The 71,314-nt window shown below is 43.3% G+C and overlaps 3 protein-coding genes across 6 annotated transcripts in view; all 3 read right to left on the bottom strand.

Moving 5' to 3' along the window:
* Window positions 1-9,060, bottom strand: part of TAL2 (TAL bHLH transcription factor 2) — an 11,486-nt gene extending 2,426 nt beyond the window's left edge. The window contains exons 1-2 of the mRNA XM_030969485.1: window positions 8,939-9,060; window positions 1-607 (exon numbers count right to left, since the gene is read on the bottom strand). The exon at window positions 1-607 is cut by the window's left edge and continues 2,426 nt beyond it. Of these exons, the coding sequence (XP_030825345.1) occupies window positions 244-597 (354 nt within the window). The 5' untranslated portion in view covers window positions 598-607; window positions 8,939-9,060 and the 3' untranslated portion in view covers window positions 1-243. The remainder of the gene's footprint in view (window positions 608-8,938) is intronic.
* Window positions 9,061-27,181: 18,121 nt separating this feature from the next.
* On the bottom strand, window positions 27,182-41,630 carry FKTN (fukutin). The gene is made up of 9 exons (XM_030968409.1): window positions 41,378-41,630; window positions 39,979-40,038; window positions 37,899-38,102; window positions 36,136-36,413; window positions 35,266-35,398; window positions 33,481-33,610; window positions 32,271-32,404; window positions 31,916-32,043; window positions 27,182-28,875 (listed from the first exon to the last, which is right to left on the bottom strand). The coding sequence occupies exons 1-9, from the start codon at window positions 41,480-41,482 to the stop codon at window positions 28,662-28,664; spliced, it is 1,386 nt and encodes a 461-aa protein (XP_030824269.1). The 5' UTR covers window positions 41,483-41,630; the 3' UTR covers window positions 27,182-28,661.
* Window positions 41,631-44,185: 2,555 nt separating this feature from the next.
* On the bottom strand, window positions 44,186-68,084 carry FSD1L (fibronectin type III and SPRY domain containing 1 like). 4 transcript variants are annotated; one of them, XM_030968408.1, is made up of 14 exons: window positions 67,966-68,084; window positions 63,391-63,486; window positions 62,350-62,481; window positions 61,716-61,817; window positions 59,235-59,257; window positions 56,155-56,276; window positions 54,389-54,598; window positions 53,962-54,060; window positions 52,523-52,649; window positions 50,858-50,890; window positions 47,565-47,662; window positions 46,883-47,134; window positions 46,458-46,546; window positions 44,186-45,048 (listed from the first exon to the last, which is right to left on the bottom strand). In XM_030968408.1, exons 1-14 carry the CDS (start codon window positions 67,978-67,980, stop codon window positions 44,929-44,931), a joined length of 1,518 nt encoding a protein of 505 aa, XP_030824268.1. In that variant the 5' UTR covers window positions 67,981-68,084; the 3' UTR covers window positions 44,186-44,928. The 4 variants fall into 4 exon arrangements, with proteins under 4 accessions (XP_030824268.1, XP_030824267.1, XP_030824263.1 ...); XM_030968403.1 differs by lacking the exon at window positions 50,858-50,890 and having other exon boundaries at window positions 44,703-45,048; XM_030968406.1 differs by lacking the exon at window positions 50,858-50,890 and having other exon boundaries at window positions 44,907-45,048; window positions 47,565-47,659.
* Window positions 68,085-71,314: the final 3,230 nt, after the last annotated feature.

Here is a 71,314-nt window from a genome sequence, read left to right as displayed (position 1 = left end):
CCTGGCCTGGACTCTGCCATGACAGCAGCGAGTCCTTCCAAGCTCCCAAAGATCACAAGTTCTCCATCTGGACTTCCAGGTTTTTGCACGACCAAGGATTTCCTATACTATTAAATAAAAATGCAAATTAAATAGCAATAAATACAAATAAATAATCACAATACACAGAAGAGCAACCCACAGATTCTGCCAGGAGAGAGAGACTATCACACTAACACCGAGACTTGCACATCTCATTGTCTGCTAGGGGGATGATGCCTCTGACCAACACTCTACTATATTGCTGCTCATGCCAGGACAGGAGACACCACAGTTTTCAATCAGTGTCAGCTCTTCCATGCTCTGCAAGTGCGGGGCTTGCTGGAAGAGCCCCAGGATGCTGCCCCGGGCTGCCACTGCTGTCTGCTGCAGGCCTGGCTCTCCCAGAACCTTGACGAGGAAGTTGATGTATCTCATGGCCAAGCGGAGCGTCTCGTTCTTGCTCAGCTTTTTGTCTGGTGGGTGGGTGGGAATGAGCTTCCTCAGCTTGGCAAAGGCACTGTTGACATTTTGCTGCCTCCACCTCTCCCTGGTGTTGGTGAAGATCTTCCTTGTCATTCTCAAGGTGCTGCAAAGCAAAGGAGATGGTGAGTGAATGCTGGATACCCCTGGTTTTCACACAAGCTGCTTTTTTAGAGCCACTGTAACCTCTTGGCCAGTGGCAAGCACAGAGTGGTGGTGCTAGGCTTCTAAATTACCCCCTCTGGCTGGTGCTCTTGTCCTTCATGTCCTTCAAAGATTCACCCTAAAGTCATAATCAGAAGTATTAGAGATGCAACCAGATGTCAGAGTTCAGTAAGAACTTCACAAAGGAGGTAAAGGAGTTTAATTTCCTTATACAAACATTTGGGGAAAGCCCAGCTTCTCCAGGCGCCTCAGAGTTCTCCTGGAAGAGAATTCCCGACAGACAATGCATTTGTCATCCCACCAGGCTGTGTGAGAGCCACACGGGCACTTTGTATGGGGGAAAGCAGGCAGATCCAGTGCAGAACCTCTCCCCGCTTTCCCAGCCTCATTTCACACCTTCCTGGAGTCTGCACCCAGCTGGCCAAGCTTGGTGATTCCTGGCTGGAACTAAGACAGGTGGACTTCACCATGGGCCTCCAGTGAGCAGCCAGCCCACACCACAGACATGTGTGACTGTGGTTATTTCTCCAGGGCTGAGCAGTCTGGTTCGCTGCCTAGCCCACAGTGGCTGCAAGTGAATAAAGAAAAGTGTCTGGTGTCAGACACTTTTCAGTCTGGCTTCTCCTTTAGCCTCTGAGAAATGCCACAAATGTGATAAGTGCATGGGGGAAAGTGTGATCCCTACAAAGCATGCTGGCATCCCAGACAAAACCTCTCCCCATTTGTCCCCTGTCCACCCTCACAGAGCCAAGCAAAGGGAGCCCCCTGCCCAGAACAGACCTGGCAGAGTACTGAGGCAAGGGGTGCACAGTGATTTTAAATGCCATTTACCAGAAAGGCTGCCAGAGTTCTTTGTGCTGCCCTGACCTTTCTCTCACCACCATGGGAAAGTGCCTTCCCTTCTCTCCCACAGCCCTGGATGAGACAGACTCCTCCATTTCTGAAGCAGCTCTTTATGCCAATGGCACACAGACAGTTGGAGCAGGGAAGAGCTTTCCACAGCCAAGAGACTAAAGGACAAATGTTTTCTTACCCTCTTATGCATGTGAAAACCTCAGCTTTTTATACCCATTGGCAAACCCTTCTCTACTGTAGTCCTCTGAAGGGGAGTGGGGAGCAGCGGGAATAGCATTCTTCATGCCCAGGAAGAGGAAACTTTGGGATGACACCCCAGCTGTGATCCTCTTTCCATCTGAAGCAGCCTTACACTATGTAAGACACTCAGGGTTCACCAAAACACACAGTAAAAGTCCAAAGGATTAAAGAAACACAAATGTGTCTCACAGTTTAATTGGAATGCCCTGTCAGGAAGTCAAGGCAGGGAAGTTCCTGCCCAGCTCCTTCAAGTTTCACAGATCACCAGCTGCCAGGGGAACACATCTGCAGCACTGTGAGTCCTGTCACAGCTGTGTTCAGAGACCTCTGCTCAGGGATGCAGCCAGTACAGGCACACCCCTGAACACTGAAAATGCCTTCTTGTGCTGACAACACTTCACATGCTCCTCTTGGCCCTAGCCTTTGCACTGGTAACACATTTCTATTTTGGTAGAGGTCTGAAATTACTGTCATACCTTTAGGGGATGTAGAAAACTGTGTCATCAAAATGGCCTTGTTTCATGAAAGGCTCCTTTAAAAAACAAACCTTTATATTTCAGGTTGCTGAGAGTTTTTCTCATCTTTTGTAGGCTTACATTAAGACTCATTGCTTGATCCAAATGGGGATTATATCTCTCTTTTTATTCTTTTTTTTTAAATTGTTCTCCTACCCCGTGCATAATTTTTGGTTTGTGCTGTGGGAACAAATCTGCTTGGTGCTTTGCACCTACCTCAGATATGTTGCACGAACCTTTCTGGCAAGAGCACTGCCACTTCAGTGGTACAGATTTAAACACTGTCTTTCAGTGCTTCTCTGTACTGCAATGTTTTCAGTGCCCAAAGCAAAACTTTTGCCTTTACAGATTTATTCTTCCAAGCAGCTGCTCAGATCCATGTGAAGTACAGAATGCCACCTGCTTCTTTCTCTGTCCTCTGTTTTGGTGTTTATGTTGTTGTTTGATTTTTTCCTTTTTTTTTTTTTTCCTTCTGAAGACAGACTTATCTGTACAAAGGGAAGTTATTTGGGTTTCCTTGTTTCTTCTGATGGACTGGACTGTATTTTGCCAGGCCTCTGGGGCTCTGCACTGTAATTCTGCCATGTGGGTCATTTTTGCTGGGTACCTGTTTACATCTCTTTACAGCCACAAATACCAAGAGAGAGTCTGCCTCTTGTCTTCCTCCTGCTGCAGGCAGCCCCCAGCACAGCGCACCAGGAAAGCAGGTTAACACCCAGCCCTGGTGCTGTGAACATCCCCTCCGGCCCTGTTAGTGGTGTTATTGGTGGAAAAATAAACCCAGCCTACTCCTTCACGCCGTGCTTTCTTTGTCTCTCCACTCATGCCTTTGGAAAGGACAATGCTACGTTTGTGGTCACAAGCCTTGTCAGCAAACAGATGCCTTTGTGAGAGCAGCTCCTGCTTTGCACTTCAAAAACGTGTGCTTGTATTTCTGACATTTATTCGAGATCGGCAAACAGCTCCTTTCCTTTCCCAGCACCTCCTCTTGCTGGGGTAGCACTTTGGGGAGCTTCGTTTCGGGTGTAAGCCACCTTATATGTCTCTCCACCTTAAATTCCTCTCCTTTCTTTCTTTACTGGTGTGGGTTTCCTGTTGTTGTGCTTGGAGTTTCCATTAGAAACACAGCAGAGAAATTATCCTGGTCCAATCCTGCAGTGATTGTAATGTTTCAGCACAGCTTTTTCCTCTAGTCACCTACACATCCCTGAGTTCTCTGTAAGCACAGCACTTTCTAGCTAAAATGCAGCCAGTTTGCTGGCAAGGGAATCTGATTTCCATTTCTTTTATCTCCTTCCCTTCCTTCTTTTCCTTCCTTCTCTCCAACTCTTCTCACCAAACTTGTCTTTCAACGTATTATTTGCAACTTCAGGTCTTTGCTAATTTTGCACAACCAAGCAATGCATTCTTTAGCTTTCTCTGATGCACTGTATAAAATACAAGTAATCTACTTGGTCTGTTTGAAATCTGTGCAGAAATCACCTGTTTGTACAAATAACATGTAGATTTATTGCATTAACCTGCAGGTTTGGACTCTAGCTTCTGCTCACCTTTCCCAACCGCAGATTAACAGCCCCACATTTACCTGAGAATTAAAAATCTGATAAAACAGCAACTTAAATTCAAGAGGATTAATTCTGCTCTCAACAACGTAAATCTGGAAGTTTACACCATTTTCACTGCAGGAATTACGTTGAAGGACAACATTTTGCACTGAGGAAAGGATTTAACTCAGGTCGGGAAGGCATGTCCAGAAGTAGGATGTAAATGGAGTTTCATGAGCTAAGGTGCGCGTCTGCAAAGCGTAAAGAGAATCATGCAAAGAAACAAAGGAAAAACAAGCCATCACTACCCACCAAAGAGACAACTGAAGCTCTTTGCACCCCCTGCCGAGCCATTTGAAAAATATAAAAATGTGTGGTGGGCTGAATCCTGGCTGTTTCTAACGCAGCCAGACAAAAGACTAAGCGGCGGCGGAGATGAAGATCTCTCCCAGCAGCAGTTCTCACAGGCTCTCCGTGCTAAAGCCTTTCAGGCAATTCAGGCAGCAGCAGAGCAGCAGAGCAGCTTGGGCACAAAGCACATCTCTGCCAGACATTCCCCAGCAAATGGCCCCCGAGCCAGCGGTTAATGTCTGAGCGCCGGCAGGGGACTCGCCGGCAGCCCGGCACTCAGTCATAATTAGCAGGATGCTATTAACTAAAGATCTTGGGCGAGAAAGTTCCTCCCTCAAGTTATACCTCTGACCTCGGTGAAGTTAAATCCATGTTGAAACTGGCCGCTGGAGACCTGCTCCTGCAAATCTTAATCAGACAGCAGATGCCTGCTGCCACCAAGAATTGGAGTGCTTCTAGTAAACCTGCGGTGCCACACCATCACTCCACAGGGGAAACCCGGTGCCTGCTAAAATTGGTTATTTAACACACTACGCTGGATTTTGTTAAGTCCCCCCAGCCCTTAAGTAAATGGCAACAGAAGAGCAGATGGTTTCCTCTCGCAGGCAGGTGCTTGGGAGCCCGATCTGCCACGGGGAGCAGAGATTCTCCAGCTATCACTCCTTGCTGCTATGCTTTGTTCGCTTTGCATCCCTGTGATCTGGGCAGGAGGAGAAAGGGGGAATTCACAGTTCCCCTCTTCCGTTTCACACAAGCCTCAGAGCGTGGCACTGAGATTCACACAGAGGGCAAGATTGAGCATGGGTATTACGAGACAAAACACTACCTATTGCTGATATGGGACTTTATTTTTTTCCCCCATTCCCTAGGAGGAATAAACTCACTCCTTGCAGCTTAACTATGCACAGTTTCCTGCATGGCTGCTTGGATTTCAGGGACTTTCTTTGGGCTGGGAGGGGAAGGAGGGGCAGAGGGGACAATGCACCCCAGCTTGATGGATTGCAAGAGGAGCAGCTCACCACCACGTACAGGCTCCTCCCTCAGCTTTCCTCAGCTCATTCCCCCCATTGCTGCCTCCCTGCACCTCAGTGCTGACCCTTCCCAAAGTGGCTCCCACCCAAAATCCCACAGGTGTACCAGTGGACAAGGACACAGAGAGATCTCAGTGCTGAGAGTGAATGCTGGGCTGGCAACCAGGGAGTTGAGCTTCTGTCTGTGTTTCTGTGGTTCCCTTGCCTCAGGCAAATTCTTTTTTTTTTTTCTGTTTTTCTTTTTTTCTTTCTTTTTTTCCCTGCACCCCCTTGACCCTCCTACTTATTAACCTTTGCAAGGTTTGTGGAAAAAAACATTGTCAAGTGTATGTCAGAATTTGTGTGTTAGAGCAGACACAGGCACGGGGTGGCCCAGCCTTGCAGTGCCGGTAAAATGAATGAGAAGAGCCTTTCCCTGTATCCCCAGGGTGATTCCTTACACTATCAGTGAACTTCATTTTATTTCAAATAAGATGTGGGAAGAGGAACTACTTCAGGAGTAAACAAGGGCTCCTTTCTCTGTCTCATGCCTCTGTTGGGGGCGTTACGTGACAATCGCACCACGGCACACAGGAGAGCAGAGCAGCAAAAGCACTATAAAAATCAGTCCATGCTGACACAGTGATTTACCTTTTTTAGAGCCTTTAAATCTAGGACAAAATGCACACCATAGAATCTCTGCTCCTGGGAGCCCTCCTGTCTAAGGGCAGCATTTACAGAAGCTCTCACAGTCACACTTGCGCTCTCACTGAACCTTTAGAAAAAGGAAATCACTGGAGTCTTCAAAAGCAGCTGTGTGAAGGTCTCAGGACTGTCACCCTTCGTGTTTGGGGTTACTGTACTGCACATGATCCCAGTTCCAAGGGGCAGCTCTTTCACCTGACCCAGTGCTGCCTCTGGGTTGCTGAGCTTTGTAATCCAGTTGCCCTCCTGGAGGGTTCAGGTCTTCAGCATCGAGAAGCTCTCTGCTTTCTGAGAAAATCAGACTCCACAGCATGCACACTGTGCCATCATGGCCTCTAGGCCTGCCTTGGGAAAGGAAAATCTGCAGTGAAATGAATGTGCTGCCACCCAGATGGGGTTTGGGAGAGCACAGAGTATGTGGCCAAGACCTTGATAGTACTGATAAAGATGTAGCTCAAGGAAAGGTTTACATATGGAGTGCAAATGCACTCTGCACATGGGAGTGGGCTTTTTTGGGGGTTTGGGGGTGTTGTTGGTGGTGGTGGTGGATTTTTTTCATGTAGCTCTCTTCTGCTCAATATTTTTATGGCTCTTTGCAGAAAGATGAATTATACCAAAAAAAAAAAAAAAACACTCATGGGCTGCAACAGCTTTTGCTAAATGGAGTTCCAGTGCATTGGCAGGGGCATGACAGCTTGCTAAGCTGAGAAAGGAACATTCTGCCAGGTTTAGCTTTTATTTGCTGAAGTTGCACTTGTGCTGTTTTCTGTTCCAGAGAATCTGAGAGTCTCTCTTGGAAAAGTGCTTCTCTGGCCTGAATGACAGTTCCTGTGGATTTCCTTTAACAACAGTCTCTGCCAAATTAACAGCCCAAGTACTGCAGAGAGACATCCTCACAGTGCTTTAAGGTAAACACAGAGAAGGAAAACAGTTGGGTTCTGTTCCAGGAGTTCTTCAGGTCTCTTTTTTTTTTTTTTTTTTTGCACACAGACCCAGTGTGCAAAACCCTGTTCCACACTGATATTTCTCCCACCTCACTGCATCACCCATTCCTGCCTCCCTCTCTCTGGCCCAAGGAGGCAGGACGGCAGCTGTGAATAGCTGAAAACTTTTTCCCTGCCTGTGTATGTAGGGAAGTCCACATCCTTCTTCAAGTGAGGAGTGGGACCAGATGCTGCACATTTTACAGCTCAGCAGAGAACAGCTTGCAGCACCTCATGCTGTTACAGAAGTTTTTGGGGAGCAAAAAGGGGGAAATCCAGCCAATGCAAAGGATGTTTGCATCAGGGGGAATGTGGATATTTATTATGTTTGGATGTGACCCCCAAACAATATTTGCTTTTGCTTTCTATCCTGCTCTGAGGCTGGTGGCAAATCTGTCTGTGACTCAGCCACAGCAAGGCTGGAGGTCTGACAGCACCCAGTGATTTTTCTTCCTGCCACAGCTCCCCACAGGCTGCTGCCCACCTTGGGTCACACCAGTCCCTTGGGTCACCATGAGCACAGAGGGACGTGGCCACCACGGCAAAACACCAAAATGCCAAAAGTGAGAGGCAAACCGCTGCAAGACAAAGAGCACAGCCCCATCTTCCCCTGAATGCCTTGCCACCAGCGTCTGTGGGGCTGCTCCTGAGAGAAACAGCAGCTGAAAGATCATCCCTGCCTCAGTCACCTGTGTTTAGTCCACAGATTTCCTGCCTGGCATGCTGGCTCCGTGAGCACATCATTCCTTGGATCACCTGCTCATATCACAACTACTTTAAAGGTTTATGTAAACAGGCAGTAAAACCAAGCTGTCTTTATCTTCTGGGGTTTTTTTCTGGTTTTCTGCGTTTTTTTTCTGGTTGGTTAGCTTTGTGGTTCGTTGTTTGTTTGGCCTGTATTTTTTTTTTTTTTTTTTTTTTTTTTTTTTTTTTTTTTTTTTTTGTTTTTTTTTTTTTGTATCTGTGTGAGATAATATAGAAATGCATGGTGGAAAAAGATTCTGAAAACAAAATATTGTCCTGTAGTGTTACAAGGAAATTGGGAAGGATAGGGACAGCTACTTCAAAAAATGTGCATGTTTTGCTGTTTATTAATTTTCTCAAAAAAATTTTTTATGCAGAAGACTATCTCTGGAAATAGAAACGTTTTATATTGGCAGTTTCAAAAGTTTTGCCAGAAATCTGAGAGTTACTAGTATTTAACAGGAAAAGTGAATTTTTTAAAATATGCTAAGCTTTTCCTCCTAAGTGCACTGTTGAACTGCAGAAAATTCAAATGCCTATATGTTTTACATCTGCATCAGCTGTTACACAGATAACCAGTAAAGTATGGAGATATTTTTAAATATGTGAGGATTGGAATTTAAAACTTATTCCTTACACTTTTACTAGTTGACTCTGTCAGTGAATTTCCACACATTAGTGAGTAATTAGTACATGATTATTTGTGCTTTTGCAAGGAATTTGTCTTAAATATCAAACAGCATTGGAGAATTCACTTAAGTTTTATTTCTAAACTCAGGGAATCTATCATGCTCTATCTAATCCTTTTGCACCAGTGCAATAACTCTGATTTACAGCAGCTTGCAGTGCTATAAATGAGTTTGCCTAATGTGCGATTATACAGCTGTAAGAAAATCTAGGAATAGTTAAGAGCAGTGATTATAAAATCACTTTCGTTTCCTCTACATCTCACCACCAACATTTCTCTCAAAAGTAGTAAAACTAATCAATATTTTCTTCTGGTAAGGTGACTCACTGAGTCCCTGTGGGGACTAAGAATTTGGAAAGTTCAGGTACAAACTGTCTCTTTACTTGATGAAGTGCAGCCACCTGTAAGTGGCTGTTTGTCAGATGAGATGCCTTACTCTTAAATTTTTGATGACAAGAACCAGAGGTGCCACAACAAGAAATGAAAATCCAGAGAACTGGTAAAAGGCCACTGCAGAAATCCCTTCCTTTTAGGATATTCCCTGCTCGGAGTGGAAATTTTGGCTTCCCTAAGAAAGTTGCAAGATAAGCCCAAAAGAGGGGAGGATAGTGGTAAAGAGAAGAGGCCATTCACTTACTTTTCTGCTACTTGTGCCTCTGGAAACCTGCTCAGGGGGCCACCAGGCAGCAAAATCAGGAGCTTCCTGTGATTCTTTCCTGACTGCTTTTCCAGTGCCTGCCCACGGAGCTGGTTCTTGCTGGAGTCAGCCTAGCGCTGCTGGTCCCGGCTGCCTCATTTATAGAGTAGCAGTTCCTTTGTCTGGCGCGTGTCACCACTAGTCCTGGCAATCCAGGGAGCTTGTTTTGCATCTCCCAGGAGATGCTCTCTCTGTCTTGCCTTTTCTCTGCTCGCCACATGTCCCCCCTGCCCTTCTCTGTGGCTGGCGTGGGGTGGTAGCTGGAACCATCCTTGCCAGCTTTTAGTCACTTATCTCAGGGACTCTGGCTAGAACTTTGCAGGAAAGGATGGAACCAGCTTTAGCAATAGTCTAATTTTACCCTCTTTTTCCTCTTCTGTTTGAGGACATTATTTTAAAAAATTTACTTATTTATCCAGCTCTGACATTGTCAGTGTTTCCAGAGGCTGAGATGGCTCTTTCAAGTGCCCTTCTTGTCACGGCTCAGAACTGAGGAACAGGCTGAGGGTATTTATTGCACTCCCAAGCAGGAGGAAGCTCCTGCTCTGCTCTGACAGAATGTGAGGTCACATTCTGGGGGGATGAAAATGTGCAGACCAGCGGATCCTGCCCTCCCTTCTTTGGTGGCAGCTCCCTCTCACTTGGAGTCACAGCTGGCACCTTCTGCAGGCAGAGGACAGTGACAGCTGCTGCTGCTGCTGCCCCAAGCCCTGGTGCCCCTCTGCCTCACTCTGTGTGACAGCAGGAGGTGAATTCACACCTCTTCCAGCCTGCTCTTCACTCCAGGGCACTGAAGGGTTAACTCGTGCTTTTACAGCAAAGGTGAGCCAGCTCCACACGCCTGTGGCTAACATGTAGGGTCAGTGAAACACAGACTTGTGTTTCATTGCTGGGGTGTCCCCAGAGCTTCTTCTCTGAGCAAGGACAACAGGCCAGCAAGGTGACATCTGAGTGCAAAACCCAAAACCTGCAGGATAACCCCATCCCAGTCATGTGTCTGTGTCCATGACAGGGACTGGTCCATCCAGCCTCACCCCTGCCCTGGGTAACCACTCATTTATAGATCATTTATAGGTCATTTACCACACATTTATAGGTCAAACACTGGCACAGGCTGCCCAGAGAGGTGGGGGGTGCTCCACCCCTGGAAATACTCAAGGTCCCTTTGGATGGGGCACTGAGCAACCTGGTCTAATTGAAGGTATTGCTCAGTGCAGAGTGGTTGGACTAGGTGGCCTTGAAATGTTCCTTCCAGCCCAAACCAGTCTTTGCTTCTATGAAAGGAGTCATAAATTGCCCCAGGCAAAGGCCAACTACCCTTACTGCAACCATAGACCCTTTGGGATCTATCCAATCCTTTCTGCTCCTCCATCCCCTTCTCCATTAAGTGCTGGGAATTTGCTTTGGATGAACTTAAGAGCAAATAGGGAGAAAAAGAGCAAGATACTTGCTTATGCCCTGGAGCAGCAGGAAATATCCTGGGGATACCAAGGAGAACAAGGGGTGGGGAAAGAGAAGCCCCAGCTCACCACCCCACTTTCATGGGGCAGGAAAATTCCGGCACCCAGGATGAGCAGCTCCAGGCACACTGCACCATTCCTTCCCTCTGCCAACTTCCAGGAAAAGCTCAGCTATTTCCAAAGAGTAAGATGGCTCAGCAGTGCTCACCTATTGGGGTTTTTAACAGCGCTGAGGATGTTCCAGCAGACGGGATTGCCCCATTAACAAGCCAGCAGTGGAACGATGCGGTGGCTCTCTCCGCAGAGAATGAGCCTCGGGTCCCTGCCAGGGCAGGGCTGCTCCCTGCAGAACTCGAGCGGAGGTTCAGCCCTTTCACACGGTAAATTAACAGTGGCACTACAGCCTGAAAGCTGTGTCAACCGCTTCATTTAGCACAAGTGTTATGTTAACTAAAGGCCCTATTCCGGAGGGGCCTTTGGCCTCACAGAAGCCTAATTTCCATGTAATTTACATTGGAGAGTTGGAGAGTGCCCCTCCTCTCTGTTACTTCCTCCAACCTATTATGTTCCCAAAACCTGCTCTGAGATGCTCCGGGCAGCAGTAGAGGAGGAGGCTTGCAGGTCCAGAAAGAGAAGGGAACTGAAGCTCCTGATCCCTAATTGCTTGGATACTTCAGTGCCTAGAGCTTTCAAAACCTGTCCAGAAAAAGCACTACAACCAGGAAAGCAAACAAACCGACAGTGGTTATTTCAAACACTTTGCCAAACATTTTTAAACAAGCAAAATTAATCATGCCCTTTTTTCACCAAAAAGCGCAAGCACTTGTGGGAATGTTTCAAATTTCCAAAAGTCAAGCTAAGGCAATCATCAGTACTTGCCCTGACTGTCAGCTTGTGCAGCCTCCTGTTTCTACAGGAGCAGTCAACCCACAAAGCTTATAAAGCTTGCAGTTATAGCAAATATCACTAAATACCCTTCCTTTAATAAATTAAAAAATATTCATGTTTCAATATGACGGTGTTCACAGGGGTCTTAGGATGAGGGAAGAGATGAGCATCTGACTCCATGTTTCAGAAGGCTTGATATATTATTATATTAAAACTATATTAAAAGAATAGAAGAAAGGATTTTATCAGAAGGCTAGCTAAGAATAGAAAAAGAAGGAATGAATAACAAAGGCTTCTGTCTCGGACAGAGAGTCCAAGCCAGCTGGGCTGTGATTGGCCATTAATTAGAAACAACCACATGAGACCAATCAAAGATACACCTGTTGCATTCCACAGCAGCAGATAATCAATGTTTACATTTTGTTCCTGAGGCGTCTCAGCTTCTCAAAAGAAAAAAATCCTAAGGAAAGGATTTTTCAGAAAATATCACGGCTACATTTCAATAGACACATTCTCTAGTGCAGTTTTTGCTTCTCTTCACACAAGTAAAACAAATAATCATGCCTGTCACCATTTTTTGCAAACTTTCACTTCACTGAGTGTACCCCAAGAAATAAAAACCAGCAATGGTCCCACATATACTTTCCTTGCAGGGAAAGGGTAGGAGAGATGGGTAGGATGGACTGCTTTTCATCCCCACTCATGCATCCATGCAGGAGAGGATGCAGATATGACAGAACTTTGTCCTGCACTGCTGGGGCACACCAGGACCCACCGCCAGGCACTGGGCAGGAGGTCCCAGGTGCAGAGCCAGCACTGGTAAGATGGCACAGGGTTGCTGACATTTAAACTAGCTTTAAGGGTCTTTTTCATGCTGTCAAAATGCTCTGAAGGGGTCATACATCAAAGTCTGCTTCACCGTGTCTTTATTATGCTTCCTATTGAGCTGTGATTTCTTGGCACCCATGAACCACACCAGTCTTTTTCATCTTCCTCCCCATATTTGTCAGTGAGCTGGCAGCAGGGGGAACACATTATAATCCATCCCTGCAGTCCTGGCATTACTTTTCCACAGACCAGGATAGTGCAGCTCAGCCAGGAGCAAGCGCTGTGGAAGCAACACTGCACCCTGGGCTTGTTCCTCCTCACAAAAATCTCTGCTGGGATACATCCTAACAGTTTCCCTGGAGTGTGGGGCAATTCTTTACCTGCAACAGGTTTGGTTTTCAGCAGCCACCCCGTTACCAGTTCATGGAAATTGAAGGGGACACCAAATGGATTTTGTGAGGTGTGATGTTAGCAGGTCACTTCAGCCACCTCCCCTCCGCACCACAGGAACTGTCTGACCTTGGGGGAGCAGCCGACTGAATTCTCTGTCTTATGAACTTATGAATATGTGACTTATGAAGTTCACACATTTCCTCGTGTGACTCTGTGAAGTGGGACACCTGAGAGCTGGCCATTTTGAAGAGGCCAAGAACATGTGGGTGGCTGCAGAGTGTGAGCATCTCAAAACCGGGCCTCTTTTTGAACTCCAGCATGCCAGGATTAAAATTTCTGAAACAAACCAGGGGCAAAACCCTGGTTGTTCCTCTTCCTAAAAGGAAGAAAAGCTGTTTCTGACTGTGTGGTATGCCAGCAGGAGCAAAAGGCTTCATCCTGCTGCACAACTTCCAGAGCCAAGAGAAATCTCTCCAAGAGAGAGTGATGGTCAGATGGGCAAACAAATGTTTATGGTTCCCACTGGGCCAGACCTCAAATTCTGTCTCTCTCCAGCAAAACTCTTACTTGCAAGAGGCCAGGATATAGCAGAGAGCCCTGCCTAAATACAAGCAGAGATTTCAAAGGATAGGCCTGGATTTGAGTAATATTTTCTGCTTTGTGAGGTGACCCAGGTGAGCCTGATGAAAGCAGCAGACACAGAGTGATGGGCAGGAGAAGGACAGAGAGAGGCTGCAAACCCACAGCTGAGTTACCACTGTGACTTCAGAGCCCTGCTCTGCATATGGGAACAATAAGAAACAATTACTCACATCTGGGCTTCTGCCTTTAAAAATCATAATTTAGATTAATAGATTTTGAGTATATTGAGCTAGAGGAGGCTGCTCGAGTTTCAGAATGGCAGCTGCATGCAGACTGCTGAAATATTAAACTTTCATAATCTAGAGATTTTCTATGGCATTTTGAATCTCTTATTAGTGTTAACAAAATGCATCAGGGGGTGCTTTAAATTCTGGCCACACTTTCTGGCTTAATTCCAGAAGCCAAAAATCTCCTTCTTTTTAATGCTGAAACTTGGTGATAGCATTGAAGAAAATGTTTAGCCACAGAATAAAGAGACTGAAAACCTAATGCGCCTCTAAACCTTTTCACTAGGAGCAAGGAAAGAGACAAACAGCTCATTTTCCACTTGACACAGATGCACCTCGACATTAAAAGTTATTGGAAATCACCTAAAATAGAGGAAAACAAGTCAGGCATCTGAAAGGAAAAGCAGCTGCCACTTTCAGGGGCACAAAATGTGGAGCTCAGCCAGGTTGCATGCAGCAGTAAGGCACCCACATCAGCATCACTCAAAACAGGGATTAAAAGAAATGTGAAGCTGAATTTAAAAAAATCTTTCTGGCCAAAAGGCTAAAAGCCCCAAAGGTCTTTGCCATCGGTGCACCTTCTACAACAAACTTACAATTAATGGCAAAAAGTTGTCAAGAGACCAAGAGCTTTCATTTCCAGTATGACTTCAGGCAAAACCCTCAACCCCCATTGGACATAAAATCCAAGCCATTTGGACTTTATGTGCTGGGGATTCCAGGATTTTCCACAGCCTGGCAAGGTATCTTCCTTCATGTACAAGTCTTTGGAACCATGTAGCTTGTTCTCTGAGGTGAACTCTTGTAAAAAAGGAAGGAATTTGCTCTGAATCTCTCCAACATCCCTCACTGCAGGTTGCTGCATGGGAATGGCTGAGGTTGAAATCCTTAAAGGAGGAGTCTCAGGTTTGGTGCCTGGGGCTGCTCCTCTTACAGCTGTGCATGTGTGTGCAGAGGGACACCCCAATGAAACCAGCCTTTCAGGAGTTCATTATGATTTTACAGTTCATTTCATATAGAAAAAACAGATGTATTCACTATACTGACTCTTAAAGGTAGCTTTCTTCCTTCACTTTTAAAGTTACTCCATCCTATTATTTTGCTGAATTATGAATGTAAGCCAGTATTGCTGCCTTGATGGTGGAGAGATGGTATAGATCCAAATTTCATTTTCAATGGTTTTGTTAAGTTGTTTTAAATGCTTTCTGATCATTTTTTATCAATTTTGATCAATACTTTTTAAAGTATTTCTGTACCTCAGATGGTCAGCTGGTGCAAAGGGATGAATTTCCATCAGTTACTACAGAACAGTGCTGATTTGCAGCATACAGGAATCAACCCATTACTCTTTCAATTCACCTGTATTCCATCCCATGACCATGCTAAACACCCCTTGACTTTCCACTGCCTCTGCTGAAACCAAGGGCAGACAGAGAAAGGAAGACAAACTTTAGACAAAATTCCATTTGCACAGATGAGAACTGTGCCAGATGCATATCTGATTGCCTGCATTTTCAAAATAATTTCTCAAGGTCAGGCAGTATCGCTGGCCGGGGGTCTCTGTACAAATCACAAACAGGACAGGACTGCTGTGGAACGTGCCTTGAGCTGTTTTGTTTTCCAGCATTCTCATTACATGGTTATGACAGTGGGAAGATGCCAGCAGCTCACATCCCAGGCAGTAGACCAAGAATTTAATGGTACAACTTACTTGAAAAGTTTTTTGACCAATCACACAAAGCAAAAGCACATTGACAGTAGTTCTATCCAATAACCATAAGCACACGTACCTTTGGTTAAAAAAATGGCTGCTTATTTCAAATACAATACCTGCTTGTAAGCCTTAAAACACAATGCACATAGCTCCAGTATTAAGCTTCAACCTTCCTAATATCTTGCTAGATAAACTTTTCCGTATCTTAGAGAGTTATTCTAGGCAAGCATTAATATACAGACCATTGTTCTATTTGTCCTTGCTTTTCTACTTTTTAAATAATTTTTCTGCTGACCTATCTCATGGCTGCTGCTCAGTTCTAATCACAGTTCTGCTGTCTCTGAGGCCTGCCTTTTTCAGCTTTCCCAAAACCCTCTAATTTTGTGGATTCCCACAAGGCAGTAGCTCCTAATGGTTTGCACCAGGGTGTTCATTTTCCCCACCTGGCCATGGATATTGTTCCAGCAGAGTTCTGTCCCAGCCTCTCACCCCACAGCCCAGGGAAGCAGCTCCACTGGCACCAGAGAAGTCCCTTGTGTACACACCAGTGTGTCCCCAGCCCACCCGTGTCTGTCCCCTGAGCCAATGGAGCCCTGATGTGCCCTGTGACCTGCTGGACCAATCAAACCTGCAGGGTATGAGACCTGTGTGGACAAATTTTAAACAGCCCTCAAGACATCTTTGCTCGCCCTGAGTGAAAAAGGTGTAAATATCAGAAAGTGTGTTCATCAACAGAGAAGGGCTGGGGAGCAAATTCTCTTGGCCACCTGTGAATACCAAAAGCCCAGTGCAAAGCCCTGGTTGTACCTGCCATAACAGAGGCAGCCTTATCCTTGTCACAAATTGCCTTTATCCAGGAGCACCCAACCCACAAATGCAGCTCAGCTTGGTCTTCAGGGTCATTTTCAGTGGGCACACAAAGAATTAACAAGCTTTCAGCTCCTCTGTTTTAGTTACAACTGACCTCCCTTGCCTTCTCCAGCCTTCTAGTCCAGTTGATAAAAAAAATACCCTCAATTCTCAGTGGATGGAAAATGTGACAGCCTCAGAGACCAAGTGAGAGCCATAAACCACGTTCTGAGCAATGGTCAGACTTGAGGAAGGTGCTGGTGTGACTGCTGGGGCTCCTGGCCCATGTTTCAGAAAGACACAAGTCTGTTCTAAACCCAGAGCCAGAAATGGGGATTACCTTGCCTGCACTAAAGCACAGGAGAAAGTCTGGGCCAATACAAGTCCAGGTTTTGCAGGCACAGATCATTTTTGGTAAGCTGCCCCTTCCTTCAGTTTGGTGGCTGCACTCAGGGGCTGAGTCCAGGCTGGGGACAGCATCTCTCAGCCAAACCTTGTTTGAGGTGCTGGGCCTTCCACTGTGAATGAAAAAACTCATATCACAAGTGCACAGTGGCAGGCAGGAATCACAGAATAAACTGAGTTGGAAAGGACCCTCAAGGATCATCCACCCAACCTCTGGGCCTGCCCATCTCTGTCCCCAGGAGTTCCACCATGTGCCTGAGGGCATTGTCCAAACACTCCAGGTCTCTGTGCTCCACGGAGGTTGGAGATGTTCTTCCAGCACTCCAGAGGCCCATCCTGGGGAAAAGTCCAGGAAGGCACCAGCACTGCCCTGCCCAGCCCAGCGCTGCTCGTGCACAGGGAGCACCCGCTCCTGGCCTTTGGTTTCCTGGTGTCTCCCACTGCCTGGCCTGGGCAGAATGTCTGCCTGCCTGCATGGAAACAAAGCCCTGCCCCCCTGCTCCTCATCCCAGCACCCTCTGCCCACCCTTTTCAGCAGGGCTGCCTTTTTGCAGTTTAAATGTTCCTTTTTAGAGTGCCTTTTATTTCCAGCTTGGAGAGCAGCAGGGACGAGAGATGGGATAGGGATGCTGAAGTAGTAATTTACATAATCTGATTAACAGAGGATTATCCAATGGCTGCTGAACAGCCTTAGTGTGCTTGAGCTAAAAACCTTACTATTCATTGCTCTCACCACCCTGCAGGGCGGCTGCACCTGCAGCACCAGCCAATACTCTCCTGGGGACTTCAAGGAAGGAGAAAAGCAGGGACATATTTTTATTATTACCCGGGGGAGAGCTGAGGAGCTGCAGCTCCTTGTGTGCAGCCCCCTAATTGATCTGTCTGCATTAGTCACCAGGAAGATGAAATGAAAGCTGAGCCAGTTGGCATTATCAGGAACAGCCATCATCTTTGAAAAGGGACAGCTTGTGTAGCTCCTCCCAGGTTCCCTGCGGCCAGTTCCGTGGGGCCCATCCTGACCTGCCATGAAAGGAGCTGGGTAGAAGGGTCCTGCACACGCAAGGACCTGAAGCATAGTTTCCCCTGTGCCTTGCTCAGCTGGGAGCAAACCAGGCCCAGCCCTTACTCTGGGACCTCTAGGATCATCAAACCCAGGCATTAATTGCCAAGCCCACCATAAAACATATCCCCAGGTGACTAATCTACATGTGTTTTATATCCCTCCAGGGATGGTGATTCCACCCTTTCCATTGGCAGCCTGTTTCCAGTGCTTGACAAATCTCTCAGAGGAGAAATTTTTCCTGGTATCCAATCTAAATCTCCCCTGGCACAACTTAAGGCTGTTTCCTCTTGTCCTGTCACCTGGGAGAGGAGATCAATCCCACCTTGCTACGACTGCCTTCCAGGTAACTGAAAGAAAAATAAGGCGCTCCCACCCCAAACCTCCTTTTCTCCAAGTTAAATTATTCCAGTTCTCATAGTGGAGAGCTGCAAACTCTCCTGTAACAATTCAGCAGCCAGGATGAAAAAAAACCCAACCTGAAAGGACAGCTAAATGCCACAGCTCCTTTAGCACACTGCAAAACACAGCACCACATCAGGGCATCGACGGGGGCTGAGTCCAGAAGGAATTCCCAGAAGGAATGGAAGGTGGATGAAATTCATGCCCTGGCAAGGCAAGATGCATTCAACATCTGCTGGTTTCAACAGAAGCAGGTCTGCACCCCAAGCATCCACCCGTGATGAAGGGTTGAAACCCCAAACTGAGAAACACATGAACTCTAGAATGGAAAGAACTGGGGACACAGAAATCTTCAGCCCAGGAGAAAAACCAGACAGCGTGAGCTGGGCCCTCCTGCACACACTCACATCAAAACCAGGGAAAGAGGAAGAATTTGGATTTTTTTCCCCCTCCATTATACAGAGGGACATCTGCAAGGCGGGCAACTATAAAGGGTTTTAGAACATTCCAAGGATACTAAAAACTGAACTTCCTAGAAGAAAAGAGACACAAAAACCCCAAATTTAATCCTTCCCCCACCCCCCCCACCAGTAGAAATGCTGCAATATAATCACCCAAGACTAATTGTGAGTCTTTGTTTCCAGGAGCATACTCCATCCTCACAGCAAGGTCTAGAGATGCTTTACATATTCACTGGTGACTCAGACTGCTGCATTTGTCTCTGAAGACCTGCCTGACAGCTGCCACTCACAGGCACCACCTAAACAGATTTACAGCTCAGTGTGTCTTCCCCTCACTCCTGCCCACGGTGCGAATGAACAAAGGAACACGGTGGCCTAGCAAAGCAGGGTGGTTGCAGAGTGTGGTGAAGCCATCCTGCCTGTTTGCTCATCCAAATTTTCCTCCTCTTCTCAATCAAGAAGGGGAAATGCTTCTGACTTGGGGGTAAAAACCACAAGAACAAAGAAGAGAACGCCAGGGGACACATTTTGTGTGCACAGCCATCACCATTGAGTGGGTTGGGTTTTTTTTCAAGGAGCTGTGACACAGAGAAATGTCCTTTCACCGTTCAGCCCTCAGTGCTGCCTGGAAACAATGAGCCCTGCCAACTGCTGGCTGCTCTGCCAGGCTGGACAGGAACTGCACCTGTGGGATGTGCAACAAGGTGCCCAAGGTGTCCAAGGCAGTGGCATCTCCCTGCTCCTCTCCGTGGCAGAGGCGTCGCCAAGATACTCCCATGCTTTGGTGTAATTAATATTCCTGGGTTTAGGAGTTAAGTAGCATCTACAGAAAGGGATAACACTGCATCCTGGGGTACACAAGCTCTCCTGCCTTGAGAAAGATAATCTCTGTTGCTAAACTAATCCTTCATGCTGGCATCTTCCCAGATGTCAAGAGGAAAGAGAAGCCAACAGCAACCCCACTAGAATTTCTCTGTGCCACGTGCTGTGGGAAACCTGTTCCCTACAGAGGCTTATTTTTCTGTACAGCTGTAGCTCTGTGAGGCCTCCTTACACCTCATGATTGTTTAATCTAGACCCTTGTCTCCTGATCAGAAAAGCATTCAAATTGGCAAAATGGACATGAGAGGAACTTGTAGGTGCTGGTGGGTAAAAGTCAGGCCCCTTCTTCACCTGGTCTTGTTACTTCAGTACAAGAATTGAAGGCCCAGGACCCAGTGCAGATAATCTGGCATCTCATGGTGTCCCAGGAAAGGCAAACATTTCCACAGATCACAGACAGCAGAGACAACAGCAGCATCTGTTTACTCTGTCCTGTGTTCCCAGAGAGGGACTTTTATATATATTCCCCAGAGGCTCAGAAACCAGAACAAAAACATTTCCTCACAGCTGCTATTACCTTTTTTCCATGCTTCTGTCCCCAGAAAAAGCAGCAGAGCTATTTAGCTGCCATCCATTCCCCAGGCACACAAACTTGACCCACATGAGGCACAGAAAATACACAGACAGCACAAACAGAATGAAGGGGAAAAATACTCTTCTCCTGAGCAGCGGACACATTTCTCACAATAAATCTTCAACATACAAATAGCAGCAGCAGCAGCTCCTCCCCAGCAGACAGCAGGCCAAGTTATGGAGCAAAAATCACTCCAAGAAAACACGTTCAAAATTCAGGATCTAGGTTTGCTCAGTGGTGAGGGAGAGGAGGTTGTGCTGCTCCAGCTTTAGGTGTCAGCTTAAACATGTCTGTTCTCAGAAAGGTGCAACAAACCAGGGGCTTTTCCCTTTCCCCCTTGCCCAGCCCTGCCCCGGGCCCCTCCCGGCTCCCTGTGCAGCTGAACAACTCTTTGGGAGCCCAGGACAGCTCGGCTCGGGGGCCCTGCGTTATTTATGAGTTTGGAAATCAGAGCCCTTCGGTTCACTGCCAGTAAATGGCAGCGATTGGGAGGAGGTGGGGCGGGGCGAGGCTTGTGTGCAGCTCTTCATTCTCTGCTCCTTATGAAAAAAGAATCACTCCAGCCTAACTGGCCCATGGAGATAAGGATTTCAGACAATCTGCATTAGCCTGATAAGCCAGGTTTGCATTTCATAAAGATTGTTTGTTAAGAACCTCAGTAAAATAAAATACAGTCAGGAGGGCTTATCAGCACAACTCATTTCCACCCACACCACTCCGCCTGTCAGCGCTGACATTTTTTTTGCCCCCTATAAATTAAGGTCCCTGCTTATGTCCCAGGTCTCTGGGATGGAACACGGACCAGGGAGCAGTGGGGGAGGGCTGGGGAGGACAAGGAAGAATAGCCTGAAACCTCTCAGCTTCGACTGGTCACTGTTAGAGCTGTGGTGCTGATCCACAGGGTGTGGGAGGGCAGAAGTGCCCACCTGGTGGTAGATTTGGGTCCACCTGGGTCAAAAATCCACCTGGGCTGGATTTGCCCTCTCCAGTGCGAGCCAGAGCAGCTGGGCTGGCATCAGCAGCCTTCCCTCTTTGCACCAATGAAGGATCAGAACAGGAAAAAGGAGTTTATACACATTTCCCTCTATTTCATGTTTTCCCACTTCCTCATGATGCCTCAGGTTTTAGCTTTTGTATTTTTCAGATTCTGTGCTGCTTTAGTCTGAGCTTCACATTAGGACATAGTGAGCTCTCTTCACAGAGCAGGGAGACAAAACAATTCCTTCTCCAGCTGAGGACCAAGGACAAATGATCCAAATCTCAAGCCCAAGAGGATAAACAATGTGGGCTGAAGAGAGAAAAGCAAGGATGGAACTTCATGGGCTAAAGCTGTAATTGGACAATTAACTCCAATACGCAAATGGAACAGAACTTATAAAAGTGAGAGACCCCATGAGTAGTTGCGCATTTTGTGACCATTTTGGTTCATCTTGGGTGCAGCCCTGGCTGGGCTCTTGTGCTGCCCAAGGTGCTTCCATTGAGGCCTTTTAATAAATCCCTACTTTATTCTTCAGCTCCATCCAGTCTCTGTTCTAGGGCAGCCTTCACAAGGCATCACTCACATAAAAAAACCCACAACCCCTAACATGTGAAATTATGGACTCCCAAGACCCTGTCAGATTTCCCTCTTCACTCTTCACTCCTCCCTCCTCCCTCTTCAAACATGCCATATTTTGTTATAAAACAGCCTTGATGAATCACAGGAAACTATTAGAACACCCTCTGGTGCTCAGCTTTTCCTTCCCTTTTTTTCCCAGCGCCTGCAGTGTCTGCAGGGAACGCACCAAGGCCATTCTGTTAGGACCGTGCTGCCTTTCCAGGAGGGGGATGACCATTTCTGCACAGACCCTGGGCATTATTCAGGTTTTGACACTAATTCAGAGTCAGAAAATCCTTTTCCAGCCCCCTTTGGATGGAGAGTCCCAGCGAAAGGCAGCCACCCAAAAACAATTAACAAACACAGGGCCTTCCATGATTTAACAGCCAGCACAATTACAAAGTCACTTAATCTGTATCATCTGTTGTTTCTAGCTGCCATTGCTGCACACACTTTATTAGGGTTTTTTTTGGCAGAAAGACTTTAGCAAGGCAGAAAGCATCCTGGGAGGGCTTTGCATTTCTATCTCAGTCCTTGCTAATGCTGTGGAGTAATACAACAATTAGTGCCACAGGTAAGGACGACTCTCTCTCACATCTTTTAAGGACTCCAACCCTCAGCACGAGCACTGCTGACCATCACAAAAGTTGCATTAGGCCCCATTTCAATCAGATTCCTCCTTTTCAGGCCCATTTGTGGGTGAAATCTGGGCCTGTGCAGCCACAGTGGCAAAGCCTGGTATCACTTCAGTGGATGTTCTCATGAAACTCCCTTGCCTCAAAAAATGAGATGGAAGATGGGGCAGTCTGGTCACCACTCTGGCCAAAATCCAAAGTACCCATCTCCAGGCTTCCACCAGCCTCATGCCAGCCTGCCAGATGAGATATTCATGGGGACTGGATAACAAACAGAGTTTCAGAACTGATATTGGGAGGGATGGGAAGATTTGGTGGTCAAAGAAAGAACAGGAAGCAATAATTTCTGGGCCTTTCCTTGTCTTGTTCACAGGAGATATTGTGGACCTTTACTCAGAGGTTAGGACACCTCCACTGTGCTGCAGGGGAAGGCAGGTCCCTGGAGGGCTGAGGGGCAGCAGATTAATTGGCTGACTTCATTAGCTGCTTGCAGCAAAGTGGCTGTAAAAGAAGGGGCTAACGATGGTCTCAGCACATTGACCTCAGCAACAGCTTTATCTCAGCAAGAAAGAAGAGGAATTTCTTCTGATTAAACACCAAATGCACTACAGAGGCATCATTAACCCAGAGAAGGGGCTGCAGCAAACAGCCAGGGGCTAAAGGCATCAGCAGCACAGCAAAGTCATCACAGGTGGCTACAGGCAGCACATGGAAGGTGTTTGATGGAGATAGGTCCCACACTCCTTCACTGGTGTTCCTGTGTGTCCAGGTATGTTGGAGAGAGGGGATTGTGTTTACCATGAATGAATTTATAGACAGCACCAGGCTGGGTGGGATGTGGATCTGCTGGAGGGCAGGAGGGCCCCTGCAGAGGGCTCTGGACAGGCTGGATCCATGGGATGAGGGACAGCCACGGGAAGTGCTGGGTCCTGTTCTCAGGTCACAACAACCCATGGAGCTCCAGGCTGGGGGAAAGGGGCTGGAAAAGGCCCTGGGGGTGCTGTGCCAGCAGCTGGACCCAGCCCAGGGGTGCCCAGGGGGCCGAGAGGCCGATGGCCCCTGGGCTGTGCCAGCCGTGGGGTGGCAGCAGGAGCGGGGCAGGGCCCGTCCCTGTGCCGGCCCTGCTGAGGCCGCACCTCGAGGGCTGGGGCACCTGTGGGCCCTCACACAGGGAATGGAGGGGCTGCAGCGTGGCCAGGACAGGGAACAGAGCTGGGGAAGGGAATGGAGCCCCAGGAGAGGCTGAGGGAGTTGGGAAGGGGCCCAGCCTGGAGCAAAGGAGGCTCAGGGGGGACCTTGTGACTCCGCACAGCTCCTGCCAGGAGGGGACAGCCGGGGGGGTCGGGCTGTGCTCCCAGGGAACAGGGACAGGAGCAGAGGGAACGGCCTCAGGCTGGGGCAGGGCAGATTTAGCTGGATGTAAGGAAGAATTTTTTCACAGAAATGGTGATAAGACATTGGAATGGGATGCCCAGGGAGGTGGTGCAGTCACTGTCCCTGGAGGTGTTTAAGGAAAGGCCGAAGGTGGCACTCAGTGCTCTGTTTGGCTGACAGAGTAGTGATCAGTCACAGGATGGACTTGATGATCCCAGAGGTCTTTCCCAACCTACTTGATTCTCTTACATGTATTGATGAGGATCACCGAGCAAAACAGCACCTCCAAGGCAAGCCAAAAGCCCTCCTGACATCCTTTTCCCTGTCTGTCCTGGGACTGAGTCACAGAAGCACACTTTTCTTTCCAAGCACAGAGCAGGACACCTTGTTTTAGAGGAGTGGAGGCTGCATTGCACTGCTGCAGAGGATGTCAGACCCTGGAGAGGGCATGGTCCAAGGAAAAAAACACCTCATTTTCTTCCAAATAATGCAGGAGAACCCACTGCATCACTTCACTGGGCGGGTACAGGGGTATAATCTGCTGACCTCTCACCCCCAGAGAGGGATGGGGAGGAGATCAGGGGGAAAAAACCCTGTAAAATTCATGGGGTGAGAAAAGAACAGTTCAGTGACTGAAAACAAAGTGAAATACTAACAATGCTGATAACAACAATAACAGTAATAATAGTTGCAATAGTAATGAGAGAGAGCAAACACCAGAAGTAAGTGGTGGACAGCACAGTTTGCTCACCACCCATAGACTGATGCCTATCCCACCCCCCCAGCAGTGATAAGCCCACCCAGCCAACTTCCCCCAGTTTATGATAGTCTCTGAAATATCCTCTGAACCCAGATATTCTCTGAAACCTTTGGATTGTTCAGATCACCTGCCCCAATGGCTTTTTATGCACCTGCCCACTGGTACAGCATGAGGAACTGAAACATCCTTGATTTAGGGTATAAATTACATAGCAAGAGCTAAAACACAGGCATGTTATCAACATTCATTCTCACACCGAATCCAAAATCACAGCAACACACCAGTTACTGAGAACATTAGCTCTGTCCCAGCTGAAACCATGATAATAAAGAAATTTTTTCACCAGATGTCTGGTCAGTCACGGAGGGGTCCCTTTCCACATGACACAAATGTATCTTGGCTTCCTAAAATAAAGTAATTAATTAAAATAAATCACAAAAAAAAAAAAGGATAAAAATACAAACACCAAACCCAACAGCCTGGCCTGGCTCCTGTCTTTACTGGCTGTTCCCTATTTAATCTTCTCTCCCTTTCCATGTTTGTTCAGAAATCCCTCTTCCAGTGCAGCTGAGAAATGTTGTTACCAACAGGCGACCAAGCCTGAATGCTGACAATGCGAGATGATTACAGGAGCCCAGAGAGCAAACACACAGATTTTTTTAAATAAAGAAAATGCTCCTGCTGCCCCAACCAGCTCCTGAGACACTGCTCTGGACAATGGCAGTGATAAAGAAGGGCTGGTGTCAGCTCAAGGAGGGAGGCCACACAGTTCAACAGTAGCTCCTTGTGGAAGCTGCTTTACTCAAGAGTTTTGACTTTTCTGATAGGAAGTGGATGGGTGAAAGGCGCTGTAATTATTTGCTTTATGTCAAAGAGACCCACTTGGCTTATCCTGGGCTTGAAGTGGAAGGAACAGAAATGGCTGAGCTTAGGAAACACAATGCTATTAAGGAAAGATTATCAGCTGGTGTAAATCGTCTGCTGGTGCCACTTTACCAAAACAGCTGATGTACATCAGTGAACACAAGTGCTAGGAAGACTTTGTACTTCCACATAATTTCTCAAGTTCCCTTGCTCTGTTCTGCAATTCACAGAGTAACAGAAACACACAAAGAGGAAGGAAACAAGCCTGAGCAGCCGGGCAGCTGCCCCTGAGCTTCTTGAACTGCTGTGAGAGCTCAGGGAATTCTGCTGGGGAGGAATAAAGGACAGAAACACATCCCTGAGAGACACTGCATTGTGACAGGCAGTCACCTTGGAAGGAAGGTGTCTGTGTTGTTACACATCTCGTTCATCTGTGCACAACACACAATTACAGTGGGCACTGCAAAGCAGAGACTGGTTTTCTCTGCTTTTTTTTCACAATTTTCTAGAGCTGACAGATTTCAGACTTCTAGAGAATTCTAAAGCAACAAAGGATTGTTTAACACCAGCAACCAGCATCTCCCAGGTTCTGCTTCAACAGCAAAGGGTGTAACAAGACAAGCTACTACTTTTTCATCTGGACAGCAGAGAAAGACAATCATACTTCCAGGATCCTCTCCTGCCTGCATCAGCACAGTTTTGCCCATTTTCTGTGTCTGAGGTTAAAAGAGCAGCATGGAAGAACAGACACAGGCCCTTCTGTCAGAATATGGCTCCTGGACAGGTAAAAAGCATCAGCATCTCCCTCAGAGCCTCTGTGCAGCCAAGCATTGTCCATCCCATGACTGTGCTGCAGCCTCAGCTTGGATCAGACACACCCTTTTTGGAAGAACTGCATTCACCCTTTTGGTGCAAACAATCACATTTTTTTCAAGTGTTCAAGATGCTGCAGTTTTCTCTCATTTCCCCTGAGAGCATCACTCCCAGCGTGAGCTCTAGTGTCAGATTCCAGAAATAGATCCTTCCTTAAGCTCATATACAAATGATTATTCTAATTTCCACCTTCTAAAAGCAAGAAGTCGTGGAATACTACAGAATCATGGGAAAGAGGAACTCCCTCCAGCAGGAAGACAGGATTAAGTACAGTCAGTCCTTAACTACAGTCAGGTCAGCTTTGGCTGGCATTTGCCTGATGTGTTCTCAGACACCCCCAAAGTCAAAGATTTTACACATTTCCACATGTTAAATACTCCAGCTTCTATGAAGGTGGATCACTTTTGCCTGATGTGTTCTCAGACACCCCCAAAGTCAAAGATTTTACACATTTCCAAATGTTAAATACTCCAGCTTCTATGAAGGTGGATCACTTTGCATTCCTCCCATTTACTTCTACTTCCAACCACCCACAGAAAGGAGCGCACACATCCCTTCCTTTTTCTGTAACCATCTTTTATGGCTTTTGAAAATGGCCTTTTATGGTCCCTTCTCTTCAGGCAATGCTATTTCTTCAATCTTTCCTTGATGTTATTCTGGAGCTTTGATCATTTTTCTGTCTTTATCAGCTGCACATAAATAACATGAAAAACCTTGTTTGCTACAGGGAAGCCAAGGGACTTCACATGTGGTTGCTTAAGACCATTAGGAATTACCCTCCCCTCCAGAGCAGTTCCAAAATGAAGGCAGGAACTAAATTAAGAAGGTGACATAGAATTAAGAATCCATTTCAGATGAGGCAATTCAGGAGAACCCAAGAGGAAGCACACTTCAATCTGGCTGTTTCTGTGGGAATGCCAAGGCTTCAGCCTCATGATGTGCCCTCAAAGAGCAGCAGTTCCATGAGGTTCACACCACTCCTGGGCACCCAATCTGCATCCAAGCAGGAAATCTCTGCCAGAGCACTGCACAGAGAGTGACAGGAGATGTGCAATGTGCCATCTCTCTGTGCAACTGAAGGATCCTTTCTCCTACATGTGGGCTTCTGCCTTATTCAGAGTATCTTTACTGTATCCAAGTATCTTTATTAAAAAATAAATGCTCAAAGACAGTGAGTCAATAAGCAGAATAAGAAACATTTCAGGATTTTCCTCTATGCATTATGTCATGATAACTGCAACAAAGTGTGTTAAATGCTGCCCAAGATGACAAAACAAAGGATGAAACAGCATCCTAAGTTGCAAATTAGACTCTCCTTTTAATCAGTGTTAAATATACACTTGTATCTTCTGAAGAGAAAACATTTTAACCTGAAGAATACCTTACAGGTATAATCAACTATTCAAGACATCCTCCCTTTCAGGGACATGCATTTTTTTTCATTAGTCTTTTCATCTACAAAGTAAAAAATTTTGACAGATTATAATTTTCTGAGAGCATCTTTTCTTTCACTCTTAAACATTTATCACATCTGAGAAACTCACAGACTTACTGCATGTTATTACACCAAGAAGTTCAGGACAACAGAGTTATGAGCATGGAAACCACAAGGACATTCACTTTTTTTTTTTCCATTTTAAGGAAAAGGTACAGAAAAAATTCTACCTGAGAAGTTATCCCTTATAATATCATGGTTACTTTAGCAAGTGAATGGTGTTAGCAGGATTTTACATCTCTCTCTTCTTAACCAGGCAGAACAAAGTTACCATCCAATTGAAGAGCCAGCCTGACAAGTTGTTGCCAGAAGCTGAACAATTTACTCCAATGTTTCAGTGACAGGAGAAACTGAAACTGAGAGGACTGGCAGGATTGCTGCTGCAAATTTGATGGAACAGTTGGTATTTGTACACATTTCTCCTTTCCCTTAAAGAGAAGCCTCTGTTCTGTGGAACAGAAAACTGTGAATAACCCCCATTTCTATCTACTTGCAGGAAAGCAGGGATAGCTGTAATTTGCTAAAAAACAGTAAAACATTTTACAGGGAGAACACAAGGACTGGGATATTAAAACCAGAATTTTATTTCTTTTCATAGGGAAGCCATCCCAGCAGCATGCACCTTCACATTCTTTAAGAAGGACAAATTGAAAAATGTCCAGTGTCAATAGTTTCTCCTTCCATTCACTTAGTGTTCCACGATTACCAGATACCTCCTGGATGTAAAGCAGGTGGTCACACAGGTTCTGTGCCACAGAAACATTCCACTCCAAAGAGCAACCCGTTGCTCATGGTAGGGATGTACCAGTCTCAAATCAAGCACATTTGAGGTACTCGTAAATCTGGTGTTTTGAAGTTAAACAGTCACACATCTCCTTTGAAAAAAGAGTAACTTCTCTGAGATTTTCCCATCCTAACCTTCTCTCAAGCTTGAGAACTGAACAGTCTGAAGGTTTTGATGATCCCAGGAATGTCAAAGCCACCTGGCCACTGTTTACATTTAAACAGTCAACTGCCCATAAGTCCACTGCAGTCCTCTCTACTCCCTTTGTGCAGCTTTTCTTTCAGCTTCCCTTCCCTCCAGTTGCTTTTCATCTTCTCCTTTAACCAGGTGGAAAAAGCACAATGAAGGTGAAGAAAACACCTGTTAAGCAAAGGGAGGAAAATGCCTCCTCAGGAAACACATGGGGCATTACAAAGGAAACAGATGCCGATGCCTTTGGGCACTGGGAAGTCACAAACTGACAGTTCTGGTGAGAGGCTCTGCCAGCAGACAGGGGTCAGTAGATTTGGATGACATTGTCCCACTCATCAATAGGCCAGATTCCGTTGTCCTGCACATTGAAGGGTGAGCTCTTCCAGTTCCATGTCTTCACAGGCACCTTCCACTCTGGGCCGTAGTTGGCCTCCACGTACTGCAGGGTTTCGCAGGGCACATGGACCTTGAGTTCCACAAACTCAGTCCAGCACAGAGTAAACTTGGGAAAGAGATACCTGTGCCAGAACAAAAGGGTGTGGTCACTGGCAAAAGGCTAGAATGCACCTCTAAGTAAGTTCAAGGAGAAAGCAAGCAACTGCGGCAAGTGGCTGTGTTACATTTATGCTGTTTTTTCTCTTACACACTGGACAAGGGTGTTATCAACAGTAAATGGTGAACATTTGCTTCATGCGCTTAGGAAGAAGCCTTCCTAATTCTTTTGTTGCTTGTGTTCACATCATTCTGCCACCTATAGGTTCATCCCTGCCTCTGCTTTGCCTGTTACAAATGGGATTTAATAGTTACCCCTTTTAGAAAGCACTGCATGCTTACAGCAGTGGCAGCTCACAGGTAAATTTCCAGCACATGAAGTCGAGGTGTCAAACAATATCAAAGTCTACCCACTATTCCTGCAGAGGATCCCTCCCACTTCTGAAGCTCTGAAGACTTCCATACAAAAACAATTTTAAAAAAAAGTGATCCTAAAATTCCTTTTCACAGGTTAAAATGAAACCATAAGCACTTTGTCCTTTTAAAAAAGGTTTGTGTATTTGGGTGATGAACTAGAACTCCCCCTCCATCTTCTTGCAAGCATGAAGTTAATTTAATTTCTAAGCTCTCAGCAAACAATATAAGAAAATAAAACAATTGTGCTTCATATGCCTTAAGTGGAGGGAAAGAACAAAGTGATCAAGCATTTTTTGGATATATATCCAGAGACTGCTGATTAAACTAAACTCTTACACAAAGTCCTCTTTGTTAAAAATCTACAGAATTAGCTCATTTTAAGGACTAAAGCAAACAGTGTGGATTTGATTCCCAGACTCAGTTTTTGTAGATACTCATTCCCTGCTGGAAATTACAACTGTCCAATATTAAATTTGCAAACAAAGAAGCCTCAACTGCTGCAACTCAAGACAGTATCAGGAGGATGCACATGTTTGTGTCAGGAATGCTGACGAAATGTTTGTACACATGGAAAAGCAAACCACACAGCCAGACTGTGAGGGTTCGAAACCATCTCTCCAAGGAAACAGAGGCTAAAAATGACTATGAGAAATATTTTAGGGACTCAATGAGAAATGCTCTAGCTCTCCACCCTCTAATCTAGATGTACACAAAGTATGCCTGTACAAATATTTAGCTTTCTGTAGAAAACACCTTCTACGCTTCAGTTTTAATCTTAGAAAAGAACTTCTACCCTCCTCTGTGATGACCCAGTAGCAATCAGCAATCTCTTCTGACACTATAATTCCTTTAAAACTGTGAGAGTATATTTAGGATTCAGCATGAGCAAACAACCATTTCTCTTCTGACTGACCTCCTCACTTTTGTCTTCCTCCAAAACTCTGACAGGGCTGGAGATTAAGCAAAATTGAATGTCATTCTGGTGTTGTAAATAGTTAGATTAAGCATGCCAAGTGCTCCCACATCTCACAGTAACAAAAGCTGGGTCTCTTTTTTTTCTTTGAGGGTGTATTTGGAATAACACAAGTCTGGAATTACTTGGCTAAGGATTCTGAACAGCTACAGATCTGACATGGCTCAGGGCCTTTATGGTGGTAAACAAGCAGTTTTCCTGGTCTTTTTCTGTGTGTACTAATCTAAGAAACACCAGCTCAGAATTAGAGGCTTGGCTTCCTTATGATGCTATGCCTCAACAAAGTTATTACTGAACAAGAAAGCTATGTTTGGAACTTTTAATAAGCTACCTCCAAAAATAACTATGAGGCTACAAGAAAAGGAAAGTTTTGTGAAAGATGGAGTTCCAAAAGAGCTGTAATATCCAGGGATACAAAATCTGGAGTGCAGCACAGGGTCACACTGATCCCCAGTTCTCATGTCTTGGACCAGTTATTATCAAAAAAACAGGGGAAAAACATATCTCAAGTATCCAAGGTTTGATGGAATTTTGAAGGAGCAGTGTCAAGTCCATTGGCATGTAAACAGCTACTGCAATTTAGATGCAACAAGAGCACAAAGAGGAGGAAGGAAATTTATTGGTCAGCTTGCTTTTCAGAATGCACCACACATGAAAACTGGAACTGCTGCTATATTCTAAAAAAAAAAAAATACTTTGCTATATAGCACATCTTCTGTGGGGATATTCCAAGAGCTCTTTCTTTTGTCTATTTCTAAATGTGCCTTTGGAAGCTGGTTATCAAAATATCTTTCCCAGTCTTTATTTATCACTTCAGAACAAAGATAACTAAGACAAGGATTTAGACATTATCTCCAACTGGATGACAGTGCTCACTAAATTCCCATTAGCTAAATACAAACAAATACATTTCAGGCAAAATATGAAAGATAATGAAATCCTATAGAAATCTACAAGATTTTCAATTAGTCTGCAGCAATCTCCTTCTGAGTGAAGCATATGATTGAAAGAAATAAATCTAATTATCAAAACCCATATTCAGTTTGCTAAATTGACTGGGATTAAATCATTAAATTAAATTATTAAATCATTGCTGATTTAATACTGAAAGGTGTGAAACAAGAAACATGGGATCCTATTCAAAATTCCATTTTGAGAACATGAACAGTAAGGCCTGCAGGAATTGTCTGTGTTGCTGTCACAACCCAGTATTCCAAATTGCTACCTCAAAATCCCAAATTGTGGGCTTTTCTGTGGAAGGAGGGTTGAGGCTTTTTGCCATAATACTTCCTCATCAAGACAGATGCCTAAGGATTAGTGTTCTGCTACAAAATTAGATTGTGCAATAAACACTGTTTTAGAGATTTTTTTTCTCATCTAGGGTGCTTATGTAACTGGGAGGCCTGTCACAGTCAGATAAGATCTGCTTGATGTATGATATGCCAGCCCTGCTTTTGATTTCACAAGAGATCTGACATTTACTCTCTAGCAAGGCACAGGACTGTTCTCTCTCTGCTTCACTGGTCTCAGAGTGCAGAATCTCCACTGATTCCCCTCTGACATCCACATTTCCACAAAGAGAACAGGCTTTGCCAGGCAACAGCACACAAAATGCCATCAGTAAACACTAGCTTGTTCAATTTCTTTCCTACTAGTGGTACAAATCCAGTTCTTACTTAAATTTCTTGCCCGATTTGGCCTGAGTTCCTCCATTCCATATGTGGTCATCCTCTTCATAGAAGAAAAAAATGTCAAGTTTCACATCATCTTCTCCCTGAAAAGAGAGTTCCAAGCTGTCTTCCACCTGGAAGACAAAAATACACACTGTATATACACATAAAAATATAAAGCAACTTATGTCAGCAGAAAACAAATTCATTTTCATTAGATATACAGATATATTTCTATTCTGACTGAAGAAAACACAGTAACTCTGCATTGTTTTTAATATTAAACACTTCTGCAACTGAAGTCAAAGTTACAAATCTACAGAAACACACACATGAAGTAAAATATTCATTTTCTATGTACCTTGCCAAATTTGTGCTTCAGTGGCAACCCTGCTTTCTGAAAGGCTGGAATGATATCTGCTTTGTAGTCCCTTATAAAGATTCCCAAATCCACATCTTTGCTGTGAGGAATGACATTGCACTGCCTAAACCAGCCTGAGGGTGAAAAATAAAGCAGAAAAATCCCAAACTAGTTAACTCAGGAACGTGAATTTAATAGAAACAAAGCAACACAAAAATGAACTGCCCTAAGATCACCAGGCAAAAGTCTTTGACTTTTGAGGCCATAAACAAGACTTCTGCCTTTTTTTAGTATGGGATGAACCACATAGAAGGAAACAAGTATTACTGCACTTATGGCCATGTCTCTCCCTTCAGAAAGCCAAGAATGTCGGAGAAAACAAAGATAATGTATCTTCAGTTTCCTAATTTAAATGCATTAAAAAAAAATTCCTTATGTGGGACCAAATCTAATCAGCAGTTAACAGCTACAGGGCCACAGCTGTGCTTCTGATTTGCAACTATTGTTTTACACTGCATCCAAGATGTTAATCATCTTTCAATCACCACTGCAAAGCAGAAAGACACAAAGTGGGACATTCTTTTGTCTGTTTCATTAAGGCATCTTTTAGTAACTCTTCATTCAGAAAATTGTATTTCCTAGTATTAAAAAAATACAAGGCAAATGTGAACACATGAGTCTTCACAAAGAATCCTCACCAGTGATAAGACACTTGTACCTTCAGCAGAACTGAAAATTTGCATTACCTACTCTAATGGACTGCAATTTTAATAAAAGTTTGTTTTGAAAGAAAATAAATCAATGTAAACTGTACTTTAGAAGTCAGTGACAAGCATCTTATTGCATGGGAACAAAAACAGGGTTAGAGTGTACTTGGACAGCAGAACAATGTGCTCATTACTGCATTTTCCAACTGGCACTTCAGTGAATTCCAAGTCACACAAATTAGGGAACTGTTGATTACTTCCTAGCAGGGATGAACACAACACAGGTAATTGCTAACAACACTAAATGCTTCACTGGAAATTTGCTCAGCATCTCTGCTGCTCAGGTTTCTAAAGAAAAAGCTTTTTTTCAGGAGAAAAAAGGCCTATTGCAATACAGTTATTACCCCAGTACTTTTGGCCTCTGCTGACATCACAAGCAGTGGAGGATGAAGTGTTTAAAGTTTCAGGTGAGTTTAAAAATGCAACACAACACAAATTTTTACCAAGACATGTTCCACTGCTCAGCCAGAACTTCACTCCCAAGTTATTTAGTGTCAGGGCAGCCAGATGAAGCAAGGATTTTGCCTTTTTCCTGAATTCCACTGCATCAAGAGAGGCATCATCAGGATACAGCTGGAAGGTAAGAGTAAGCAAGTTACTATCAGAGAGCAAACTTGCCCCTTTATTTTTTCAGGATCCTAGGGAAAAATAGCATTAAAAAATTTACTTAAGTAATACCTGGGCCAATATCTGTTTTTACACACACAGTTCATGTTCAGAACATGCACTGGAATGACAGAGTGGATATTAAAACTCTGAATCATCAACCTTCCTTTTTTTCCCTAACCACAAAAATGAAAATTCACATTATAGTAGACTATAATAAGAAAATATGTATTAGACTCTGATTCTCAGCAGTTGGCAGCAACATGGGTGAGCCCTTGTTCTGCACATGATGAAGTCAGTTCCTGGAGTCCAAGGAGAACACAGGGACAGAATCAGTCCTTGCCGGCACATCAAGGCTTTTCCAAGCTCCAGAACTCCATGATTAATTTATTTGGCGCCACCAAGTGTTAGAGTTGGGTGTTGAGTTTTAAGGAGAGCTGGCAAGGAGAAACGGTGTGAACACAAAAATCTTCCAGACAAAACTGTCGCAAGGTCTGCCGTCCCTGCAAAGCCAAAACCAACATGGGAGGCTGGGCAAACATTACCAATTCTAACAAAGGAACAACCACTCGGCTTTGTGATGGATTTCTTTTAAGAGCTCTTGGGCAACAAGCAGCCGAAATAAACTTTTCAAAACAGGTGCAAGCTGCTTGTCTCAGTGTAAAGCTCCAGCAAAGTTCAATAAACATTAGGGGCACATTTTCTCTGCCTGTGGTGATTTCTGCCTGGAGGTTGAGTGGATTATATTTTTCTGTCTTCCAAACATGAAGGGACAACACATGGATGCCCTTGTGACCCTCCCTGCTACCCAAACAAGGGTTTGCAACCTGCTAGAGTGAACAGGAGTGGTCCTCCCTTTCCCCAACACCTGAATGACTGCAGACTGGAGCCTCCAATGCCCTTTTCCCCCCTTCCATGAACTCAGAGATGGCTCGGATTCAGTGGCCTGACTCTGACTCTGTAGTCTTAACTGTGAGCTCTTGATCACTTTATAACTCATATGCTTTCCAAGTTAGGACAAAATGCCCCCCCACACTACAGCAGAGGCATTTTTATCTGCTAAATCAAGCAGCAAAATTCTAAAAACAATGCTATGAATAGTGGTGAAAACATTAGCTTACACAGTCAGAAAAGCAATTGAATCAGTCACTTTGGAATGTGACCATTTCAGATAAGCCAAATGAGGAACATGGAACTACATGACATAGTTCAAAAAATGTGAAATTAAACACTTCTCAAAATTTCGAGGACTGCTGTAAGGAAAGTTTTCAGCCATGAAGACACACAAGTTTTATTTGTGTCTCTAATAAAACAAGTTAGTTTTATTTACATAAGATCCATGTAACGGTAAAGGTGTGTAAAAACCATGGATATGTTGGTTCCCTCTTTGGAAAAAATGTGCTCACAAGTCAAAAAACAAAAAAGGCCATGATCTTCAGGTAAAGTTTTGATTTCATTACCACTTAGTAAGTCTGTGGAATGAGAATCAAGTTTTGCATTTAGCTTTGTGCATGTGAACAGTCCCATTTAGGTCAAAAAAAATCAGTGAATTGTTCTTAGGTTTGGGTCCATCAGTGAAAATACATATTTCATCTCAGAGACACCACCCAGTTACCACTAACCTGAAAGAAAGCCCGAGCTTCTCTGTACCTACATTCAAGAAATCTAGAGTGGGACATCTCCTCTAGAAAACTGGACGGATTTTTTGGAATTTGAACTTTTAAGTCATCAATGGAAACAAGCAGAAGTTCTGGCCTGCATGGAAAGAGAGATAATATATTACCCTATTTAATTCCATTACAAATCTTATGGCACTTTATCCTTTAACTCAGGTTATAATCTTAATGCACACTACTGGCAGTGATCCCTCTGTCCAAATACAGGCCAAACCAATTATAAATGAAAAAAAGCAACAAGAGCTTCACCAAATTCCCCACACATTTCAAAACTTTGTTTAAAAACAATTCCTACACCTCCAAACCCCAAGCTGGTTTGTCAGATCACTGATTCCTTTACTGACTCATGACTTGAATTTGTTCAGAGATGTTGTTCAGTGCATCTTAAAATTCAGGCTGTTTGGTTGTCTAAGTATGGGATGCACTTCAGAATCAAATTTTCCTCTGTACTTTGAAGCTATTTCCTTTTATAAACTATTCAGCCTTCATAACAATTGAAGAGGGATTATTTAACAGCTTACACATTTTCCTTCGAACATTTAGGCATATAACTCATACAGATTCCATGCTTTAAAAGGATGAAGGAAAGGGGTCAAGTTAATGGAAGAAGTTAAACAGATTTATTCTGATGTGTGAAATGCCTCAATATTTTTCTCATTTTCTCAGAAACTGTATTCTCAAAGCTTGCACTCTGGGGGGTCTGACTCTGAGCTGAATCTTAGGACCTGACTACAGGAAAGAGAGCAGTTTTACACACAGAGGAAGGAATTTTGGGAGTGCCATGGTGGCTTTCTCCTTCCCCTGTTGTGAGCTCACTTTTCATAGGCTCCAGGGTAGCGGCCGAAGTGGAGTTTCCGGAAAGGCACAAACTTTCTGTCCATGTGTTGCTTGAGCCTCAGGGGTCCGTGCCAGAGGAAATTGCCACTCCTCTCATAGAAGACCACCAGGTGAATGGCATGGGATGCCAGTTTGAATATGTAGTGCAAGGGAATTTCCATCCCAGACAAGTCATCCATCCCATCCAAGCGGGGGTCCTTGTTTATAATCTTTAGCCACTGGAACCCCATCTTCTCAGCAGTTCTAAACAGGCCCACCTGAAAAAGAGGAAGACAGGAGGCAGAGCAGGCTAAAGATTAGAGAAACCTAAAATTGGAAGCTAAATGCTTATTACTAACTCACACCATTCCTCATTTTCATTTTTTAATCAGGCTTAAGCACAAATGAATCAAAAATCTCTAAGAGCTTGAAGACCAGCAGTCACAAGCAATTCCAACCACCTTCTTTCCTTGTCTTAAATTTTGTCCTTCAAATTACAAAATAAAACAACAAATAAATGTTGTAAACCATGCTTGGATTAGGTATGTTCCTTGCCATAGCACCCTACCCTGCACTGTGAAACTATTCTCTAAAATTGTTCTTCTGCCAAATTTGGTGTTCCTAAGTCCTTGAATAATAACACAAAAATGATTAGTCCAAAACCTTCTTTTGTGGGGCAAATAAAAATCTCACCAAACACTAAGCACTGCCCTCAAGTAACAGGATTTCATATTTCTACAAAGGGAATTAAATTCTGGCTGATTTAAAACAAAACCAAAACAATCAGCACCTGAAGAGCCTTTCAAATCCCCCCCTTGAAATGTTCTGTATAAGCATATCAGCTGCTCCCCTGAATGATACAGAAATTACCAGTGAGACACAAAGCAATGGGAAAATGGATTTATCTCAGTGTGTTGCCATACAACTTTTCTCTTAGTTTCTGGAATTCCTTCACACCTGTGGGTAAAACAGCTGCCCAATTAGGCCCAGAGTGACACCCTTCTTCACTCAAGTTTGTCAGTGAAATAGTCACTGATCATTTCAGTGTCTTCTGCTTTTTCTAATTAAATATAAAATTTAAAAATTAAAATTTAAAAAATTAAATTTAAAAAAAGGGAAAAAAAAGCTGTTTGTCACTGGTATTTTTAGTCTGTAGAAATTATTCTAATAAATATTTCCAGATGACACTTAATTGATGAAATAATATTGGATTTAAAATTGTCCTTCATCACATGCTACACCTCTATTTTTAACACAGCCATTAAAAATGTCGTAACACCACAGAGAACCAGAGATACCATTAAGTATCAGCAATACATTAAGTGAAATGGTATTAATTACAAAGATGTGCTAAAATAAATGTAAATCAGCAGACTGTAATAATTGTCACATCAATAACTGCATTTCCTTCTTGATAAATTCCCAAACTCCAGATCTATAACTGATGCACCTACATTACAGGCTCCAGGTTCTCCTTCTTCCTTTCTAACAGACCTTCTTTCTTTCCTTCTGGCATAGACTCTGACTACCAGTGTTTTTTTTTAATATTGCAGACAGCTTCTAAAAAGTTTCAGCTATAAATTACTCCTAATGTATCCAGGCTAGTAAATGGGCAACTTTTACTTTCAAACAAAGTTTCCTCTGCCTACAATATTACCACCACATGAATTCAGATACAAACATGGAAGCATTAAGTGACAACATCAAAGAACATCAAAGAATGCATTAAAATACACAAATGTGAACAGAAAACACGCACTTACATCATGTTTCCATGTTTTGTCTAGTAGTGCAAAGGTAGTGAAGTCTCTTGGAGCACAGAAGTATTTGCATTCTGGGCTGGGGCCATCAGGAGAGCTTCTGATCTGCTCAATGTCTTTATCAACCAATCCCAGAATCAAAGGATCGATCAAATACACTGGAATATTGTGACTGGATATTAATACCAGGAATTTCCTAACCACGTGCTGTTTGAGAGAGGACAGAAAGACCATCTTTGCATTAAAACTCTTCGACAGAAAGACACCCCAACCCACTGAAAGAAGGAAATCTTATCCCCCAAATACATCCTCTGAGTGTACACTTCACTTCCACAAACAGTTGTGAGGCTGAGTGAGAAGGAGGGATGCAAATGCCACACAGAATTTGGATTCTGTCTACCCAGGGTACTCGATGTTGCATAAGGAGTAAAAAAGCTGCAGCAAGAATGTTCTGTGCCTAATGCAAGGGGTTATTAACTTGATTCAGTGGAGAACATTAATCAAGCACATTTAAATGTCCATGGCACACAGAAACCACTTAGAGCAGCCACAGTCACCCCGCCACTTAAATGTATTCAACTGTAACATTTTCATTTAAAGATTTTAAAGCTCTGGCTTCAGGGAGATGTGAAAACATGAGCTCATGATGTGGGTCAACAACCGAGTTTTGGCAGCAGCATCACCTGTGTGATACAGGCACAAGCAAGGCCACCCTCACAGTGATTTTAGCTACACAAAGCTGAAAGGTGAGTGATGTGCTCGTATTACTTCTGTGACCAAAACTGGCACACCAGAGTGATGAACAGGAAAAAAATCTGTGCAAAAGTATCCACCTTCCCAATCCATCACTACTCCAGGAAAACAGATGCTTTCAGCTGAAACTTAAATAAGTTAAAAAAACCATAATGATAGCAAAACATGGCCTTGATGTTAAGTCACCACGAGAAATTAGTGTTCAAATTTAGTATTTTGGACACATTGCTGCAGGGACTCTAAAGAAAGCCTGAAGTGCAGCAGGTGGCAGGATCATGGCACATCCTTGATCTCAGAAGAGCAAGTTAAACCTTTAGGAGAGCTCTGGAAAGCCCCCTGTGACCATGAAACCTCACACCTGGTAGGCAGCTCCAAGGGGTGTCACCTCCAAGAATAGCAAGGCATTCCTGGCACAAGCAAGCAGTGCACAGAGCAGTTGGTCTGGATTTTCTTCAGGGACAGCTCTTAGCCAGAGCACCTTCCCTCCTGCTCAGCAGAAACCAGGCCTTTAAATGGCCATTCTGCTAATTAGCAACATTATCATGTTGCATCCAAACCGAAAGGCAGCCAGCTCCCAGCACATCCTTCTCCTTAACCATCTGTGCTGTTTTTCCACTGGGAGATCAGTTAACAAAAAGTCTTCTGTAAAACTGTTTCCAAACAAATCCCAACTACAAATATGACAAGGGACCTTCTGATTCCCCAGGGTGGGTGTTTTTGGCTGCATGCAATCTTGCAAGACACAATATCCCATTTCAAGCACCTAAGAGCACTCCCAGCACTAGTCATGAGGGCTGGAATGCAGTTGGGGAATGCAGAAATTGACATTTTCCGGCTTGGGAAGAGCTTTACAACCCAGCACAAGCAGGTAACAGAACAGAGACCAGCAGGTTGAACACCTGCAGTGGACAAAGGAGGGTTGTGTGCCCCAGGAGCTTCTCAGAGCAACAAGGAAGCTGCATGGCAAAGCAGGCAATCTGTTCAACACCCAGCTTGAAAGGACACAAAACCCTGGATCAACACTTCTGTCTCAGAAAGAACAAGTGTTTCTTCCTAAAATATTACCAACAAATCAAAGGACTGCATTGGCAAAGGCTGTGAAGCTGTAGCTATTTCTCAGTTTTACCTTACAGGGATGTTTCCATACTCTCTTTACTGAGCAAAGTTACAACGTGTATTGAGCAAAGTTACAAAGTGTATCTCTTCCTCCTTCAAAACAGAAAGAGCCCGGTGAGAGTGAGAAGAGTGAGAACTGGACCCTGGATTTGCAGTTCCAAGTGAGTTCTGAGACTTGTAGAAGAGCTGCATGAACCAGCGACACTGTACATACCCATCTAGTGCTGTCTTGGCCTGACTGGCTTCCTCTGGCTTTGGAAAAAGCTGCTCCATTCTATCAAAACAAAACAAAACAAAACAAAACAAAACAAAAACCAAAACAACAATAACAACAACAACCAAAAAAAAAAAAAAAAAAACAACATAACAAAAAGAAGGGAAGAGAAAGGGAGAAAGAAGAGAAAAACCCCAAAGTTTCAGCTGAATCCTTGTTTTCTTAACATGACATCCAGGGGCATTTATCCACCTCATGGATAATGGAGTTGTGCCTCTGGTCATGCAGCTACAGTGCTGAATATGAAATCATAAACAACTGCCGTAGCTTAAATATATTTAGAAGGACAACCCAAGCCTCAGGGACCTCCAAACATGCAAGCATTGAGTGGTGAGGCCTCAGGTTTCCAAGCCAATGTGCCAGCAAATGTAAAATAGGTGGATGACAAACCCTGTCAGGCAAATACCACAGGGGCAGGGACATGGCACTGTGCCTCAGTCTTTCCAGGTGTAATCCTAGACAATTCAATTTTAAGGACAGCATTTTCACGTGAGAGAGTCAAGGCAGCTCGCGGCTCAGCTTTTTGGCTTTTCCAAAGCCCTGAGAATTTCTCAGTTGTTGTTTAAAAAACAGAAACGGTGAGAAAGAAGTTGAAGGTTGCAGCAGCTGCCACTGACATTGCCTGCACTTAATAAGGAAAGAAAAGCCAAAAAACAAGTCAGGGTGCTTTGAAACCTACATGATTCTTCTGTGAAAATAAAGGGAGTTCCTTTGTCGAATCAGAGTTGCAAATGTAAACTAAGAGCCACCAGAGGATTTAATTTACAGTAACATTCACTTCCTTTGCTGTTGCAGAAAATCACTCGCCTGGACGTTCCAGGTGAGGTATTAAAAGAGGTACAAACAGCATGCCAGGTATAAAGCAGGATTTAAACTGTGGCATCCAGCACTTTAGGAGCACTGAGTCACAAAACCCTAAGGCGACTGCAAAAAAAAAAAAAAAAAGTTGGGATTTCTCTCCGCCACAGAAAATCCATTGGAAAACCTGCACCCAGCAGATGCTGCCTCTCTTCGGCAGAGCCCTCAGACAGAGCTCGCTGAGACTTGGGAGGCGACAAAAGCCACCGAGTAACGAGAGCTGAGGGCGGAAAGCCGCGGCGGCTGGAAGCTGGCGGGGGCATCATTCCCTGCGGGAGGAATCGGATGGCCCTGGCTGACACAGTGACTCGGATACCAGGCTGGGAACCCAACCCCGACTGTACCCCCGCCATCGGACACCGGCCTGGGCTCCCCGCCCGCCCCCGCAGCCGCTCCAGGGAACCCCGGGTGGGGGGGGACGGGACTGACGCCCACACAGCGCCGCGCATGGAAACCCGGGCAGCGCGCTGCCTTCTCTTACCTTCTGCGACAGGTAGAACTTGTAGTAGCACAGCTGGAAGAGCAGGAAAACCAGGCTGGTCAGCGAGAGGAGCGCCAGCACCACGTTCCTGTTGATTTTCTGCATCAGCCCCGCGGCGCGCGGGGAGCCGCTGCCCGGCCGCCCGCACCGCGATGCGGCTTCAGGCCGCAAAGCGCCGCCGCAAAGCGCAGCCCGCCGTCGTAAAACACCCCCGCTCGCTGTCGTAAACCCCCCTCACGGGGGCCCCTCACCCACCGCGAATCCCCAAAACCGCCCCAAATCCCCCCAAAATGAGGCGGAGGTAAGACGACACAGCGAGAGACACACACAGGGTTGCAGATTTCTGTATTAGTACAAAACATCGCGTCACACGCGGACGGCACTCCCCCAGCTTCCCACTCCCCTCCAAGGCGGGGGGAGATCCGGGCAGGGAGCCCACGGAGCGGCCCCAGGGATCACCGGGATCCGCCCCGAAGGAAAGCCACGGGCAGGCTGGCCCTGCCGCAGGACACCCAAAAATAGCGACGCTGGGGCACGACATCAACACAAGTCACGGTCAGCGTCCATCCAACACCCCGCACGCCTCAAAATAAAAACACGGACAGGCCCAACACGCTCCCAGGTGGCTGCCCCGGTCTCCATCTGAAACGTGGGAGGGGTGAGGAAACGGAACTTGTACACAAAATCCCGTTTTTGTGTACAAATGCTCTGCTTCGACCCTGCTTTTCCTGCATTTCTGAAAAATGAACCTGCCACCTCTGCCCTGCCTGTTTGGTTATTTGCAGAAGCAATTATATCCCCAGATGGTTTTTTTTTTGTTTGTTTGTTTATTTTAATCATCCTGTCTGACACTGACATCTCTAGCTGCAGTTAACACAGTTCTTAGTTTTCCACGGGACAATGGCAGCTATGCTCATCTGATGTATTAATACCTCAAAGAAAACCTTTAGTTCCTCAAAAGTCAGGCTTTCTGAGTTAAAATAACTTTAGAATACCAGCAGTAAGTACTTAACAAGAAAAAAAAAAAAAAAAAAAAAGAAAAAAAAATTAAGCATCTCCTTTTGGTCATAGAGCAGAAAACTCCTGTTTTGCCACCATGCAGTATTGGCTCCAGAGTAAATAAGCTTGGTGGATTGAACTACAGACCTTCAAAAAAATCTGATCCACTGCCAAAGAGGAACCCCTCTCCAAATCCCTGAAAGTGGATTCCCAAACGAAAAGGTAACTCCACAGGCTGCAGGCATCCCTGTCCAGCTGCAAGCACAAACCCTGCACCAACTGCAACAAAAAGCATCACTGGGAGCAGTGTGGTGTCGCTCATCTTCCTATGATGATGGGTGCTGGAGAGACACTAGTTCAGAAAAAAAACAGTCTAAAAAAAATATCTAAAGTGCTTAAGGCAATTCTTCATATCCCCATTTACTAAAGACAACTGGACTAGATGTTAGCAGCAAAAATTTGACATCTGTGCAAACTATTATATAACAAATCCATCCTTTTAAGGGTAAAATGTCACATGTTAAGGTTCACCTAGGACATGAGTTAAACCAAAACTTGCAAGTCACAAGTCACAGTATGAAACACTCCCAAGCTTTCCTCTAAATAACTGTTAAAAGAAAAATTACATTTTTACATCGGTGCATATCAAATTCACCTTGCAGGTTACACTACAACTTGCTAAAAAAGAGGAAAAAAAAACCAAACAAAAAAAACCAACTGCATAATTTGAATGGTCTTGTGGAGGGCTGGATAATACTCATGGTTCTCACAACACATTAGCTGTTTGTAAACATCCCCTTTCTTTCCACAGAGGGAAATTTGAAGAGGAACTGCAGCTGAACACCCAAGATGAAGACAAGTGGATGAATGGTGATGAGGAGGTGCCAGTCTGTCCTGGTGCCTGGGCACCATATCCCCGGACTAGACCTGGCTGCAAAACTGAGTTTGTAGCAATTTATCCCCAAGAACTCCTAGTCAGGTGTCCATTGCAGTAAAATGGAAAGAGAAAAGGTTTTACACAAAGTACTTGCATAACAATAACACCTGCAGATAATGTGTGAAGCAGATTCAAACACTGTTGACCGAGAACCACGTCACTTCTGAGTATCTTTGTCCCAAAGCCCAAGCAACAGAACACGCAGAAGAAGGTACAGTTAAACTGGGAGAACTAGTTTGTACTTTCCTCTGCAAAAAGAGATTACAAGTTCACAATGCAAATAATTAAGAGATGCTCAAGTTCCCAATACAAAATAAACATTTAGGGCTCAGCCAACCTGTCAACTTCATGATTCCTCAAGAAAAATAACACTTTCCAGAACAGGTAATTACATATCCTTGTTAATTTTTAACTTTTTCACTGAACATCATAGCCCGTTTATTAGAAGGTGTCTCAAGGAATTTCTCCTTCTCTTGAGAAATTGTGATGGACAGAAAGGAGCCATTGATAATATTGAGGTTTAACACAATTAGATGTTTATGGTTCTCTATGGGCTAAAGGATATACAGAAGGAGAATATATTGGCCCAGCAGCAAATGAGCCAAATCATTATGGACCATGAATTTATAGCAGTTTTCAGGTGATACCAGAAAACAATCTTCAGTTAGGAAACACCTGATTCAAGAGTGCACCTGAAAACTATTTATAGGCTCCTAGGCTTGATTAGAGGGAAGAAAGCAGATTAAAAAAGCCTGTAATAACCTAGTAATTCCCACTGACAAGCTGGGATTTTCCACGAAGAATATAACACGATTTTTTTTTCTTTTTTTAGCTCTCCCATTACTATGAATCATTTGACTACTGTTTTACTAGGCTTGCAAATGGGGGTCAGGGCAATGGAACATCTATATGTAATTTTCTAATGTAATTAGAATGCAATTAATGTAATGGTCACAAACAGGAGCCAATATCAATACACATGGTTTTAAAAAGGAGCTACCCATGGAAAATAGGAAGATTTTATACCACTAGGGGAATTAGTCACAGCCTGCTTTTACTGTTTCTTCATACCAGGCCCAGACATTCTTGTAATATCCTTCTGAAACCATGCTGCTGTGGTGTTTTGCCAAGCTAGGCCAGCAAATCAGTCTGTTTTCAAAATGTATCTCAGAAATCACAAATTTTAATGGTAAGCCTAGTATTAATTATTATTAACTATTTAATTATTAAAAACACAGTTAAGTAATTTGCATTAGGAGAGCTAAAAAATTGTATTTGCTATATTCTTCATAGAAGAATAGTATTTATAACAAAATTAATATTCAAGTCCATAACAAAATGCTTGAATACAGTATTAGAAAAGTACATAGTAACAGCTCTTGGCTTCTTTTTTTTTTTCTTTAAATAGGCAACAGTTCAGCTTTCTGACATTTTTCTGGATTCCCAACACTGGTTCCTAACACTTTAGCCCCAAAACCTTTGCACTATCAGTACCTGGGCCCTAAACAGCAGAAGGTAGCAAACCCAGTAAAATCCAATGCTCACAAGCTTCTGTGAGTAGTAGCTACACAGAAAAACAAAAACATTCAGCAGGAGAAGTTTTAAACAGACATTACTAGACAACATTATTTAGGCTGCTTGTTGAACCACCCAATCCATTTTCACTCTTCTGAAGAGTTTTCACAGCACTTGGCACCTGCAATCCAGTTGTCACTGTGAGCCCACCACACCAGATCTGGGGGGGGAGAAGAAAAAAATCTGCATTATGGACCAAACACATCGCTCTGCTCCCATCCCACAATTAACTAGCACAAACACAGCTGCATGTCCTCTGTCACAGCCCTCTGTAAAACATTCCAATGACAGACATGCTGATTTTTAAGTCTATAAAGTCTAAGATGCTTCACATACTATGATTCATAACTAAATTTATAACAAAGACCTAGCACTCAAATCCCTTGCTCCTAACTAGAAAAATTCTTTGAAGGCAAATGTGCCAGCAGCAAGTAGAGTGACAATGAAAAGCAACACTCACTATGCTCCAGTGCCTCAAAACAGTGCTTATTTTTGTCATGTCGTGCTATAATTATGTCAGCATAAACATACTACAAAAACAAAAAAAATGAGAAGCTTCAGGGGCACAGGTGTCAGCAACTTCTATTCTGCACATGAAAGAATGCTTTATTTTCATGTTTATAAATAAGTTTGAGAGCTGTAATTAAGTAGTTTGTCATTTTCACTTGTCCTGTTCAGTCAGTAAGGCTGTTGTCACTGTGCGAGGGGCTGTCTGTGTGAGGTGCAGAGGGACAGCCTGAATTTTGGCAAGCAACTGTTTCCCCAGATGACTTGGGAACTGAATTTACATGAGTCAGCCTTTGCTATGCTAGGGAATGGCTAACACATGTATCCCAGTAGTTCTGAAGCTGCTCTTTTCCCCCTGTGCTGAAACGGATCAGCAAGGCAAATAAACAGCCATGAAAAAATCTAGACCTGTTAAAATCCCAGGCCTACACACCCTGCTCCCAAAGCATGATGCACTTGATAGCACCTTACAACACAGCTGAGACCTCCCGAATTAGCTTAACTAATTACTTAAATAATTAAAGGAAAACTAATAGTAACTAATCCTTCCCCTCTGTGTTTTGGGCAAGGTTTGAGCCTTCAACACTGCAGAAAGTTATTGCCAATTATCTTAGAGCGACAAAAAAGGTTATGCAGGGCACTGAACTGACTGGCAAGAAAATCCCACTGAGATTTTAAAGATGTGAAAGGTGGAGACTTTTTTTCCCACTGGAAAGCATCAGGAGTTGTTCTGTCCCATGACACCTGCTCTGATGGCTCAGAACATCCTGGACTCCCTCAGTTCAGATCAGTTATCATAGTGGGCTCATCAGCCACTGCAATGTGCTGTTAATTTCATACACACAAATTTAATGACTTCTGTTTACACGGCTGAGACATCCAGGTGCAGAGTCCTGCTGGGGTGCCACTGTAAGCACCACACAAAATCCAAAAGAGAACAGTTAAACATTTTTAAAAATTACTAGTCAGGCAAACCAAGGGCATACACTTTCCTTCTTTAAAAAAAAAAACAATTAAGACTGAATTCAGTGCTAGAAATGGCAAGATTTTATAGATACTGACCATGAAGCCTGGTAGCAATGGCTGGGTAAACTTTGTTCTGAAGGTGTGTAACAATGCCTTTGAGCTTGCATTATAAAATGAAAGCTGACCTAAGAGAGAGAGAAAGACAGAGAACAACTTGAAATTCAGCTTAAACATAGTTGAGGCTAAGATGCAGTTGCTAACTTGTACAAAAAAATTGATTCCTTTCCAGGACATGCTAAGTGCAGTCCTCAAGAGTGAAAATTCATTATTTTCACTGAATTTCAGTAGCTCTATCACACAGATGAACTCTGTCATTTGGCATGACAAGCACTTAGGGTCTGTGTTGTCACCCAAGACTGGATCAGTCTGGGAGTAATGCACTTCCTCAGCCTTGGACTGCTCCAGCTCAACAGAAATAGTAACTAACTATTTTCTACTAAATCTCCTAAGGAGTAATTTACCTCCATCGAAGTCACAGTATACACCTATTCTGTCTGGGACAGGTATATCTAGAGTCTTTGCTTTATTGTTATGCTTTGCTGAGAAGGTGGTTTGCAGCCAGTTGTTGATATGGATGCACCAGCTGGAATTAGTCTTCCCCAGCTGGTCAAACTTCCCCGGGTTTCTGTACGTTACTCCCACGCTGTAGGATTTGCAGTCCTTCTGGGCTCTCACTTCCCAGTAATGCTGTCCACTTTCAACAGCAGTGTCTCCTACCAACAGAAATACATTTAATTACAACTGAGACTAGTTAAATACAATTAGGTGTACCTTACAGTGCTGCCTTCCTAATAGGTAGCAGCAATGTCTTCTCTATTTTGGTTTAAGGCAAAGAAATCTGAACTATAAGGAACAAGAAAATTGTACAATAGAATATAAATATGAAACAGATTAATGAGACTGTATTTACCTACACTCATTACAACTAGATACATTTAACACCAATTTATCTTCAAAAGCAGTGCATGCTAGTCACTAAGAGCTTTGTAATCCAAAGCAGAGCAGAAGACACAAAATTCTGGTGTTACTTGGGCAAACTGCTCCAGGACAATGTTGAGTACACAGCCTTCAACAATCACAAACTTTCCCTCTAATTCTTGACTGATCTGCCCTTTCCTAACACAGCAAACAAGTTCAGCTCACCCAGCACTGTGTAGGATTCACCAGCAAAGCGATCCCGGCTGCCCCTCGCTGAGGCCCTTGGGCTGTTAGTGGATCTCTTGGGAGACGCTGTGTTGCTTCTGAAGGAGAAATCAACCACTCAAAACCTGGGCATGGCCACAGAAGTGCACACTCAGGTGTCCCTGAGCCCATCAGGTGCAAGAGACACACACAAACACTCTAGAAAGGACACATTAGTTGATGACTCTAACAGCATGCATGCACAACAGCGGAGAGGGAAGAGGTGACAGAGGAAAACATACAGAATGTTGTAAAAAAACAGGTTCAGAGGCAGCTGAGAATGAAAACAGAGGGGGGAAAAGCAGATGTGTGGCACATGGTTTGAATGAAACACTTTAGGATGGAGAATATTCATCCATATTCAATATGGAGCAATCAGTTGTATAAAATAATAATTTTAACCTAGTAAGGGTTTCAAACTTTTTTTAACCTCGGTTAGGCCCTCAGAAATAATTACCAATAATTTAACCATTAAACTGAGTGAGGGCTATTCGCAATATTCCTCAGTAGACAGAGAATCACATCTGCTTACTACTTTAAAGGGAATCAGTAGCAAAGAATTCTAACTTCTCAGAAATAGCTGTACAGGTTTACAGTTTAATTTCCTTGACAAAAACCCCAAAAAAGTTCAAAGTCAGTCTCTGAAATACATTTGAGAAGTAATTTTCAGTTTCTCATCCTCTGGAGTCTATCACACATTAGCCTTGGAAGAAATATCACCTACAGAAGAGTTTTCTATCCAGCTGCTCCTTCAGCTACTATTTGCTAAAGCTACTTGCTACTTTTATGTCCATTCATACAGTGAAGTTCAGCTTGTTTTCTTTCCAATTCATTCACTATTCTCAAAAACCATTCCAGAAAGGTTTGGGATATGTCCCTTTTTCCTACTACTATTTTATGAAAATAAAGTCACATGGGAATCAAAAGCTAAGTGATACTAAGCTGCCAGATGTAGGTATGCTAAAATCTAGTTCATGACAAAGTTTTTTTAATTCCATTTACAGAAGCCTACAAAAAAAATTAGTGATGAAAAAGCTGTTTACTCAAGCATCACTATTTAGCATGTAACAGAAGACAACTATGCTTCCAAACTGCTCACAAGAGATACACAGAGGGGTTAAGTGTACATTGTACAGGTGCACCACATCAAGTGCTTTTGGATTTTGTAAATATGGGGGATGCTGCAGTTTACTTACCAAAGGAAAAAGTTAGCAAGTGATAGCATAAAAAAAGAAAATAGCAAAGCCAAGAATTAAAGCATAATTTCAGAGGGAGGCGCTCTGCAGATTCCAACCTGCTTCATGTGCATCAGATATCATCCACTCACATTCCCAACAAATGCTGTTGAAAATTTTCTATTAGACCCAGTACAAATGGGCTATGCAGAAAGCAATGTAGCCATTTAGAGAATTACAATAAGAAAAATGCAGGTACTTTGCTAGAATTTTCACAAGGTTAAGAAAGCATTAAAAGCTTCTTGGTATCATCTACTTTGCTCAAGTCTGTAAATGGCCACTGCATGTGCTTTGTCCTCTCAAAATTTAATAGCCTTTATCAGTTCAGAAAATTACGCTGACTATTTGACATAAAAGCTGCAAAAAACCAGTTGCTCAGGCTTTTTTTTCCTCCACAGTGCTTATATCTCCCTTCCAATGGAAGGCAGCAAATTTTATAGCAGGAATTCAGCTTTGTGCCCTTTTTCCAGTAGAGCATAGTCCTTATTAGCCAGTAACTGACACATTTCTTCCAATATTCAGTGGCCAGATATACTTGTCTCATGGTTTAGGATTGCTGCCTACAGCACTGCAATTAGTCCCCATTTCCTTATCCATTTCAGAATATACTCCACACAACATGCATTCTCTTCTGCAGAAGAAAGGTCAAGGAAGGAGATCAGAAATTATTGAGAGGTTTTTTTCTGGTCTAATAAATGAAAGATAATTAAGAATTTTGTTGCCATTGTGTATTTCCAACTCTTCAAAACTGCACATTTTTTTGTTTAAAGTAACTGTACTACAATTTTTCCCCCAACTCCCATGGATCCAGCTCCCAGGGAGGCAGTTCCAAATTTCCCTTCTAACGCAGACATCCCACAGATGTTTTCAGGTGGGAATAAAAGCCTCCTACAGAACAAAGCTCATCTAAATCCCCTGCTAGACAAGCTCAGTCTGAGATGTGAAATTGAACATATGACCATGTCCTTCTAGCAAAGCAGAGCCAAGAACTAGGGAAGTTCTCTACTGACAGCTACAAAGAGAGACCAAGGTGTAAAATTCCCTGAGCTGAGCAGGTAGGAGCATCTCCAAGACATTTTTTAAATTTAGTTTAGTATAAATTGCTATAATTTGTGTAGTAGAACAATTGAAACTGAATGGCTCCAAGAGCTTATTTTGCTTTTTACAAAAGCTTTGCTTTACTTCTGATTTCAAACCAGAGATAGATCCACCTGATAGATGAATAACAGGGGAGTAAAACCTGTAAGAAATTAGGATCCTGGGCACTTCTTTTGGTCCTATGACTTCTAAAGCAACAAAACAAGAATAGGAACAAAAGAGAATAGGAAAATAGAAAAAAAATAGGAAAATAATTTCTCAAAAAGGTGTTTCACTAGAAAAACAATGAAAATATGTGATACTAAAAAACCACAACTGCACAAAGAATAGAAGAATATTTTACCTAACTTTGCGTCTCAAAGAAAAGGACTTCTCATTCAAACACTTGGTTCTGCAATTGGAATGGCCATGAAGCTTCCAACATATGCTTCATTCTCTTCAAACATGTAAAACCATTTGCTTCTTACCCTCTGATGTCTAACAGCTGCAGCACAAGTTCAGAAGCAAGGAGGTTTTTGAGGTTCAAAAATAAGCACCAAAAAAACATTTTAAAATTCTCAGAAAGGAGATCTTTACAATATTTGTAAAAAATTTGCCAAAGGATTAAGAAAGCATCAATATCTCTGTAAGTAACAGGGATCTTTGGATCAACATTAAAATACATGATGCCCTTCCAGCCATTTCAAATCAGGTTTCATACACATTAGGATGAATCCTTCCAGAAAGACTCTTTCAGTCACTGGAGAATATATAATCTCTATGAATCCAAATTAAACTGCAAAATAACTTCTAAATGCACACATGCACTGTTACTGATAAAGGCTATTAGATTTGTTTCTCATGACATCAAGCAAAGGAAAGTAGCACAGATTCCCACCAAAACTAGGTGCTAGATTCTAGGAATAAGAGGTATATTATCACCTTCTATTGCTCTTCAGCAGAGGATTCTGGCCACTGTCGACAGAAATAAGTAGTCATTAAAGAACTGTTCTACCACTGCAGTAAATTATCCCCAGTTTTAAAATGCCAGTAGAAGTTATTCTATCATGCTTCTGGCAATATATGCCTGTGGAGAATGTATTTGTTCATAAATTATCTCAAACTATGTGACTATGGAAAGCTAAAAAACCACGGCTGAGGGAGAAGCTAATTGTGTGGACCCATTCCCACAGAATATTCCCAAAGCCCAAGAGGTGAGGCACAGACAGGCTCACAGCTCTCCAGGTGAGGGAAATCCACACAGCAGGACAGGCTGGGGGACACCCAAGGGAAGAACAGCCCTGCAGAAAAGCCACTGAAGAGTTTGGGAAGCAGAAGGTGACAACAACAGTGCCCTGTGCCCTCGTGGACAGGCACACCCAGCCTGCAGCCCCAACACAGTGATCAGGAGCCCAAGGCAAGTGACTTCTCCTCTTTTTTTGACAGCTGTGTCCAGGTCTGGGCTCCTCAAATTTACACCCTGACACAGCAGAGCAAGTCTGTGGAGAGCCAACACCACAGTTAAGGTCTGGGGCACAGAAAGACAATGGGGTTTGCTCTGCCTGAGGAAGACAAGAACCAATTGCCGTCTTTAATGAGGTAACAGGAAGGGGAGCACAGAAGATCAAGCCAGGCTGTCCTCACAGGGGTCACACTGATGGCTGAGAAGCACCTGGGAGTCACTGAACCACAAGGGATTCCAGTCACGATATTCCTCCCCTCCCATAAAAGTGGCCTGGAACAGAGGGCTAGCAAGTTAACACATTCCTCATCCACACAGTCTTCATCCTTGGAAATATTCAAGGCTCAGCCACAGTAGGCAGAGTTAAACATTCTTCCAACAGTGTTTATCCAATGACTCAGAACAGCAGACATCTAACAAATCTACCAAGAGCTCTACTGAAGTTAAATGCTTTTCCTGGATGAAATCAGTATGTTTAGAGCTGCCACATCCACAATAGTTATGTTTCATTATCCATTACCTTTTGCTGTCTGTTCTGTTTTATTGGTACTTTTTCCCCCTCCAGTGAGGGTTTGAGATAAATTCAGACATCACCTATATATAGTACCAGTTTTATTTAACCTCTTCTTCCTCAAAAAGGCAAGGCAGTCAGCTCTTTCCTTACTTTTTTATAGCAGAAATGCTGTCTATTGACCAGAATTGACCTGCAACACTAGTAAAGACAGAATTACATCAGCTGCCTGTTCACATTTACCTTATCTACTGTTCTGGCCTTATGTGGCAAGGTTTTGGTACCAGGAGAAGAAGAAGCCATAGAAGAGGTGCGTGAGCAGCTGGTGAGTAGCCAAGGTCAGTCCATCACAGCTACACCTTAGCTCAGTACACTGAATGATACCCTAACAAATGCATTTTTAAAATAAAGAAATATTATTTAACAATTATGTCACAATTCTAGCCTCTGCATCAGTGTGGCAGAGGAAGGGAAATAAAAAAAAGTTAAAATTTCTTCCAGAGAAACACTTCTGAATGAAAATTCCTTTCATGTCCCACTGTCCCCAAGTGCTTTAATTCACTCCTGCCCTCTTCCTTTAAGGAAGGTAAGGTAAGATGAGATATACCAGACACTTACAAAACAGAGTTCTTACCTGTTTTTATTTTCCTTTCCTTTTATTTTTTCTTGGCCTTTGCCTCCAGTAGGATCCCATTCAACATAGGTGTCTTCAACTTTCAAGTTCAGATGAGATGAAGTACTGTCCAAACTGAACACAAATGCTGGTCAAGACAAAACAGAAAACAGCGAAATGGTATAATGGTTATTCAGAGAAAATGATAGAACCAGTAGTAAAATTGTTACAGAGTGTTATTGAGCATAATGAAAATACCAGCTTTTCAGTCTGACATGTGGAATCAAAAAAACTAATACAGCAGACTGAATTTCCTAAATATATTTAGAGAGTGTTCCATAAACATCCTGATATCATCACATATTACAGTCTGACCCTGAAAGAACATATACTTGAGATTTTTAAGAGCTCAGAAATGCACAAGTGTAAACAACAGTCAGGTTAAGCATATGGACAAGGAAATTGATTTTCTCTGGGTTGATTATTAAAGAAAGTGAACTAAATGCTCACCCAGGAATAATTAAAATAATATGGGAAGCATGGTAACTGCCCAGACAATCAAAACCAGAATTAGCTTTCTGATACTGGACTAGGGAATTATATGGCTATTAAACAGATACTATGTCTCTGACAATGACTGTTGCTTAAGAGTATTAAAATAATTATAGTAAAGTTACCAGGATGCCCATCAGCTCATTCAAATTCTACACAGCTTTATTCTTATGAAACAACATTCAAAAGGAAGTGAATTTATACTTATATAAATTATACAGTTGATACCAGTCATTTTGCCCTTTTTACGAGACCTGGATGTAAATCAAACCTCAGGATCACTCTCACCTTAATAGCTAAGATTTGTGTTCTGTCACAAAACATCTGTTCCAAGAAATTTCTCTTTCAGTTTATTTACAGAATGTTAGGAAGCCACTCTAAGAATTCTCAGATCAACTAACATCATGACTGCACACCTTAGGCAATTTGAAGCTGCCAGCTTTTTAAATATTGACAGGGAATAGAAACTGCAGCTACAAAGTCAAGAAAACCCTTTCCAGCAACTTCTACTTACAGAATGCTGTCTGCCACTAATAACAGGATAATCACACCAACTGTTTAGATGCCCAAAGAGTCACCCACAACATTCATCCTCCTTCTTGCTGGATGTTGGCATCATGGAGCAGCACATGGGACTGTCAGTCCACAGTTCAAAGCAACCAATGCCAAGCTTTTGGAGAAAGTGACATTAACTGCCCCATTTTTTTCAGGATCTGAATGCCAAAAGGGCAGCTCTGTGCCAATAAGCTTCTTAATCCTTTACAGTTGTTTCCCTTTCCACTTAGGAAGTGTTTCAGCAGGGCTCATGCAGAAGCAGACTGAACATAACAGGTTCATGTATGAAGGCAGAGAAGTTTAAGTGCAGGATTTTCACCACAGATAAGGTTCAGGAGTTTTTCAAACTTTACCTTTGGTTTCCAGAGTCACGGGGTCAGAGTATTCACCTGCCACAGCTTTGTTGCAAGCCTGTACTCTAAGGTTCATGTATTTTGTATCAAATCTCAGACCTACAAAGCAAATGTTTACAAATTTGAAGTTGCGTTCATTACTGATGACTCCTACGAGACTAAGATCTATCCCCATGTAGCTGTCTTTCATTTATCTCAATCTGCAAAAAACATGCTTGAATACCAATGTGAACTTCATTTAACACACAACTTTTGATAAAACCTCAAAGTCAAAATAAAAGACAGAACTGTTATTGTACAAAGCACCCGTGACTGATGTGATATAATGGCAGCTTCATTACATGCAGAAAAATGGGCATTTTGCAAAACTTCCAAGCATAAAGAGTTATATCAATATTCTTGGGTTTGAAGTATAAAAAACCTTTACCTGATAATGTGTACTGAGTAGCTTTAATGTAGTCAACCAGCTCCCAATGCTGTTCTCCTTTTAGTCGAGGGAGCCCATCAAAGTTGGTTTTCCTATACTCCAGCACAAAATGATCAATTCTGCTGTCCTCCTCAGGCATTCTCCACGATATTGTTATGCAGTTGTCAGCAACCAGACATGCTGCTACATCTATCTCTGGAGCTTTAGGGACTGCAGAAAGACAAGCACATAGGTCAGTTTGAAAAAGAGAAGGCTAGAAAAGAGTGGACTTAAAAATATGAACCTACAGGAAGAACACCAAGAAACAAACTTCTGTTCCTATGTCTGTGGAAGGTAAGTTCAGCTACACCCCTCATACAGCATAACTTTTATTAATTTTCATCCCTACAGACACTAATATTTTGCACTAGTTTCTCTTCAGTTACCCAGTTTTCCTTTCTTTTCACCCCTCTGCCTTGAAAGGAAGGGGGAAACAGTTCCTCAGGTCCACTAAAGACTGAAGTTTTGTTTACAGGCAACAGAATTCTACTTACATGAAATCAAAGAGCACTTAAGTCTGTGGGAAAAAAGTTTTGAAAAAGAAGGCATTTACATACTATGTGTAGAGTCTAAAGGACATGCAAGGAAGACTTTTGCTGCGGGAAATGAAAAAGAAGTTTTATTGTTTTCAGTTTGAGCTTTTGGCGTCTGAGTAATTTGGAAGCAGAGCACTACAGTAGAAAAAGCAAGATTGATATCCAGACAGTCAATTTTCCTGTTAACAAATCAGAGGCCTATTTCAAATTCCTATATATCTGACAAGGAAAAATGTTTAAGAGTCACACTAAATAATACCTTTATCTAGATGCAAAACTTTGCTCACACTTGCTGTTATATCTTTCCACTCTGTTGAACACATGCACTGTGAAATGCAGGGCAGTGATTGACATCCAGCGTCCAAGACTAGATGGTGAATTTCTGCCTGGACACTGACAGATGACCACTAGGAATAACAGTGGTCATTTACTACACCTGCTACGACATACTGTATCTGCAACACATGGGGCAGAAATGAAAACTGATGCTGCGAAGTCCTTAACAGATTTGGATTCATGACCTAGAGACGAAACAACTTTACATCCCTGCCAGCAGTGCTCTTGTCAATATATTCTCAGTAACAGCCAAGGGCAAAGTGTTTTAAATTGGAAAGCAATAGGATTAAAAAGGCATGAAAGATACACACTGGTCTAATGCACCCAAGTTTACTATCAAAGAGGAACAGATGCATTAATACACAATTTGTAATATGGAAATATCACTGTATAGTGGACTGTCCCTCACCTGTATTTCAGACTATGTCACCACTCTTGTAAGCAATGTGAAAGTTTACAGTTTCACACATAACACTCCTGCACACGAGCAGGACTTTGGGGTGTCGCTCAGGATCAAGCTGGTATGGACAGTCCTAAGAAATCTCAGGTAACTTCACAGAGTACAAAGGAACTCACAACTCATGAAAAAACATGGTCCGGAAGACTCATTCTCACTTCTGAGATCAATATTGTTGTCCAAAACGGTGTCTTGTGTAGAAATTAACACAATAAAACTAGAAAACTCTCATCCTCAAGGTATCCAATTTAACATACAATGAGTAAGAATGAGTTTAGGTACTCTGAAAATTTTGCTTATTAGGGTGCAAGAGGTGCAATTTTCTTTTGTTTGGTTGGTTTAAATATAGCAAGCTGTTCATGTAGCAACAAATTAAACTCCCTGGATATGGTTTTTACCTGGCAAAAACTTCACAGCTTGGAGCATCCTCTTCTCCAGGGCAAAGTCCACCATCATATGAGTCATACTGTCACTGACTTTTGGTTTCAGAGAGAGGCGGAATGCTGAAGCCACTGTGACACTGAAGCCAAGAAACCAGCATTACCAAAATGTATTTCCCATTGTCAAGTCCTATATCCCATTTTCCAAAACAGCAATCAGACAATCTGTATCACTGACGTCAAACAACCGATCAAAGGTTAGAACATTTTTCTAACACATAACTGTTTACCATTTAGCACACTCAAAATAGAAAGTTTTTCTGATGTGACTGTCTCAGAATAATGGTGTGAGCTACCAGCTGTTCCATATTACTAAGCAAATAAATACTAAAGAGATCACTAGAGATGAGTTTAAAACCCTTTACTAGTGACAAAAAAAACTGGATAAGAAACAAAACAAAATTCACATCACTTGACATAAATTCAGCAAGTATGAAAAGTTTGAAGAAGTGCAGACTCAGGATCATGTTTATGCATTTCTAAACAGAAATTAACAAGATGATGATGATATTATATCTATCTATTACCTTATCAAGTGATTAAGAGATTTTTCAAGCTGCAAATTAGAACATGCAAGCACCAGACCAATTTTACAAGATACACTATACACTGAAGGACCTTAACTCATCAAAGGAAATGCAGGGTCCTGCAGCTGGGCAGGAATAACCCCAAGCACCAGCACAGGCCAGGGTGCTCTGCTGGCAAACAGCTCTGCAGAGAAAGACCTGCAGGTCCTGGGCGACAAAGAGCTGTCCCTGAGCCAGCAGAGTGTCCTGGGGACAAGGAGGCCAAGGGGATCCTGGAGTGCCCTTGGGAGAGCACTGCCAGCAGGTCAGGGAGGGATCCTGCCCCTCTGCCCAGCCCTGGAGGCACCTCTGGAGGGCTGTGTCCAGCTCTGGATCCTCAGGGCAGGAGGAACACAGAGCTCCTGGAGCAGGGCCAGCAAAGGCTGTGGGGGTGAGGAAGGGCCTGGGGCATCTCCCTCACCAGGAAAGGCTGGGGGAGCTGGGGCTGCTCAGCCTGGAGAGGAGCCCAGCCCTGAGAGGGGCCTCATCCCTGGGTGTCCCTGTCTGCAGGGAGGTCCAGGACCTGCTCTGTAGGGACAATGGGACAAGAGGAATGGACAGGAATTGATACCCAGGAAGTTCCACCTGGGCATGAGGCAGAACTCCTTCCCTGTGCAGTGACTGAGCCCTGAACAGACTGCAAGAGAGGCTGTGGAGTTTCTCTTCACTGGAGATATTCCAGAACCTGGACACAACCCTGTGCCATGTACTCTAGGGTCACTCTGCTGGAGCAGGGACATTAGGGGAGATGACCCACTGTGCTCCCAACCTGACCCACGCTGGGATTCTGTGAAGCACAGCTCCCATTTCCACTCCTGAAATCCTAGCTGCGTACTATTACGAACGCCCCCAAGACATTTTTGTACTCCAACTACACCACCAAAAAACCCCCCAAAACCCCCCAAGGCTCTCATGTAATTCTCTAACTCTGAAGATACCAGGCCATGAAGCAGATTTTGAGTAACATTGATTCAGACTGCACAGAGATCCCAATTCCTCCTTTAAAAAAAAGATTCTCAATTACAAAGTAATATATATGCCACAAAACTGCCAAGACCTGAATCCATTTTACACCCACTGATGTGTGGCACCTTTTGAACACCTAATACATACTGCTTCCTGCACTCCACTAGTATGTAAGAGAGATTGTATGCTAACCACAGATACATCAAAGAACACCAAAAACCAAAAAATCTAGTAGTGTGGAAGGAAGAGGAAATGTGAAGTTTAATATTAAAGATATATGCAAGTCAGGAGTGATGAGCTTTGCAATTTTGAGGTATGAGACAATTATGAGACTGAGCTGAACATCATGAAAGACAATTCAATTGATTTCCCAAGACAAAGCTCACACTCTGAAATTCAGCATGGGCTGCCTAGCACATCAGTGCTCAGCCAGATGGGTAGAGAAAATCTCTCCTTAAGGAATAATAATCCTCTGATTAGCAGTAAGAGAACACCAGGGAACAGTGGGCTTCAGACAACTTTTCAACTTCTGCTCAGACACCAGTCTTGGACAGAGAACCACAAAGGATTTAGTGATAATTTCAAGAAATCAGAAGAGGATGCTTATTACTGACAAAAAGTACTAAAAAGTCCCATCACTGACACTATCCACTCTCCCTCTGACCTGTTAAGGATACTAAATCTTTACCTCTGGAAAAGCAAAGATTAAATTAAACTCTAACAATTACTCATTTTACACAGAAATTCAGAGAATTCAGTAAATCAGAGCCTTCACTGAAAACCCTGAACATTGAAAGCCAACCTATTTGGTCCAAAAAAGCAACAACATTCTGTGAGCTGCTTCTCAAAATATTTTGTACACCACAGAAAGTTTTCTGAACCAGAAGGTCATACTCTTGAAATGGAGTTAATATTCTTCCAAGCAAAGAAAATGGCCTTAGTATTGATTTTCAAACAGCAAAGTTTTGCTTTTTAAACAATTGTTCAAAGAAAAGTTACCAGAAATAATTTCATGGTACTAGTGTCACCAAAAGTATTTTAACAGCTACAACACTTTTTACATTTTGAAGAAAAATTAGCTAGCAAAAGTCTCTAAGTACTTGAAAAACAAAAAACCAACAAGAGTCTCTCACAACTAAAAGGGGCAGAGTCAGCTTGAAACATCGTTAAATTTCAGCTATGAGGTATTAATAATAAGCTTATTAACAATAATAATTAATGATATACATATATATTCAAAGACAATAATTGCAGCAGCAGCTGATGCAGAGCTCCACTTCCCTGCATCAAAAATATATTTTTATTTAAAGTTACAGAAAGCCAGGAAAAACCATACTACATGAGCAGCACAGAAGTTTTTAGTTCCCTCTCAGAAGCTGTGATAACTAACACTTAGAAAAGAGTCAATGAATTTGATTACAGCTGACTATGGCCCTTTTACAGTAAATGCATTTTCAAGGATAAGATTAATTCAAAGACACAAAAGTGACAGATTTTGTACTGTACCTATCTTTGATCTGTCTGGAAGCCTTGATGCATGTCAGGGAGAAGAGAGAGAAAGTAGTTAGTATTTCCATGCAAGTATCAATGACAGCAACATGCAAGAAGGCCAAGAACAATCTCTGCTGCATTGCTCAGATTTGAAGTTCAAAATGAGTTTAACATTTTCCTCAAAATAAACTGCCCTGTGAAGCATGTTAATAGCATGGGTTAGCACAGCAACACTAACATCTGGGGGAGAAAAAACCTGATTTCCAGAACCACACCAAACCAATTCCAAATTACTCAACTTTCTGAGTGTGATTTTGTATTTTCAGAATTCTCTTAATAATTTTGAGTTACTCTCCATGGCTTTTTAAAAGAGCTACAGAACCAAGCCATTAACATTTAACTGCCATGGTATTTTCTGTGAAACTAAGTGTTTATTTGTGGCATTAACCATGCCTGACTTGCTGAACTACACAACCTGGATGCATGCCCTGAGCAATCAGAAAAAACAGGACTTATTCTAACTTTTGCTCCAAAAGTTAGAAAGTGTTGTTGGAAAAGTACAATAATACTCTCTCTGTATATCAGCATTCAAAAATAACAGTTCTTCTCAAATAATAGCACTGAAGCAGATGCAGAAGTGATGACATTTAAAAGACAAATATCAACTGGTATGTTGAAAGAGAAAAATCTCCCTCCTTCACCAAAAGGAGCTGCAAACCTAAGACAAAAGATTATTGCTGAAGTAGTGAGGGCTTGGTTGTGTCTGCTGAAGCCTCACTTCAACACTGCTCCTTGATCCAGTTGCTCATTCAGCTGAATTATTTTCCCTTTCAAAGAGCCAAGAATCACCAGGCAGCTTCCCAGTTTGAAGTAAAAAGTGGAGAACTTCCCAATTTTTCACTAAATACAAATCTCATTGAGAAAAATAAATAGGAAATCAGGCTGTCCCTGCTACAAAATTGATTATATAGTCATAAAATGGGACGCAGAAAAAAACCAAACGAAGTGTTCAGAAATAATTTAGCTTAAGAGGCAGCTTTGCTTTACCTCAAAACAAAGTTACTGTAGGAATTACTGACTGATTTTCCTACATGGCATAAAACAGAGATACCTCCCAACAAAATCTCTGGGTTTCATTTCCATATCTTGTAAAATATGAGGAAGCCAGGACTCAACATCTTCTGCAAGACAGTCCCAGCTTAACTTCACTGACTTTACTTTGTTTCCAGGCTACTGACAGAGCAGGATCAGCCCATCCCACAGGAGCTGCCCAGCAGTGTCTGATCACATCCTACCTAAACACTGAATCCCCCTGCAATCTGCCACTCATGTTCTTTTGACTTCCAGGTAAATTAATTCTGAGAATAAAGCCACAAAAATATAACATAGGGAAAAAAAATAAAATTATCTTATGCTACTTGCTCCTGAACTGATTCACTGGAATATCCGAGGAAAATTTGTGAATATACAAGAGTCAGGGCTGGAGCTGCCCCTTCAGGAACACTGGCTACTCCTACCAGGAGAGCAATAAAATTAGCTGCCTAATAGCTAAGGCAATATTACCTTAAAACATCATCCCCGAGTGTGCAAGTGTAATACCAGTATCAAATCCTACATATTAGGGCTCACTGAATTGGATTTCAGTATCTTAATCTTCAGACTCCAAATCTGAAGAGGTTCTCCCCCAGCAAATGCTCAGACAGCTTTCCTTGGTGTGTTTGATTAGAAAAAAAAAGGCATTAGAGAAATCTGAAATAGAACAACTTCCAAGAAAGTCAAAGCTGCATTTTGCACAGAGTTCAAGAGCCAAATTAATGTCTTGCTACAAGGCAGAAAGGACAGCTCCAGCTGAAGAAAAATATTGTTTAGGAATTGGTGCTCTTAGAGGCAAATAAATCAAAGCTGGCACCCAGAAAGCATGACATCACACAAACATGCATCCAAAAGGTAAAACTGACACAGGAAGACAGCTTTCCCCCTCACTCTTTCAAATTGATTTGTGTCCTTGTTCCCATTAAAATGTGGAGAGAAAAAAAAAAGTAATTGGGCCTTGGATTTGGCGTGGCTGATCCCACTGCTACCAGCAGGATTACTGTAGCAAGCATAACTGTACTGATTCAGCGGATATGTGGAACTGTTTCCCTAATTTGCAAGTATATTCTTCCAGTTAGATACATGTTATTTCACCCTCCCTTTCTGGGGCCATTGTGCAAGTTTGCTTAACAATGACAGATGTCCAGGAGAAGGCACTGTATTCCCTTCCCGTCACCCTAAATAAGAAAAAAGCCAACTTGTTTTACAGAAATTGCATAAAAATTCAGGACTACAATGTTTAACTTGGCTTTTCAGCAGAACAGTATTTTTATGCACCTGTCTATCCTCACTCTTAAGTACACCTGGTAAGTTTGCAGTGTCCAGGAGAGTAATGCAAAGGATATTTCAAATCAAGACAGATGTCAACACCTGTCTCACAGACATCCAGTCAATGTTTTCTACCTCTAAGAGCTCCACGGGGTTCTTTATGTCCAGCGACTGCACAGCAAGTTCCAGCAGCTCTTCTGAGCTCTCCAGGGCACGACTGCACTGGCTCAGCTGATCCTGGAGCAAAAGCAGAAAGAATAATGTGATGTATTCCCACAAAACCAGCAGTTTGTGAGGCACCAGTCCTAGGAACTTCATGGATTTGTTATGCATTTGTGACAACTTATTCCCTTATATAACCAAGGCCCCTGACAGTGCCCTCACTTCACCATGCTTGACAAGTGCACAGTGATACTTGGCACATCCCACAAATCCAAGGGGGGGAAAGCTGAAGTCTGACTTAAAAGCCAGATTTAATTTCAATGTCCTGTTTCCCCCAGCTTCAGGGTTTCAGAAAGCAGAGAAATAAACACTTATATTCATGTGCACTACAATTTCTATTTACAGGACTGCACTTCATCACTGAATGACTGTGTAGCAATAGCCTTGAAAAAGATGGTGACTTTACCAGCTCTGGAACTGTCACAAGACAATCCTGAAAATCAATATTGCTGTGTAACAAATGGGGATAGCATAACAGGAGCAGAGGAAGTTTTAAAATGCTTCTTTGCAGATGCAAAATTTTTTTCAGAAGGAGTTATTTATTTACCTGCAGAGCTTGAATTTTACGAGCTTCTTCTTGCTGAATAGTGTTGGCCATGCTCCCCTTCATCTCATGTAGGACAGAATACAGACCATCAAACTCCTCATCCAGCTCGCTGATGGCATTAGAGGAGTTTACCTGAAAGGAGAATTGAAAATGCTGTTTACACCGGAAACAATGCCAAGAAACTGAAGGTCACACAATTCCCTACATATGTATTGCCATGACCACTGGATACCTTGTGACTGCTGCTCAGCTTATCAAAAAGGGAAAAAATATTAGGAATGATCTAACAGTCTCCTAAGCAGACTCTACATCAGGACACTGAATGCTGCAATCTGTGAAAATTCCATGATACTCAAACTTGCACAAAACCAGCACACTTGGCAACTTTGTTCCACGCCAAAAGCCTTGATTTTCCTTGCACAATCGTATATGGATTGCTAGAAGTTTGGAAGGAGGAAGTTGCCCAGTTCCAAATAAAAATATTTCATTTGATGCTAAAAACTGCACTCAAGAAGGCAGTTTAAAGATTTGCTGGATAATTTCCATTTCTGCAGCCAACCTGACTCAGCTTTAGGATGAAACAACTTTTGGCTGACTGACAGGCTGAAGGAACCTAAACCTCATCCTCATGCAGATGCTCTAACAGGCATGCCTAACTCTAAACTTGAGCCAAACAATTTGAAACTGGTGAAAACAGAAAGAACTTTCTCTCAAGTATCATCTTTCAGTCTTCCAAACAGAGCAGAAAATAGAGACTATTTCCACTAATGGGAGACTCAGATCTTGCATCAGATTAAAGATTATCTTTCCCACACAAAGGAAGTTCTACAAAACCTCTTTACACAAAATGCAAGGCCACGACACCTGTCATCTAGAGACAGACTTAAAAAATAAAATGTTCTTCTATCTAGTTCCAACATGAAGATGTATTTTGAACTGGATTCTCACAGCCCATCCTTTAGACAGTACGTAGTTTGAGACTAACAAAAGTACAAAGGTGCCCCCCTCTCAGACACAAGCTATGAACCCTAAAATAAATACCTGAACATTTGATATTGTATGGTTCAGCATGTCAATGAAGTTGTGAATTTCATCATTTTTGTTCACTAGAGTACTGACAATCCTTTGCAGAGTCTCCTAGAATTACAAAACAAGTGAGAGAAGTTGTAAAAAATTGTCTTGCAATTTTTTTTTCAAATCATCACCATTTAAACAGGCATGACGATTCATCACAGACATTCCACCTACAGCAAATTCAGTTCTGACAAGATGAGAAAAGGCATTTTCTCAGGACAGTGAAAGAATATTAGACCTCTAGGAAGCATGCAAGATCTTGAGGAGTTAGTCTGAGAGAAATCAAGAACCTGCTTTAAGATACCCCACTGTTTGACATGTTTTTCTACACAAGTCACCTGCACCAAAATATCCACTGGCACCACAGCTCCAGATGAAAAAGCTGGTGCTTGTGCAGCCAAACAGAGAACCAACAACGAAAATTTTTAAAGCTGGTAAAAGGAAACCCAGAAGAAAAGCTGAGGTCTCCTCATGTCAAAAGAAGCAACTGTGAAATAACCATGCTGACAGTTTGTTCTACATGCAGAATAAATCTGTAAAAGTGATTTGTAAACTTATTCTGGGAAAATATTTTGGGTGAGTAATTTCTATATTCCAATTAAAAGTGACCTCAAAGAGGAAAGCCTACTGACAGCTGAGAAAGAGAAGGTTATTTCAGTGATGTGCATCCCAGCAGTTAAAAAAACAGTAGATTCAGCTGACAAAATACATACGAAGCCAGCAAAACTATTAAAGTACACCAAAACTTATTTTAAATTAAATAAGACCACCATGTCTAATTTTGTTGAGCAGCTAGTCACATAATCTAAGAATGTGACAAAAACACATCAATCCTTGGTACTTAATAAAATTAAGTCAAGTTGTATTGTTCAAGAATTTTAAGTAAAGTTGTATTATTAAAGCATATCAGGACATGTAAGTAGAAACAAAGGATAATATGAGGAGTTAACTAAGAATTTTCTGTAATTTAACTCAGGCTGGCTGATAAGTTTTAGAAGCAAATCTAACTCTAAAAAGACAGGTAAACATAGTCTCAATTAATAAATTTTTAATCAGCTGATCCAGAGTTTCAAATGCTCATCTTAATGTTGTTATTTGATAAAATTTAGAAAGCCAAGGCACAGGGAGATAATAAAATACACCTTGGAAACAACCAGACCACCAAAGGGATGTTGCAAAGTCCCTCCCAGAAGCAGTTTCTCAATAACCACGTACTATCCAGACCACATTTGTTTGCTAAAACCAAGAAAAATGTTTTATCCTTTCACAACACCCACAGGGAACCTCAACACTACACGAAATTTAAAGAACTTCTCCACTATTCCTAAGCTGTGCTCCTTCCTCTTTCCCCTGACAACTCCCCAGGCAGCTGCCAACAAATCTGCAAAGAGATATTTATGGGTACTCCAGCCCCTGCCTGTTTAATAGTGCCATACCCAGGAAGTTAAACCACAAGTAGAAAAAACAAATTTTAGTGCTTCTACCACGGATGTTGGATGGTGTTACACACAGAGGCAACAGAACAGACAGCACTGACTCAGGTCTGGACTCTGGGGGGAACAGAAACAAGACCTTGGCTTCTCACAGAAAACAGAGGCACAGAAAATCTTGACCACTTCATTACTGAGCCTTCTCCTCGCCTGGTGAAAACTGAGCATGTTTGAAGGCAGTTTTGTACACATCAGAACGCCAGATGAATAGCCATTGTCCAGCCAGCTGCTTCTGCATTCACCACTGACCAGAGGCAATTGTTTCCACAGGCCAGATAGCCTGGAGATAAGCCTTAGATCCTATGAGCACAACTGTCAATTTGGATGAACACGGAAAACTCACAATCCTCTTTCAGCACGGATCTTAGGGCTTACTCAGCTGCAGCATATGGGGGAAAAGTGTTCTTGTGTGCAGTGCTGAACAATGCTGCTTGGGTTTATAGCCACATCCTGGTTAAAGGGGAGTATCTACATGTGAGGAACATTTAAAAGGCCTTTCCACAGCCAAACGCGTGGCAGCAACTGCAAACCAGCTGTTAAAGAAGATTTTCACCTAAAGTTACAGTTAGCTGACTAAATGCGGGTTGGTATGGCTCTTTTTAAGAAAGCTACCCATCTCTCAGTTACAAAATTCAACCAGGTTTGGTGAAATTTTAATGAGTATGAATGCTCTTTAAAAGTATCCACCAATACTAGAGAGAACTTTTCTAAAACACCAATGCACAAGGTACCAAAACAACAAAGGTTGCTCTTAGGAACCACTATCTTACTCTATTTTCCAACATAATTTTTTCTTCACTAATAAGCAATAAATAGATTTCCTTCCAGACATACCATACATGCCAAATTAAAAACATGCTCCAATATTTCCATTTCTTCCTTTAAGGGGAATTTCTGAAAAAGCCAATATAATTTAATGGAAAAAAGGCTTCTAGAAAAATTATCAATGTAAGCAGCAGATGAGGCCTAGGTTTTACATTAGTTTATAGAAGAATTTCAACAGCACTAAGCCCAGTAAAGTTTCTTGGTATTTCTGCACTAAAGGACATTTAATTCTACTGCCCACTGATGAATGCAGTATTTCACAGAATTCTATTTCAACCAATTTTCTTTGAGCTTTCTCTCTGACCTCTCTATGCGAGGTCAGTTTCAAATGGATTTTCAAAGCATCATGAAATGTTTATTACAGGGGTAATTTTTGCCGCTGCCAGTGAGTTTCATGATGTTTTTCCTTTTTGTGTCCTAATTTTCCTCTCTGAATCTAATGCACTTTGTTAGGGGAAAAAAAAAAGAAAAACAACTCGAACATGCCACTGGTAAAGCAAGAGTGCGGATGAGCAAAGGATGAGCAGTAAAAAAGGATAGAAAAAATATAAGGAAGCCCTACAACATGTAGTTTGCAGTCTTGCCAGGTGGATAAAAACAGAACAGCCACCTTTGAAAGTGAGTGACTAACATGACATGGCACCTCTTGAAGCAGACAGGCACGTCATAAAAACTAAACTTTGATAAATTAAACAATCACGGCAATGCTGCATAAGAAGCAAGTTACAAAGTTGCTCAAGATCACGCTGAAGGCTCATGAGCTGGCTGCAGGCAGAACAGTTTCTGAAACAGTCCTGGGTCTAGGACAAAATCACGAGACATTATAACCTTCATATCCAGATCAAATTTCAAGGAGGTCATGCTTGCCTAGCTTCCATTAATTTAAACTCCCGCACTTGTCAACACAGTGAGGCTGCTAGAGTCTGAAGAACTTCATACAGTACAGGTGACATTACCAAATTTACCATTGGCAGAGAAGGTACTGTAAAATACAAGATCCACTGCAGTTTTACTGCTGCATCCAGAACCTCTGAGACTCAAATACGATCAATGACCCCCCTGAGAAACATCCACAAAAGGGTCACTCCTCATTTACTCTTCCCCCAGAGGGACAAATCTCACATGGAGCAGGCAGACAGACTCAAATTGACAGTTCCTACCAGAAACACACCTTTTATGGCATTTCACATCTCACATTCCAAAGCACACCTTCAGAGACATTAGCATAAGTAAGTTTTATGTAAAATAAGTTATACGGAATTACGGTGTTTTGTGATTTAGGGTGTTGCTTGCTTAGGATGAGGAGCTGGATTTGCTGAAGGTTTGGGCTGCCAGCTGTGAACTCACAGCAAGTTCGGTATCTGTCTGGGATACAGTTAATTTCCTCAGTAACTTCCCAGTAACTCCTACAGTGCTGGGGCTTGGCTTTAGCAAGAGAAAACTACTGTAAATTTCTGTAATTTACAGTAAATTTCAGATCTGTAAATTTCATCATCAACACCAAATTTCAGATCTGTAAATTTCATTATCAGCACCAAATTACTCACACCTCACACACACAGACCCAAGCTGAGTAAAGCACAGCATCCACAGGACACAGAACGAGGAGCCCTTCTGCACCGAGGGACTGGAAGCCAAAAGGCTGAACCACAACTTTCTGCACAGGAATATCTGTTCAAGAAAGCCCCAACGCTTGGGTGCGCGCATCTCTGCCCTTCAGTGAGCTCCCCGAGGGGTCTGATGGCAAGAAATGCAAAGAATGAATTACAGGGCAGGCAGCAACCACGCCGGAAAAAAAAAATCCCCAACAAAACCCTTTTATGCATTAGTTCCCTTCCACACTAGATGACATCAATGGCAAACAGAAGGGCTTACGCACGCACCATAATTACTTATGACAGGAATACACAGAATGAAAGAGCTCCACAACCGCTGGAGCACTTCATTCCAGAAAACCGCGGAACAGCCAAGGCTGGAAAGCATCAACCCAATCCCTGTGGCAGAGCAGGCTCACACCGGAACGTCTCCAGAAGGAGGGAGACACACCCAGCAGGGAAGCGGACTCGGGATCCCCCACAACTCCGTCGGCAGCATCCCTTCCCCGCGCCGCTGCCCTCCCGCACCGCGCCTCTTCCCAGGCCGAGCGCCGGGAAGCGCCGGGAAATGCCGGGGAAACGCCCCGCCGTTCTCCCGGGCGGCCCGCAACCCCTGCCCCGCCGGGACTCACCCGCTCCTCGTCCATGTCTGCGGCTCGGTGCGGCCGGGCCGGCGGAGCGGGGACGCGCGGAGCGGGGACGCGCTCCCAGCGCCGCCGCCGCTCCCGCGGGATGAGCGCCCGCGCGCCCCGCCCCGCACGCACCGGGCCTGCGCGCGCCTGCGCGCCCGCCCGCAGCCTCCGTGCTGCGGGTTCGAGTCCCGGCCCCGGAGCGGAGATGGGCGGCGTGGGGGGTGCTGCTCCGTTCGCCCTGAGAAAGCGTCTCCGTCAATCCATACCGATACCTCCAATTCATACCAGTACCTCCAAACTCATCTTGGTGGTGCTCACTGTCATAAACTTCACACCAGATCTTCCCCCTCAGTTTTTCCATTGAGAATGGCAGGACACTGGTCAGCTCACCCACCAGCATTTCTTTTGTTAGGAAAATTAATCTGTAAACACCAGAGGTTTATGTCTAAAAAGGAGACAGAGGAGTCCTTTTACTTCATTCAAATAAAGAGAGAGGCCATGGGGCATTCCCCTGGGATCTCTCACGTTTCTGGAGGACGCAGCCTCCCTTTTTATCCCAATTTCCGGGCCACATTTCCCTTCTCTCTTTCCCCATTGGCTGAGGTACTTCGGAGGTACAGACTTCCCAATATGCCTGATACCAGGCATTTGTATAATGTATAAGCCTCCCTTTTCATTTTTAATTCTTATGGGATTTAGGGATTTTTCTTACCCATTGTTTCTTTCATCTTTCAAAGTATAATTTCATTTACCAGCAAACCTGAACTTTATTTGTAAAAGCAAATATCTTTTTCCAGTCATCAATCAGTAGAATCCTTCCCATTGTATCTTTTATCTCTCAGTGCTGGTTTTATCCACCAGCAGACCCACAGCTTGTTTGTAAAGACAAATCCACTGTTCCTCTCACTTTGAATCTCCTCCAGCAAGTCTTTGTTGGAGAAGCTGCTTCTGACCTGGGGTCTCAGTGGCTGCTGTGTAACAGGGCAATACTGAGACTTTGTGGGCGTTTATTCCTTTCATTACCGGTTATTTTTGGTTTAAAAGGAAATAAAAAAGAGTGGATGCTTCCAACAGCGTGTTCTTCATGCCCAAATATAGCATGGATTTTAAGGGGGTGGCATAATTGTACAACCGAAGGAATAATGATACTTAAGTGCAGGAAATTATTTAGAGGTGAAGGAGGAGACCTAAAGACAATAACTGTGACACAGACAAGGCTGTCAAAATTCGTGGAGATGCATTAAACACAAGAAACAGTGATAGCTGTGCAAGAAATTACTGTGCAATGCAGCTTACCTGTGCTCAGTGCTTGAAATGCTCGTGCCCTAAGTGACCAAGAGGTTTGGAAGTTGCCTAGGAGACCCTCTGACACATTACATTGTAGCCATGATATTTTCTGAAAAATCCTTTCCTTGGGATTTTTCCTTCTGAGAAGCTGAGAGGCCTCAGGAACAAAATGTAAACAATGATTATCTGCTGCTGTGGAATGCAACAGGTGGATCTGTGATTGATCTCATGTGGTTGTTTCTAATTAATGGCCAATCACAGCCCAGCTGGCTCAGACTTTCTGTCTGAGACACAAGCCTTTGTTATTCATTCTTCCTTTTGCTATTCTTAGCTAGCCTTCTGGTGAAATCCTTTCCTCTATTCTTTTAGTATAGTTTTAATATAATACATATCATAAAATAATAAATCAAGCCTTCTGAAACATGGAGTCAGATCCTCATCTCTTCCCTCATCCTCGGACCCCTGTGAACACCGTCACATTACATATCTATAATGCAATCATTTTCCACACTTTTGGGGAGGGCTGCCTCTCTGAAGACATTCAGACTCCATCTGGATGTGTTCCTGTGTCACCTGCTCCAGGTGTCCCTGCACTGGATGGTCCAGTTGGATTTGGGAGCACAGCCCGACCCCCCTGGCTGTCCCTCCTGGCAGGAGCTGTGTGGAGCCACAAGGTCCCCCCTGAGCCTCCTTTGCTCCAGGCTGCACCCCTTCCCAGCTCCCTCAGCCTCTCCTGGGGCTCCATTCCCTTCCCCAGCTCCGTTCTCTTCTCTGGACATCATTCCATGACGTTTGTATGAGGTTGGATGTCCTGCGAGGCAGCTTTACTTTAGCTCACATCTCACTAATCCAATCTTAGGGAGATTTTTCTCTTTTTCCAAAGCTGTGGTGTTGGAAAGGAATAGTAACTTCATGATGATGATGATGGCATTTGGCAGAGATGCAGCCACTGGGCTGGAGTGCAGTGTGGTGGTTTCCTGGCAGCTCTGAGCACTGTGCTGGAATTAAAAAGCAGCTCTTTTGGCATGGACACGGCAATAGGAGCCCGCTTCCAGTGTGGAAATTCACCAGTGTGGGGAGATTTTGCCCCCTGCCAGTGAAGGTGGCAAAGGCTGCCTCTCTAAGGCCATCTCTGCCTCTGTGAGTCCCCTCCCACCCCGGCTGTGCCTTCTCCATTATCAGCTTTGACGTCAGCAGAGGTCTATATACAAATCACAAATGGGATGGGACTGCTGTGGAACGTGCCTTGAGCTGTGTTGTTTTTCAGTATCGGTCTCATTCCGTGTTAATGACAATGGGAAGATGCCAGCATCTCACATCCCAGGCAGCAGACAAAGAACTTAATGTTACAACTTAGTTTTTAAGTTTTTTGACCAATCACACAAAGCAAAAGCATATTGACAGTAGTTCTATCCAACCACTACAAGCACACGTCTCTTTTGTTAAAGCAATGCTTGCTTATTTCAAATACAATACCTGCTTGTAAGTCTTAAAACACAATGCACAGAGCTCCAGTATTAAGCTTAGAACTTGCTCATATCTTGCTAGATATACTTTTCTGTAGCTTAGGGACTTACTCTAGACAAGCATTAATACACACACCATTGTTCTATTTGTCCTTGCTTTTCTACTTTTAAATAATTTTTCTGCTGACCTATCTCATGGCTACTGCTTTGTTCTAATCACAGTTCTGCTGTCTCTGAGGCCTGCCTTTTGCAGCTTTCCCAAAACCCTCTAATTTTGTGGATTCCCACAATTCCCCCTCTCTGTTCACCTAAAAAGAAACCTTCATAACCGTGTCATTTATTACTACCATGCTTTTCATAGCCTTACTATAATATTTCTGCTTATTACCTACTTAAAGCATCTTTTTGCTTGCACTAAGCATTGCTATATCACAATACAGCAATTTAATGCTGTGAAAGTCAGTCAGTTCAAAGGGCATAAATTACGCTTGACACAAATCCAGGGCAGGAGGATGCAGCAGCATTGCTCCAGTCTCCCCAGCTCCATCCAGAGACCTCCTGGGGCTGCATTCACTGGCACCAGGCAGGGCCTTGGC

Source organism: Camarhynchus parvulus, chromosome Z (genome assembly GCF_901933205.1).
Source record: "Camarhynchus parvulus chromosome Z, STF_HiC, whole genome shotgun sequence".
Taxonomy (NCBI): domain Eukaryota; kingdom Metazoa; phylum Chordata; class Aves; order Passeriformes; family Thraupidae; genus Camarhynchus; species Camarhynchus parvulus.
This window is presented reverse-complemented; position numbering and strand designations above follow the sequence as displayed.

Excerpts from the sequence above, each read along its gene's own strand:
- FKTN (XM_030968409.1), bottom strand. The coding sequence starts at position 41,482 with ATGCAGAAAATCAACAGGAACGTGGTGCTGGCGCTCCTCTCGCTGACC. Across the intron at positions 36,414-37,898 it reads ACAAAACATGGAAACATGAT|GTGGGCCTGTTTAGAACTGC; the intron begins GTAAGTGCGTGT and ends CCTCTTTTTCAG. Across the intron at positions 35,399-36,135 it reads TACCCTGGAGCCTATGAAAA|GCCAGAACTTCTGCTTGTTT; the intron begins GTGAGCTCACAA and ends CTTTCCATGCAG.
- FSD1L (XM_030968408.1), bottom strand. Across the intron at positions 61,818-62,349 it reads GTAAAATTCAAGCTCTGCAG|GATCAGCTGAGCCAGTGCAG; the intron begins GTAAATAAATAA and ends CTTTTGCTCCAG. Across the intron at positions 47,663-50,857 it reads CTGCTGAAGAGCAATAGAAG|AAGCAACACAGCGTCTCCCA; the intron begins GTGATAATATAC and ends TTTCTCCTTCAG.